Source organism: Hyla sarda, chromosome 1, assembly GCF_029499605.1.
Source record: "Hyla sarda isolate aHylSar1 chromosome 1, aHylSar1.hap1, whole genome shotgun sequence".
Taxonomy (NCBI): domain Eukaryota; kingdom Metazoa; phylum Chordata; class Amphibia; order Anura; family Hylidae; genus Hyla; species Hyla sarda.
In genome coordinates, this window is record NC_079189.1 from 313,266,714 (window position 1) to 313,326,475 (window position 59,762).

The window sequence follows — 59,762 nt, forward strand, 5'->3', positions numbered from 1 at the left end:
TTTTTAATTGAATTTTCAGGCTTAGTAGTGGAAAGCGTCTTGTGGACAGAATCCATTACTATGCCGGGTCTTAGCGTTAGCCACAAAAACATCTAGCGCTAACCTCCAATTATTACCCTGGTACCCACCGCCACAGGGGTTCTGGGAAGAGTCGGTACCAACAGACCCGGAACGTCAAAAATGGCGCTTCTTGGCCTAAGTGGTAACAGGCTGGTGTTATTTAGGCTGGGGAGGGCCAGTAACAATGGTTCTTGTCCACCCTGGTAACCTCAGGCTGTTGCTGCTTGGTTGGTATCTGGCTGATACTGAATATACAGGGAACCCTATGCATTTTTTTTTTAAATAAATAAAAAACGTGTGTGGTTCCCCATATTTTCAGTATCAGCCAGATACCAACCAAGCAGCAACAGCCTGACGTTACCAGGGAGGGCGAGGACCATTGTTACTGGCCCTCCCCAGCCTAAATAATGCCAGCCTGTTATCGCCTAGGCCCAGGAGCACCATATTTGACACTCCGGGCTTGTTGGTACCGGCTCTTCACGGCAACCCTGGGTCGGTGGGTACCGGGGTGATAATCGGGGGTTAGCGCTAGATGTTTTTGTGGCTAACACTAAGCCCCGGCTTAGTAATGGCATCTGTCTATAAGACGGCTTCCACTACTAAACCTAAATATTCAATTATAAAGAAACGACACATTGAAAAAAACATTTTTATTTAAAAAAAACGCTCCCCCACAGCCCTCGTTAACCATTTAAAAAATGTTTTTAAAAAAGATGGTCATCGTCGCAGTCCACAGAATCTGACATAGTCCTCCACATTCACGTATCTGAAATGAGAAGAAAATAAAAAAAATAAATGGTTAGTACATAATGTGATCCTAAATAGGGTGCCTCCATTTGTCGACGTCTGCCTACTGTATCCTGCATATACAGTCATCTATAGACAGCTGTTTATACAGAATAACTTTGCACAAAATTTATCACGTGCTTTGCACAAGTATGGTGAATTTGGTGCAATTGCACCAAATTTAGACCAACCAAAGTGATCTACAAAAAACATCCCTGGTTTGGCAGTTCAGACGCGTGGACCCACGATGATGTGTGTCACACACATCATCGTGGGTCCACGCGTCTGAACTGCCAAACCAGGGAAGGCCATTGAGCCGAAGATTGGGAATTTTTTCATCCCTTCTTTTTCCCTTGTTAACATATCTGTGACACGCCTTTTATTGCGCAATCATCATCATTCATCAAGGTAACTGCTATATAACAAATGGAACCTCTACTATATTGACCTGGATGGACTAATTGCAGGTCTAGGAGGGCACTGATTCCTAAGTGGAAGTCCTGGTCTTGATTGATTTGTTTCTGATTTTGGAGATCACCTTAAGTCTAACCCCGTAGTCCTGCTGAAATAGTTTTGGGACTACTTCACCATTCCTGATTGCTATGGTTGCGGACACTATATGTGGCTAATACAGAGCTAGATTCACCTCATTCTGGTCGTATTCTGGACTAAGTCGGCGTCATGTTTACAATATAGGGGACACATCATTCGACTTGCATCATATATAGTGAATGTACTCAGCTCATTGTTATCCTATATGGAAAAAATTACCCTAGGGTAGTAAGGGGCCAAAATCAGACTCAATAACTAAACCCCAAGGCCGAAGCCCGGGGTGTAAACCCCTATTGCTTACCCCTTAAAAGTTAACTTTTATTAATATTGGTTAAAAAGTAATTCCCACAACAAAACGATTAAAACTGACGACCATGTGATCCAAATATATCAGTGGGTGCATCTATAGGATCAATGTCCTCTCAGGTACTAGGTAGCCCTGCAGTGGCTGCCTGTTCAAGGGATCACTCTGGTGTCGCTTAAAAAATACACACAAATGCCGCCTCTACATGTTTCGCCGCCTCCGCGGCTTTCTCAAGAGGCAATGGTGGCAACTTTTAAGGGGTAAGCAATAGGGGTTTACACCCCGGGCTTCGGCCTTGGGGTTTAGTTATTGGGATTGTTATCCTAAGCAGTTCTATGACTCACTCAATTGTGCTTTATAATTATATTTATCTTTATCATACGTTATATCTTATTGTAATGTTTTCTCCTCCATTCCCTGATGAACCCTAGTCATTTGCTAAGGGAGAAACGCGTTGGAAAGGGAGCACTAGATGCCTCAATAAATACATTTCATCTTTTTTATTGTATTTCTAATGAAATATTAATATCATCCTAACCCTGTCCACACTTATTTTTTCAGTGAGGGCAAGGGTTTAGACTAGGTAGGGCTTTCTAAGAAGTAGGGGTTCACCTGTATCCTATATCCCGTCCCTTCCTGAGTTGTGATCTGTGCACAAATTGCCGGATCGAGAGACATAATTTTGTATTGTCAGTGTACCTTTATATGTCCACTTGTATTGATGATTTCAAATAAGGATTCATTTTATCACATAGGCCTTATTAATGATTCTGAGAGTGTTGGTTCTAAATTAAATGTGTAATAAAAAAAAAAAAATAAAGGCGATAGACACATAAAAATTAGATGTACATGGTCAGGATTATGTTGATAGAAGATACGGCACTCTATGTCAAAGTGTGGGTGCACTGTTAGGGTCCCAACCCGTGTAGATTTAAAGAAATAATAACATAGCACTCCACTTGTGAAAATAGTAGTAAATTTTATTCTTGCAATCCAAAAATATATGTGACGTTTCGGTCAAAAATGACCTTCCTCAGACCTATGTGAAACAGCATAACATCAGTATATAATATCATATACATAGATAATAAATAGTCCATCTGAATAGTTGATTAACAACAAAAATTATTCACAGAGATCAGAACAAAAATGGACTAATGCTGCTCAAGGATTGGTGAAAGATATTGAGGCAAAATTGTATACATACACATCATTTGCATCAAAGCGAATTCATAGCAGTCTATAGTAGCGGGTCTACAGAAATTTGCAGATATTATGGTGATCAAAAATTCATAAGATAACATCAATATTGCGCCAACAGGGATATGATATAACAATGATGTACATAAATCAAAGAGGGGGGGCTAGTCCTAGTGCAAAATCAGAGAAGAACATAACATTACAACCAGGTGATGAAGTTTGGCTGACCACTGTAGATGGCTGGGTGACTCACCGGATTGCTGCGGAGGAGGGGTGAAGTTAAGGAGAAAACTGTATCCTGTGACCGTGTGGCAGGTGAGTAGAGATGGCGACAGAAGTCGCATGTGGATGAAGCCGGATGTGAAATGTGGGCTTATGTGATGGGGCTGGCGTGCACTTCCGGTTCATAGTACCGGAAGTGGTGTGGCTGGTGTCAATTAGGATAAGCCACATAGTGTGTGGCTATGGGCATGATATCTGATGAAATATTAGGATCAGGGAAGGAGCGGCTGTGAGGGAGAGAAGGACCGTGTTTTGTACATACCTAAGGGAAAAAGCGGCCGCTCCCTGCGCTCTGGACGATACTTGCGGTCACATGACCGGAAGTTCGGCATTTGGAACGCAACTATGTGTTCCACTGCGCTCAGAAGGTGGAAGTGTTAGTATCTGCTGTTGGATTATAGGGGAAAAAACCTGTAAAAAATGGCCAACGAAGTAAAACTGAATACACAATGGATAAGGGAGGATGATAATGGGCTGATGTGTCAGTGAGAATGTGTGGAATGAAAAAAGAGATGAACTGGGGAAATGAGAAAAATAGAGGAAGAAAAAGAAGAAAAAAAGGGGGGAAATGAGATGGAAAAATATAAATGGGATGAATGGAATAGTAATAGAGAGATTGTAAAAATAGAAGGAAGGGAAGAAAAAAGGAAAGATAAGTGTGTCAAACTGGTATATCAATATATAGAAAAACGGGGATGGAGTATGGAATGGAATAGCTGAGATAAAAAGAAAAAAAGAAAAAAGAAGAAAAAAGGAAAAGAAAATGTGAATGTTATGAAAGAGTGGAGTAATAATATGTCAGTAATATGATCATGGGTACAAGGTGTATAGGGTAAGACTATGAGATAATAGAAGATGATGATAGGAAGAGAAGGGGAGGAAAAAAGGTTCCAATAAAGGAAATATGAAGTAAGTAAAAGTCGGGGAGCAGGAAATAGATAGGAGATAAGCGTAATGAGGATTGATAAGATTTGGGGAAAATCGAGTGAAAAAAGGAAAAAAATGGAAAAAAGGGGGGGGGGCAGATCGAGGTATAAAATATGAACAGAGTACGGAGAAACTAGGAGTAATGTGAATGATAGAAGAATGAATGTAGAGAACACAAAAAAACAAATAAAACCTCAATGTTAAAAAGGATACAGTGCACCGTGTATGAGAACCACCGCAGCATTGATCCAGATCAATCATCCTTAGGGGGCCTATGGAGATAGAGAGACAAAGATGTTAAATAGTAAAGTGATCATAACAAAACAATCATAATTGGGTAATATCGTATTCTCTGTTGAGTCCTCTGGGTTCCAGGGACTGTAGTTTGTGGATCCAATAAGCTACACGTGTCTTAAGTTGTCTGATGCGGTCGCCTTCACGTCTGCTCCATGGGACATGTTCCAGAATCTGGAACCGTAATTGTAATTGTGATGGGGAATGATTGTGTGTATGGAAGTGGTATGGAACCGGAAGTAATAGGTTCTGACGCCTAATTGTACTCTTGTGTTGAGCTATTCTGTCTTTTACACGCTGAGTGGTTTCTCCTACATATACTAATCCACAAGGGCATTTCAGTAAATACACAACAAAATTGGAATCACAGGTGTAATAACCCTTGATGGGGAGAGATTGACCTGACAAGGGGTGGTGTATGAATTCGCCCCTGATGACACTGTTGCAGTGAATGCAGTGTAGGCATGGAAATGTCCCTTTTCTCTGGGTCCTTAGGGTAGTTTGCCTGTAATTGGTACGGGTGGTACCAATGTCAGCCCTCACAAGCTTATCCTTAAGATTAGTCGGTTGTCTAAAGCAAGGGAGAAATGGATTCTGAAATTCATCAACTGTTGAAGTAGTGGCCAGTGCTTTCTAATGATGCCATGGATCCTGTAGGAGAATGGGTGAAAAGTGTGGACAAATGGGACCCTAGTATTAGTGGTGTTGGATCTGGAGACTCTAGGGGGTCTAGGTGTGCGGGCTTTGGTAAGGATATGATTGGGGTATCCGCGTTCTCGAAATTTGGCTGACATGTCATCCAATCGTCTCTCTTTAATTATAGGGTCGCTGACAATGCGGTTGATACGATGGAACTGAGAGATGGGTAGTGAATTAGTGGTAGCTCTGGGATGATAACTGGAGTGTAAAAGAAGGTTGTTCCTGTCTGTTGGTTTGGTGTATAGGTCTGTTGATAAATGACCATCGCTGTGGACCTGTACCGTTGTGTTGAGAAAGTTGACTGATTCGGTACTGTGGTGTATGGTGAACTGTAACTCTGGCCAGATACTGTTAAGATCAGTGTGGAATTGTAAGAGAGAATCCAATGTGCAGCTCCATATGCAAAATATGTCGTCAATGTAGCGTTTCCACACTTTCGCGTGTGATAGGAAGAGGATTGGTGTAGATAAAACGAGATTCAAAGTCAGACATATAGGCATTTGCATACGGAGGCGCCACATTGGATCCCATCGCGGTACCCTGTACCTGAAGAAAAAACTTATCCTGAAAGAGAAAGTAATTATTTTGTAACACCAATTCCAACAGATCAGTGCAGAGGTCGATGGTGGATGTGTCAAAGTTGGATGTGATTAGAAGATTCTTAACTGCGTGTAAGCCCTTGGAATGTTGTATCGAGGTATATAGACTGTTGACGTCAAAGGTAACTAGAATTGTACCTGGAGCAACATGATGAGTTTCGTGAATGAGTTGTAAAAAGGAAGAGGTGTCAAGTAGAAATGAAGGTGTGGATGTGATTAATGGAGTTAGCATTTTTTCAAGGAGAATAGAGAGGGGTTATATTATAGAGTCTGTGGAAACTACTATGGGTCTTCCGGGTGGTTTATGGAGGTTTTTGTGAATCTTAGGGATGGTATATAGTACAGGAGTGATAGGGAATTGTTTTAACAAAAAGGTATGCGTTTTGTCATCAATGACACCACTCTGAAGATAACGGTCAACGGTAGTCCGGATTTTGGAGGTGATAGAAATAAGGGGGTCAGAGTCTAAACGTCTGTATACTCGGTGGTCAGCTAATTGTGAATGTATTTCTGTCAGGTAATCACTCTTGTTCTGTATGACTATAGCACCCCCTTTATCTGCCGGTTTGATGATAATACTGTCATCTGATTGTAAACTACGTAAAGAGGCTGATTTGTCAGGGCTAAAATTCTGATGATAGTGTAGCAAGCCTCTTTCAATGCCACATGGTCAGGATTAGGTACTGAGTGATATATTTGAAAAAAATGTGTTTTTTTGTGGGATCTGACGGGTAAGCTTTAATGATCTGACAAACCCTATTTCTAACTGGCAGCAAAACTTTCCAGTTTTCACTGACTTTGCAAAAGTCCAAACTGACTGAAACCCTCCGGTGGCAGGTTGTCCAGATGAAGGCCAAAGGGGTGACCCTATCAGCCATAGCAAGAGTTGCAGCTGGAATTTCTCGCCAGTTCAGCACTGAACAGGGTAAGGATCTGTCTAGTCATACAGTGTCTTGACATTTAAGAGCATTTGGACTGAAAGCCCACTCTGCAATGACCAAACCTCTCATTAGCAGAAAGAATCAAAAGGCTAGACTCACTTTTGCTGAGGAGCATGTTGTGTGGACAGAGGAATCGTGGTCCAGAGTTCATTTTAGTGATGAAAGCAAGTTTAATTTATTTGGGTCGGATGCGAAACATTATGTTTGTCGACAAACTGGGGGAAAGACTGAAACCAAGTATGTAAAGAAGTCAGCGAAAGGTGGAGGAAGTGTCATGCTTTGGAGTATGTTTTCTGCAGCAGGAGTTGGACCTCTCATACAGCTACATGGCAGAGTGAATGCAAGTCCGTATCAAAACCTTCTTCAACAACACATGGTTCCTTCCTTGCGTTCATCACTCAATCAGCCAACAACTGGACAATGCCTCCTGTCACACAGCAAAACGGGTAAAGCAGTTCCTTGAACCTGAAAACACTGAAAACATTGAAATGGCCAGCCCAGAGTCCTGATCTAAACCCAATAGAAAACCTCTGGAAAATCCTTGGTGACAAAGGTATGGCCAAAAAAAAACACAACAGTCACAGAACTGTGGAAGAGACTGGAAGAAGAGTGGACCAAAATCCCACCAGAGCATTGTGAGAGACTAGTGATGTCCTGTGGGGGGCGCAGATGTGCTGAAGTCATTCAAAGCAAAGGCCTGTACACAACCTACTGATTGGTGACTGTTGGAACCTTCAGAAAATTACTTACAATCTTCCTTTATTATCACGTTTTTTGAAAAATAAAGCTTTTATATTGATATACTTTGGTTATTTTGTAAAACACTGTTCTAATGGCATGGTGTACCCCTTTACACAAATCCTTCAAATGATGATCAATGTAGATTACATTATGTCTGAAAAAAATCAAGTGTTCATAAATTGTTCTCTAATTTTTATCTCCAGTGTATATATATATATATATATATATATATATATAATTTCATACAGTATATTAGATGGTTTTATGTTTGCATATTGCATGTCTTTATATTTATTCCCACAATTTCTACTGTTTGGCCCCGTTCACACTGAGGAATTGGTGAGGAATTCTCACTTAAAAATTCCACCGCGGAATTTCCATTTTTTTTTCTCTGCAAGAGCAGTGAGACTGTGGAATTCTCTCCCGGAGGAGGTGTTCATGGATAACTTGGTAAAATAATTTAAAATGGGTCTGGATGCATTTTTGGAGAATAATATTGCTGGTTATGTATACTAGATTTATAGGGACAGAAAGTTGATCCAGAGATTTATTCTGACTGCCATATTGGAGTCGGGAAGGAATTTTTACCTCGAGTATGAGGGTTTTTTGCCTTCCTCTGGATCAACTCAGTAGGGACTCATTAGGGGTATAGGTTGAACTTGATGGACTCTGGCCTTTTTCAACCTTATGAACTACACTGCTCAAAAAAATAAAGGGAACACTAAGATAACACATCCTAGATCTGAATGAATTAAATAATCGTATGAAATACTTTCATCTTTACATAGTTGAATGTGCTGACAACAAAATCACACAAAAATTATCAATGGAAATCAAATTTATCAACCATGGAGGTCTGGATATGGAGTCGCACTCAAAATCAAAGTGGAAAACCACACTACAGGCTGATCCAACTTTGATGTAATGTCCTAAAAACAAGTCAAAATGAGGCTCAGTAGTGTGTGTGGCCTCCACGTCCCGTATGACCTCCCTACAATGCCTGGGCATGCTCCTGATGAGGTGGCGGATGGTCTCCTGAGGGATGTCCTCCCAGACCTGGACTAAAGCATCCGCCAACTCCTGGACAGTTTGTGGTGCAACGTGGCGTTGGTGGATGGCATGAGACATGATGTCCCAGATGTGCTCAATCGGATTCAGGTCTGGGGAACGGGTGGGCCAGTCCATAGCATCAATACCTTCCTCTTGCAGGAACTGCTGACACACTCGAGCCACATGAGGTCTAGCATTGTCTTAGGATCTCATCTCGGTACCTAATGGCAGTCAGGCTACCTCTGGCAAGCACATGGAGGGCTGTGCGGCCCCCCCAAAGAAATGCCACCCCACACCATTACTGACCCACCGCCAAACCGGTCATGCTGGAGGATGTTGCAGGCAGCAGAACATTCTCCACGGCATCTCCAGACTCACGTCACGTCTGTCACATGTGCTCAGTGTGAACTTGCTTTCATCTGTGAAGAGCACAGGGCGTCAGTGGTGAATTTGCCAATCTTGGTGTTCTCTGGCAAATGCCAAACGTCCTGCACAGTGTTGGGCTGTAAGCACAACCCCCACCTGTGGACATCGGGTCCTCATACCACCCTCATGGAGTTTGTTTCTGACTGTTTGAGTGGACACATGCACAATTGTGGCCTGCTGGAGGTAATTTTGCAGGGCTCTGGCAGTGCTCCTCCTTGCACAAAGGCAGAGGTAGTGGTCCTGTTGCTGGGTTGTTGCCCTCCTACGGCCTCCTCCACATCTCCTGATGTACCGGTCTGTCTCCTGGTAGCACCTCCATGCTCTGGACAATACGCTGACAGACACAGCAAACCTTCTTGCCACAGCTTGCATTGATGTGCCATCCTGGATGAGCTGTACTACCTGAGCCACTTGTGTGGGTTGTAGACTCTGTATCATGCTACCACTAAAGGGAACGCACCGCCAGCATTCAAAAGCGACCAAAACATCAGCCAGGAAGCATAGGAACTGAGAAGTGGACTGTGGTCACCACCTGCAGAACCACTCCTTTATTGGGGGTGTCTTGCTAATTGCCTATAATTTCCACCTGTTGTCTGTTCCATTTGCACAACAGCATGTGAAATTGATTGTCAATCAGTGTTGCTTCCTGAGTGGACAGTGTGATTTCACAGAAGTGTGATTGACTTGGAGTTACATTGTGTTGTTTAAGTGTTCCCTTTATTTTTTTGAGCAGTGTATGTTACTATGTTAGAAAGTTGTGTTGTTAATCTTCGGGGGAAAAAAAATCCCCTTGGTAGTGTTAACCCCTTCAAGGACAATGAATGTAAATGTACCTGGTATTTAACGCACCAGGATATACATTTACAACCTTTACATGAAGCAACCGCAAGAGCTGCGATGGCGTACCAGCCGGGGACCCGTCGCTCACACTAATGCCGGCCATTAACCCTTCAGAGGCCATGGTCCATACTCATCACGGCATCTGAAGCATAACAGGGGCATACTTTGAGATTGCTTTAAATTATCCTCTATTATCCTCTAAAAAAGTGAAAAAATAGTAAAAAGTGTGAATTAGCCACTCCCCTAATAAAAATGTATATCTCCAAAAAATAAAATCAATAAACATATTGGGAGAGATTTATCAAAACCTGTCCAGAGGAAAAGTTGCTAAGTTGCCCATAGCAACCAATCAGATCACTTCTTTCATTTTTTAAAAGGCCTCTGAAAAATGAAAGAAGCAATCTGATTGGTTGCTATTGGCAACTCAGCAACTTTTCCTTTGGACAGGTTTTAATAAATCTCCCCCATTTAGTTTTGCCACGTGAGTAAATGTCCAAATGGTGTGTATGTAAAAAAAAAAACTAACAAAAAAAAAACCTAAATTGCTGCTTTTTGGTCACATCACATTCCCAAAAATTATGTGACCAAAAATCAGCAAAAAGTGATTACAAAAGTCACTAGTACCGAAAAAAATCCTCAGATCAAGGTGCAAAAAATGGGCCCTCATACAGCCATGTATATAGAACAATGAGAAATTTGGATAGGGGATAAGATGTCTAGGGGCTATAAAGACACAGCTCACTTTGGCCTTAACCCCTTAAGGACCAATGCAAATAAACCTGTACGCCCCTAAAAGACCAGGCCTGTTTTTTTCAAATCGGGGATGTCTGTCTTTATTAGAGAATAACTCTGGTAACGTTTTGCCAATCACGATAATTCTGACATTGTTTTTTTGTCACAAGTTGTCCTACATGTACATAGTAAAAGTAAGCCGATATCATTTGTAGTTTTTTTTTACAATGCAAAAAATCATGACATTTTTACAAATAATTATGATTTTTGCTATTTTAACACTAATTGGTTGCATATATTTATACATACTGACCAAATGGTTTATGAAACTTATACTTTCAGATGTCTACTTTATTTTGACGTCATTTTTTTGTTTTTAATTAACATTTTAAATTAGTTAGAAGCCTAACAATTTAACTTGAAATTTAGAAAATTTGAAAAGTACATCTTTTTTTGTGTGCTATGCAAGGTTTGCAGAAATTAAAATGTAGTAGAACAAAGGAACCCCCCCCCCAAATTACCCCATTTTAAAAACTAGACCCCTCAAGGTATTCGCTAGGGGGGTACAGTGAGTATTTTAACACCATAGTTTTTTGGCAGGAATTATTACAAAGTCAGTGTTAAAAATTCGAAATTTGCAATTTTTCACAAATGCATCATTTGGGGGGCATATTTTTTGTACATCACCTCTGATATTGAAAGAAATGCACCCTATATTTTATTGAGCTGCTTGTCCCATGTTCGGAAATACCCACGCTTTGGCCAGATATGGTTCCTTGGCCGCGTGGTACGACTCAGAAGGAGAGGAGCGCAATTTGGCTTTCAGGGCAGAACAGTACCCCCACCCCCACAAGTGACCCCATTTATATACCGCACCCCTACAAGTTATTGGCTGCACCAGGGACCACTCTGATTGGTCCTTGGTCGGCTGGCAGTATAACGCGTCTGTCTGTGACAGTTAAGGCTCCTGATGGATATATCCGCCATGTTGTGGGAATAAGCACCTGCTCATGGAGAATATATCCATCACTGCTGCGGCTGGGTAGCTCAGTGTGTCCGCTCATGACTGCCGGCGGGAATCCGCCGCTATGAGTGGACACACAAAGCTACCCAGCCGCAGCAGCGAGCTCATTACCGTGACTGCTGCATAATGTGTAGGATCACATGGTGGACATCCGCAGCATATTACATGCTGCGGATGTCCGCCAATGCGATCCTACACATTTTTTTTTATTAGATTCATTTAATAAATGTATTTTAAATATTTTTATTTTTTTTTTATATTTTTTACACTTTTATTAATTTTTTTTTTATTTTTACACTTTTGTTTTATTTATTTTTAACACTTTTTAATGCTTTGGAATACTTATTATTCCAAAGCATTGCAGTTATATGCTGCCTGCCAGTTTTCACTAGCAGGCAGCATATTAGGACGTCCTTTCAGGCAATACCCAGGGCAGACCTGGGGGTCTTTGTAGGACCCCCGGCTGCCCAGGTATGCAGCAGCACCCCGCGATGCTCCGGGGTGCTGCAGGAGAGACAGAGGGAGCCCCGTCCCTCTGTCAGAACTCCTTACAGCGCGCGGTCACTTCTGACCGCGGCTGTAGGGGTTAAACTGTCAGGAGTGAAGTGAACTTCACTCCCGGCAGTGCGGCAGGTCCCGGCCAGCCGCGGCCACACACAGCACCCCGCGATCGCGATGCGGAGTGCTGCAGAGGAGACAGAGGGAGCCCCCTCCCTCTGTCAGAACACCTTACAGCGCGCGGTCACTTCTGACCGCGGCTGTAAGGGTTAAACTGTCGGGAGCGAAGTGAACTTCACTCCCGGCAGTGCGGCCACACACAGCACCCCCTCTGTCATAACACTTACAGCCCGCGGTCTGACCGCGGCTGTAAGGGTTAAAACTGCCGGGACCTGGCAGTGCAGCAGGGTCCCGGCTGTGTGATACAGCCGAGTCCCTGCCACGATCTCGTGGGTGCACTGGGCAGCACCCACGAGAATAATGGACGAGTATAGACGTCCAGGTGCGGGAACGGCCGCCAACCTGGACGTCTATACTCGTCCATGGTCGTTATCGGGTTAAAGGGGTATTCCAGGCGAAAACTTTTTTTTATATATCAACTGGCTCCGGAAAGTTGAACAGATTTGTAAATTACTTCTATTAAAAAATCTTAATCCTTCCAATAGTTATTAGCTTCTGAAGTTTTCTGTCTAACTGCACAATGATGATGTCACGTCCCGGGAGCTGTGCATGATGGGAGAATATCCCCATAGGAACTGCACAGCTCCCGGGACGTGAGTCATCAGAAAGCAGTTAGACAGAAAACAACAACTCAACTTCAGAAGCTAATAGCTATTGGAAGGACTAATATTTTTTAATAGAAGTAATTTACAAATCTGTTTAACTTTCCGGAGCCAGTTGATATATAAAAAAAAGTTTTCGCCTGGAATACCCCTTTAACGACGCAGGACGCGATCCCGCATCATATGGCGTCGGTCTCGGCGCTCATCAACGGCCGGGACCCGCGGCTAATACCACACATCGCCGATCGCGGCGATGTGCGGTATTAACCCTTTAGAAGCTTTGACCGCCGCTTCTAAAGTGAAACTGAAAGTGACCCGGCTGCTCAGTCGGGCTGTTCGGGACCGCTGCGGTGAAATCGCGGCGTCCCGAACAGCTGACCGGACACCGGGAGGGCCCTTACCTGCCTCCTCGGTGTCCGATCGACGAATGACTGCTCCGTGCCTGAGATCCAGGCAGGAGCAGTCAAGCGCCGATAACACTGATCACAGGCGTGTTAATACACGCCTGTGATCTGTGTAAAAGATCAGTGTGTGCAGTGTTATAGGTCCCTATGGGACCTATAACACTGCAAAAAAAAAGTAAAAAAAAAGTGTTAATAAAGGTCATTTAACCCCTTCCCTAATAAAAGTTTGAATCACCCTTTTCCCATAAAAAAAATAAAACAGTGTAAAAATAAATAAAAATAAACATATGTGGTATTGCCGCATGCGTAAATGTCCGAACTATAAAAATATATCATTAATTAAACCGCACGGTCAATGGCGTACGCGCAAAAAAATTCAAAAGTCAAAAAAAGCGCACTTTTGGTCACTTTTTATACCATTAAAAATGAATAAAAAGAGATCAAAAAGTCAGATCAAAACAAAAATTATACCGATAAAAACTTCAGATCACGGCGCAAAAAATGAGTCCTCGCAACGCCCTGTACGTGGAAAAATAAAAAAGTTATAGGGGTCAGAAAATGACATTTTTAAATGTATACATTTTACTGCATGTAGTTATGATTGTTTCCAGAAGTGCGACAAAATCAAACCTATATAAGTAGGGTATCATTTTAACCGTATGGACCTACAGAATAATGATAAGGTGTAATTTTTACCGAAATATGCACTGCGTAGAAACGGAAGCCCCCAAAAGTTACAAAATGGCGTTTTTTCTTCAAATTTGTCGCACAATGATTTTTTTTTCCGTTTCGACGTGCATTTTTGGGTAAAATGACTAATGTCCCTGCAAGTAGAATTGGCGACGCAAAAAATAAGCCATAATATGGATTTTTAGGTGGAAAATTTAAAGGGTTATGATTTTTAAAAGGTAAGGAGGAAAAAACGAAAGTGCAAAAATGGAAAAACCCTGAGTCCTTAAGGGGTTAAATGGAACCTATCATCAGATTTTACCATATATAAGGCTTGGCAACATGTTATGTATAGTAAAATCTTCTTCCTCACCTTCCTCTGGAGACGTTTCTGCCGGCAGGGATGGTGTGGATATGAAGCTTGTAAGTCTCCCCCACAGGTTTAGTAAGTAGTCTCCAGGGTGGGGAGCTTTACTTACCTAGTTCCTTCGGCTCAAGCTGTAAACACACCCTCTTAGTGTGATTGACAGCCCTCGTCATCACTCTATTCCCTATGCAGACAGAGCTGAGCAATAACTCGGGCCATGGTCAATCACGCTGAGGGGGACGTAATTACAGCCGGAGAAGACAGAACTAGGTAATATAGGAGTCCAGGGGACTACTAACAGGGCCGGCAGGGGAGGCCTTCTAACTTCTTATTATCACCATCCCTGCTTAATATATGGTAAAATCTGATGACAGGTTCCCTTTAAGGACACAAACAATTTCATTTTTGCATTTTAATTTTCTCTTCCTCACCTTCTAAGAGTCATAACTCCTTTATTTCCATGTACAGACCCATATGAGGGCTTGTTATTTGCTCAACTAATTGTTCTTTGTAATGACACCTTTTATTTTACCACAAAATGTATGGCGCCCCCTCCCATAGACTTGCATTGCGGGGGCATGACCGTAATGTCACGAGCCTCCACCCCGCATCGCCAGTCATCCGGCACGGAGCAAAGTTTGTTCTGTGCACCAGCTGTCTGGGGTGCCGCAGATGAGATCGCGGGGGTCCCCAGCGGCGGGACCCTCGCGATCAGACATCTTATCTCCTATCCTTCGGAAAGGGGATAAGACATCTAGTGGCGGAATACCCCTTTAAGGGGTTACGCATTGAAAAAAATAAAAGCACCTTGCAGGATACTGTGTGCACCGGTTGGCTCTATTGCTCTTGTTGTTCACATATGAGTAAACCTGGACTAGGCTCAATCGGTGCCGAGCATAGGGACAAGGCATGCTGGTCAACTGGCCTATGTAACGTTATACTTCGATCTCCAATATATTTTAGATTACTCCCTGTATTATACACTAACCCCATGATTTCATGCAGCCTCCCTTTATATTTTACATTCCCCCCATTATTATACACTGACCCCTGAACACAATATTATTCACTGGCCTCATGATTTTATACAGCCCCTCCCCCATTATATTTTACATTGCTTCCTCTCTCCCAATATTATATTATACATTGCCCCCTAACATAATATTATTTACTGCCCTCCATGATTTCATACAGCCCCCATTATATTTTCCATTTCTCCACCCCCCTGAACATAATATTATTCACTGTCCCCCTAATATTTCATACAGACCCCCATTATATCTTACATTGTTCATTCACCCCAAAAGTATAAACTACTCCCCCCCATGATTTCATACAGCCCCCATTATATTTTCCATTTCTCCACCCCCCCCATTATTATGCACTGACCCCTGAACATAATATTATTCACTGTCCCCCTAATATTTCATACAGACCCCCATTATATCTTACATTGTTCATTCACCCCAATAGTATAAACTACTCCCCCCCATGATTTCATACAGCCCCCCATTATATCCTACATTCCTCATTCACCCCAATATTATACACTGCCCCCCCATGATTTCATACAGACCCTCATATATCCTACATTCCTCCTTCACCCCAATATTATACACTGCCCCCCATGATTTCATACAGACCCCCATTACATCTTACATTCCTCATTCATCCCAATATTATACACTGCCCCCCATGATTTCATATAGACCCCCATTATATCCCACATTCCTCATTCACCCCAATATTATACACTGTCCCCCCATGATTTCATACAGACCCCCATTATATCCTACATTCCTCATTCATCCCAATATTATACACTGCCCCCCCATGATTTCATACAGACCCCCATTATATCCTACATTCCTCATTCACCCCAATATTATACACTGTCCCCCCATGATTTCATACAGACCCCCATTATATCCTACATTCCTCATTCATCCCAATATTATACACTGCCCCCCCATGATTTCATACAGACCCCCATTATATCCTACATTCCTCATTCACCCCAATATTATACACTGTCCCCCCCATGATTTCATACAGACCCCCATTATATCCTACATTCCTCATTCATCCCAATATTATACACTGCCCCCCCATGATTTCATACAGACCCTCATATATCCTACATTCCTCATGCACCCCAATATTATACACTGTCCCCCCCCGCCCCCATGATTTCATATAGACCCCCATTACATCTTACATTCCTTTTTCACCCCAATATTATACACCGTCCCCCCCCCCATGGTTTCATACAGACCCTCATATATCTTACATTCCTCATTCACCCCAATATTATACACTGTCCCCCCCCCCCGCCCCCATGATTTCATACAGACCCCCGTTATATCCTACATTCCTACTCCCCCCCTAATATATACACAATATATACACTCCCCCCCCCCCATGATTTCATACAGACCCTCATATATCTTACAATCCTCATTCCCCCCAATATTATGTCTTTGCGATCACGTGATCGGCCGGTGAGATATTCAGGATGACACTACAGAGACACCCGGAGTATCACATGGGGCGTGGCCAGGGCGCCTCCAGCCCGACCCTTTTCCTATCTGGATCAGGTGACCTGGCTTCCTTCTATGCCGGCTTGTGATTGGCTGGGGGGTGTGGCCCGGGTGTGGACACGTCAATGACAGGCAGAGCAGGCTGCTGTAGACGTCCAGAAGCACGGTCACCGCATTCATCTCTCACGTCTCCTACCGCAGTCTGCAGCCACCATGTCTCTCCAGTTTGAGCTGTGCCCCGGCCGTATGGTGGGAGGCGATCACCCATGCTTCATCATCGCTGAGATTGGGCAGAATCACCAGGGAGACCTAGAGATCGCCAAGAAGATGATCCGCATGGTTAAGGTAACAGAATGGAGCTCCACTATACTGTGGCAAAGTAAACTATTGGCTATATGATGACGTCATAGGGAGGTATGTGCCCCTGTGCAGCAGGGTGAGGATGAGTGGGCTTTGTGTCCTATGGCATCTGATTGGACTGCCTGGGGCATGGGCTAGTATAGTGCCACCCTGCTTCAGATGGGTTGGCACTGATGATTGGGCATCTCGCCCTCTGTCTTCTACAAGGTAACACATTAAAATGTATTCTTCAGTGTGGGTGTTAGGAGAGGTGGGAGTTGGATTGAAGAGATTGCTGCAAGATTCCTGCCAAAGTGTAGGGGGTGATGGATCAGCCTATATAGAGGAGGCCAAAGTGTAGGGGGTGATGGATCAGTCTATATAGAGGAGGCCAAAGTGTAGGGGTGATGGATCAGTCTATATCTATATAGAGGAGGCCAAAGTGTAGGGGTGATGGATCAGTCTATATCTATATAGAGGAGGCCAAAGTGTAGGGGGTGATGGATCAGCCTATATAGAGGAGGCCAAAGTGTAGGGGGTGATGGATCAGCCTATATAGAGGAGGCCAAAGTGTAGGGGGTGATGGATCAGTCTATATAGAGGAGGCCAAAGTGTAGGGGTGATGGATCAGTCTATATCTATATAGAGGAGGCCAAAGTGTAGGGGTGATGGATCAGCCTATATAGAGGAGGCCAAAGTGTAGGGGTGATGGATCAGTCTATATCTATATAGAGGAGGCCAAAGTGTAGGGGTGATGGATCAGCCTATATAGAGGAGGCCAAAGTGTAGGGGTGATGGATCAGTCTATATCTATATAGAGGAGGCCAAAGTGTAGGGGGTGATGGATCAGTCTATATCTATATAGAGGAGGCCAAAGTGTAGGGGGTGATGGATCAGTCTATATAGAGGAGGCCAAAGTGTAGGGGTGATGGATCAGTCTATATAGAGGAGGCCAAAGTGTAGGGGGTGATGGATCAGTCTATATAGAGGAGGCCAAAGTGTAGGGGTGATGGGTCAGCCTATATAGAGGAGGCCAAAGTGTAGGGGGTGATGGATCAGCCTATATAGAGGAGGCCAAAGTGTAGGGGGTGATGGATCAGTCTATATATAGGAGGCCAAAGTGTAGGGGGTGATGGATCAGCCTATATAGAGGAGGCCAAAGTGTAGGGGTGATGGATCAGCCTATATAGAGGAGGCCAAAGTGTAGGGGTGATGGATCAGCCTATATAGAGGAGGCCAAAGTGTAGGGGGTGATGGATCAGCCTATATAGAGGAGGCCAAAGTGTAGGGGGTGATGGATCAGTCTATATAGAGGAGGCCAAAGTGTAGGGGGTGATGGATCAGTCTATATAGAGGAGGCCAAAGTGTAGGGGGTGATGGATCAGCCTATATAGAGGAGGCCAAAGTGTAGGGGGTGATGGATCAGTCTATATAGAGGAGGCCAAAGTGTAGGGGGTGATGGATCAGTCTATATAGAGGAGGCCAAAGTGTAGGGGGTGATGGATCGATCAGTCTATATAGAGGAGGCCAAAGTGTAGGGGGTGATGGATCAATCTGCATCTATATAGAGGAGGCCAAAGTGTAGGGGGTGATGGATCAGTCTGCCTCTGTATAGAGGCCAAAGTCCAAACATCAAGGGGGAGAATTATCAATATTGCTGAAAGTTGCTGAGTTGCCAATAGCAACCAATCAAATTGCCCCTACAATTGTTTTGGAAATGGTTCATATTCTTTCTGCAGATGCTGGAATCAAGATTTCATCTGCTGCAGAAATTCTGCCGTGTGCACAGCGCAGCAGAATTCCATTTGAAATCAATGGGACACTGCTGCAGAGGAATTCATCAGACATTCCACCGTGTGAACATATCCTGTAGGCAGACTCTACTAGCAGATTGCAGAAGTGTGTGTGTGTGTGTGTGTATATGTATATATATATATATATATATATATATATATATATATATATATATATATATATATATATATATTACACACGCACAGTGGTCCCTCAACATACAATGGTAATTCGTCCCAAATTAACAATCGTTTGTTGAAACCATCGTATGTTGAGGGATCCGTGCAATGTAAAGAATAGGAAGTTGTACTCACCTGTCCCCGCCGCTCCGGACTCGTCACCACTGCCCTGGATGTCGCCCACCATAGCTGTTGCCGCCGCTCCAGAATGTCTCTGCTGCCTGGGATCGTCGCTCTCACGTCGTTGTCATCACGTCACTATGCACGCCGCTTCTATTGCATGATGGGACGGCGTGCACGGCGACGTGATGATGACGATGATGGAGAGTGCCGGCGATGGAGGGGATCCCGAAGAGGACGCTCCGGAGCCCCGAGGACAGGTAGGAGACCATCACCAGAGCACATGGGGCACCGTAAACGGCTATCCGGTGGTAGCTGAAGCAGTCTGCGCTGCCGGATATCATATCCGTTTATGCGATGGTCCCGACATACAAAAGCATCGTATGTTGATGCTGCCTTCAACATGCGATGATATATATATAGTCACACACTTCTATATGTGTGAAGATTTAACTTTGACAACTTGTTCTTAGCTTTAATGGATCCTGTCCAATGCTGGGAATGGTGAAAAGTATAACTTGTCATACTGAGTTTCTGTATCAAAAGGTAGTATGTTTGCTGCTGCCGCTCTCTAGAGGGGAGCAGTGGTTGGACCGGGATGTCAACTATATACAAGTGATAGCTGTCACGCCCCCTCCCGTAGGCTTGCATTGCAGGGCGGAGGCGTGATGTCACATGGGGCGGAGGCGTGACATCACACACTGCCCACCCTGTAGTCGCCGGTAATCAGTCCCGGACTGATTACAAACGGGGTGCCGCGTGCATGATCCCGGGGGTCCCCAGCGGCGGGACTCCCGCGATCAGGCATCTTATCCCCTATCCTTTGGATAGGGGATAAGATGTTTAAGCAACGGAGAACCCCTTTAAAGGGTTACTCCGCTCCCCAGCGTCTGCAAAATTCCACCTCACACCGGAACATTGAGTTTCTGTACGCTGTGTGCGGGCTTCCGTGTTCAGGCCGGCCCCCTCGTGACGTCACAGCCTTCCCCATCAATGAATGTCTGTGGGAAGGGCCGTCACGCCCCCTCCCATAGACTTTTATTGAGGGGGCGGGAAGTGACGTCACATGACGGGGCGTGACGTAACAAGGGGGCAGGCGTGAACACTGAAGCCTGCACACAGTGTTCAGGAACTCAATGTTCCAGATGCTGGGGAGCGGAGTAACCCTTTAACACCTTAAGGACTGAGCCCTTTTTCACCTTAAGGACTCGGCCATTTTTTGCAATTCTGACCACTGTCACTTTAAACATTAATAACTCTGGAATGCTTTTAGTTATCATTCTGATTCCGAGATTGTTTTTTCGTGACATATTCTACTTTAACATAGTGGTAAAATTTTGTGGTAACTTGCATCCTTTCTTGGGGAAAAATCCCAAAATTTGAAAAATTGGCATTTTTCTAACTTTGAAGCTCTCTGCTTGTAAGGAAAATGGATATTCCAAATAATTTTTTTTAATTCACATTTCCAATATGTCTACTTTATGTTTGCATCATAAAATTGACGTGTTTTTACTTTTGGAAGACACCAGAGGGCTTCAAAGTTCAACAGCAATTTTCCAATTTTTCACAAAATTTTGAAACTCCCTTTTTTTTCAAGGACCAGTTCAGGTTTGAAGTGGATTTGAAGGGTCTTCATATGAGAAATACCCCATAAATTACCCCATTTAAAAAAACTGCACCCCCCAAAGTATTCAAAATGACATTCAGTCAGCGTTTTAACCCTTTAGGTGTTTCACAGGAATAGCAGCAAAGTGAAGGAGAAAATTCACAATCTTCATTTTTTACACTCGCATGTTTTTGTAGACCCAATTTTTGAATTTTTGCAAGTGGTAAAAAGGAGAAAATTTTTACTTGTATTTGAAACCCAATTTCTCTCGAGTAAGCACATACCTCATATGTCTGTTAATTGTTCAGCGGGCGCAGTAGAGGGCTCAGAAGGGAAGGAGCGACAAATGGTTTTTGGGGGGCATGTCACCTTTAGGAAGCCCCTATGGTGCCAGGACAGCAAAAAAAAAAAAAAAAAAACACATGGCATACCATTTTGGAAACTAGACCCCTCGGGGAACGTAACAAGGGGTTAAGTGAACCTTAATACCCCACAGGTGTTTCACGACTTTTGCATATGTAAAAAAAAAATAAAATAAATGTTTTACCTAAAATGCCTTTTTTCCCAAAAATTTTACAAATTTTGGGGGATATTTTCTGCTTTTACCCTTTTAAAAAATGTAACACAATTTCTCCCGAGTACGGCGATACCCCATATGTGTCCCTAAACTGTTGCCTTGAAATACGACAGGGCTCCAAAGTGAGAGCGCCATGCGCATTTGAGGCCCAAATTAGGGATTGCATAGGGGTATTCTACGCCAGTGATTCCCAAACAGGGTGCCTCCAGCTGTTGTAAAACTCCCAGCATGCCTGGACAGTCAGTGGCTATCTGGTAATACTGGGAGTAGTTGTTTTGCAACAGCTGGAGGCTCCGTTTTGGAAACCGTGGCGTACCAGACGTTTTTCATTTTTATTGGGGAGGGGAGGGGGGCTGTGTAGGGGTATGTGTATATGTAGTGTTTTTTACTTTTAATTTTATTTTTTGTTAGTGTAGTGTTTTTAGGGTACAGTCACACGGGCGGGGGTTCACAGTAGTTTCTCGCTGGCAGTTTGAGCTGCGGCAGAAAATTTGCCGCAGTTCAAACTTGCAGCCGGATACTTACTGTAAACCTCCGCCCATGTGAGTGTACCCTGTACGTTCACATTGGGGGGGGGGGGGGGCATCCAGCTATTGCAAAACTACAACTCCCAGCATGTACGGTCTATCAGTGCATGCTGGGAGTTGTAGTTTTGCAACAGCTGGAGGAACACTGGATGTGAAACACCGAGTTTGGTAACAAACTCAGTGTTTTGCAACCAGTGTGCCTTCAGCTGTTGCAAAAGCTACAACACCCAGCATGTACGGACAGCGGAAGGGCATGCTGGGTCTTGTAGTTATGCAACAGCTGGAGGCATACTACTTTGGCTGGGGATGCTGGGGATTGTAGTTATGCAACAGCTGGAGACACACTGGTTTGCTACTTAACTCAGTGTGCCTTCAGCTGTTGCAAAACTACAACTCTCAGCAGTCACTGACAGCCAACGGGCATGCTGGGAGTTGTAGTTATGCAACCAGCAGATGCACCACTACAACTCCCAGCATGCACTTTAGCTGTTTGTGCAAGCTGGGAGTTGTAGTTACACAACAGCTGAAGGTACACTTTTCCATAGAAAAATATGCCTCCAGCTGTTGCAAAACTATAAGTCCCAGCATGCCCATAAGGGCATGCTGGGAGTTGTGGGGGTCTGCCTCCTGCTGTTGCATAACTATAGCTCCCAGCATGCCCTTTTTGCATGCTGGGAGCTGTTGCTAAGCAACAGCAGGAGGCTGTCACTCCCCTCCAACGATCCACGCCGCGCAGGTCAGTCCCCCGTCAGAGACGGCCCCGAACAGCCTGTAATTCCGGGTCACTGGAGACCCGATTGACCCGGAATCTGCCGCAGATCGCTGGACTGAATTGTCCAGCGATCTGTGGCCATCGCCGACATGGGGCGACATGCCGCGATGCCTGCTGAATGATTTCAGCAGGCATCGGGCACCTGCTCCCCTCCAGCTAGCGGCAGGGGGGGGGCGGGATTTGACAGGACATACTCAAATGTCCTGAGTCCTTAAGGACTCAGAAAAGGGGCCGTTTGAGTACATCCTGCGTCCTTAAGGGGTTAAAGAGGCATTGTCAATTTGAAAAACTTTTTTTTTATATTTTGTAGTACTACTGATGATGACTTTTTTTAAATATACATTTATTTTAAAAAAAAGTCAATATTACTAGAAAATCTAAAATGAAAATAGCCGCCTCAAGGGGTCATCTGTCTTTATGCCGACAGACTACTCTGTATTTTGCAGCATACTGTATACCGGCCATAAAGTGTGTTGGTATCCAGTATAGGAGATCACCATTGCACCACTACAGCCTTCAGCTGTTCCTAAACTACAACTCCCATGATTAATAGAAAACGAGAAAAAAACAACAAGAGGTGCGCCCCTAGTGAGGACCGTTTGATGATAATGAAGGTGTAACGAAAAGATGGGTTCTTACCCCTAGGTGTTGCGCTTAGAACACAACACCTATAGTAGCGTGGAAATCAAGGGAAACCGCTGCCACGAGGAATCACCCGGTTTGACATCCGTCAGTCCGGTAGTAAGCAATGGGAAGAAATACGTGGATAGATTCCTCTTAAGAAGGCGCTGGTACCCAAGGATGGAGATAAACTTCTTTATTGGCTCAATAAAGAAGTTTATCTCCATCCTTGGGTACCAGCGCCTTCTTAAGAGGAATCTATCCACGTATTTCTTCCCACAACTCCCATGATGGGAGTTGTAGTTTTAAAACAGCTGGGGGTACAATCTTTGTAAAACTCTGTTTTAGAGCTGTATATTCTCTAGCTGTGTGCCTCCAGCTCTTGCAAAACTACAGACAAAGGATGTGTAGGCATGCTGGGAGTTGCAACACTGCTCTAACACTGTGCTTAATAAACACTGCAGCTAAAGCTGTTGCAATGCAAAACTACAACTCTCACCATGTTTGAACAGCCAAAGCTTTCTCTGACTCATGAATGACAAAGAAGCTGATCAGACATTCAGGAGTCTGAAAGCTGAATGACACACATAGTGACAGCTATGTTGACTAGCATCCTGCTTTACTAGAAACAGATAGAAAATGTATACATTAAAAACTACTGTGCAGTGATTTGCAGACTGCCCAGAGAAGAAAGGGTTACAGAGTACAGTGATTTGAAGACAGCCAGGCTGCTTCCAGATAAGTCATCCACAGTGAGAGTAATGGACATGCCCCCTCAGAAGGAAAGAGCACAAAGTGAGCAATATATAAATGCTATTTGTTAGGGATATATAGGTCCTAGACACATAAAATATGTACATGATCAAGACTAGATACTGAGTAACGTCACTTTTTTTCTTCTTCACTATGACAGGTACGCTTGCTTTAACTGTTCATAAGTCACTTAGAGATAGGAAGGCCTAGATTAAAAAAAAAAATGGGAAGGTGGGAATCTGCTTTATAGAGCTTCATAAAAAAACATCTGGGAATTTTTGTAAATGCTCTACTCTCACCTGAAGTTAAGCAAATACTGGAATACAATTCAAATACTGAGAATGCAATATTTAAAGGGGAACCTTGGTACTTAAATGGGCACTGTCAGATACAAAAACGTTTGATATGTTGTAAAGCATGTATAACCAATAGGTTTTGCAATTGCTTTCATTTAGAAAAATTTCAGTATTTCATACAGAAAAAGCCAATCAGACAATTGCCCCCCCCCCCCCCCCGCCTGCTTGGACACATACTAGTCCTGCTGTGTCCGTGCATCATCACCTATGTCATGGACACACTTCCTTGATTGACAGTTGTGAGCGCAGGGCTCACAGCTAGAGGAAAAATCCTCCCACTGTCAGCTTGTGTCCCTCTACTGTCAGTGAGGACAAGCTGGGAGTTGTAGTTTTGCTAATGCTAGGGGAGATGTGAGCAGACAGCATACTGAGGGAGGGGGCGGAGACCTGCACAGTGAGGCCACGCCCCCTCCCTTTGAGAGGAGTTCAGACTAGTGAGCTAAATTAAAAGTGTAATAGAAAATTATAAAGGTGCTAGACACCTAAAAATTAGACGAACATGGTCAGGATTAGGAACTGAGTGATATTTAAAAAAAAAATGTTTTTTAGTTGGATCTGACGGATACGCTTTAACATTTATCCCCTATCCACAGGATCCCACTGCAGGGACCTCCGCAATCTCCTCTGTGCACAGAGCAGTGTCCAACACGCCCCTCCATGCATCTCTATGGGAGAGCTGGAGATACAGAGCTTGTGTATCTCTGGCTCTCCTATAGAGATGCATAGAAGGGGGCATGTCGACCATGCTTCATAAGGTGGTCGTCACAGCTCCATGCATGGGGAGAGCCGGGGCGCCAGACAGAAGCTCGTAGAGGGTCCCAGGGGTTGTACCCTCATGTTTAGACACTTATCCCCTATCCTGTGGATAGGGGATTAGTTGTTAAAAGGGTATGTCCCTGGAAAACTAAATTATTATTATTATTATTTTTATTTATTTTTTTAAATCAACTGGTGCCAGAAAGTTAAACAGACTTGTAAATTACTTCTATTTAAAAATCTTAATCCTTCCAGTACTTATCAGCTGCTGTATACTACAGAGGAAGTTATTTTCTTTTTGAATTTTCTTTCTGTCTGACCACAGTGCTCTCTGCTGACACTTCTGTCCATTTTAGGAACTGTCCGGAACAGGATAGGTTTGCTATGGGGATTTGCTTCTAAACTGGGTGGTTCCCGAGACAGGTGTCATCAGAGAGCACTTAGACAGAAAAGAACAACTCAACTTCATCTGCTCACAAGTACTGAAAGGATTAAGATTTTTTAATAGAAGTAATTTACAAATCTGTTTAACTTTCTGGAGCCAGTTGATAAATAAAAATAAAAAAGTTTTTTCCTGGATAACCCCTTTAATTGACATTTATCCATCTAATTCCTATTAATGGTCTCTTCCAACATGTATACTGTGCGGTGTATGTCCATATAATACTAAATATAGAGCAGCCGGCTTTTCCATTGAAGATTGTAATAATATACTAAAGGGGTCCCTGGGGACTTCTCTCTGCCCCCTGGCCCTGATAAATGTCTTACTATCTGGGTATAGGTGGAAATCTTTTAATCAGGGGTGATGGGGTAGGGAGAAGTCACCAGGCAGCCTGAAAGTGGTCTTGGGCTCCCAGTAAACCCTTTTTTATATTTTAGAACACCAAGAAAGGGGGCTCTACCCTAGACTAGGTAGTGACATAAATGTTTTCCTGTTTAAAATGTGGGTGCATTTTTGGTGTGAAAAATATAGAATATTGAGTGTACATGCAGTAAGAATTACATAATGTACTTAAAGGGGTACTCTGGTGAAAGTTTTTTTTTTTTTTTTTTTTTTTTTTTTTTTTTTTTTTAATTCATCTGGTGTCAGAAAGTTATACAGATTTGTAATAGCGATCGACCGATATCGTTTTTTTTTTTTTTTAGGGCCGATACCGATAATCGGTGGAGGTTAGTGCCGATAACTTATACCGATATTCGGGTATAAGTTATCGCCTATTTATCCCCCCGCGACACCGCTGCAGATCATTGATTTAAAGCGGGCGCTTTAAATCAATTCACTGCAGTGGCTTTTGCGGTGCCATAGGCCGCCGCCGCCACCCGCTTCTCTCCCCCTGCCTGTCCGGGGGTCCTGAGACCTATCACCGTCACCGCTCCCTCCCCCCCACTGCCGCACCCGACCCGCCGCACCCGCGATCAACCCCCGACCCGCCACACCGGCCCCATTGCCTCCCCCATCCCCAGTTTTATAATTACCTGTTCCCGGGGTCCACTCCACATCTGGCTCCGGTGGCGTCTTCCTGAGCTGTCACTGTGCGCACTGACGGTGACGTCACGTTGCTCACGTCACTTGTCATTGCGCACAGCATAACGCAGGACGCAGCAGGAGCAAGAAGTAGCGTGGACCCTGGGAACAGGTAATTATAAAACTGGGGATGGGGGAGGCAATGGGGCCAGTGCTGTGCGGTGGGGGCGGTGTGGGGGGCGGGGCATTATCGGCTTATCGGCAAGGTAATTACCAATAATGCCCAAAATTGTGATTATCAGCCGATAATATCGGCCATACCGATAATCGGTCGATCCCTAATTTGTAAGTTACTTCTATTTAAAAATCTCAATCCTTCCAGTACTTATCAGCTGCTGTATGCTCCACAGGAAGTTGAGTTGTTCTTTTCTGTCTGACACCTCTGTCCATGTGCTCTCTATTGACACCTCTGTCCATGTCAGGAACTGTCCAGAGTAGAAGCAAATCCCCATAGCAAACCTATCCTGCTCTGGACAGTTCCTGACATGGACAGAGGTGTCAGCAGAGAGCACTGTTGTCAGACTGAAAAGAATTTCTGAAAGAAATACAACTTCCTCTGTAGTATACAGCAGCTGATAAGTACTGGAAGGATTAAGATTCCTCTAAAATAAATGTGACGAAAAATAAAAACAGTAAAAACAAGTCAATTACCGGTACTTTTATACAAACAGATAATAACCAACCTGTACCCTGAAACAAGTGGGCTGCATCCTATCACTGCTGCTCAGCAAAATGGGAACACTCTGAATAACTGTATTATTTTGCCAATTTTTTTTATTTCTTATTTTTTTTACTTTTTCTTTCTTGGCCTGTAGCCTTACAAAGTAAGGATGTCCTGTTGTGTTATGAAACCATCTGTAATTAATTTTATGCAGACGCTCAAAATCCTGCTTACTGAGTGGGTGTAGCACAGTCAGCATGTAAATGCATGATCTAATGAAGTGGCTATGGAGAAGGCATATGAGGGCAAATATGGGACTTTATTAATTTGATGGACCCGTCACTTAAAGGGTAGCTCCCACCATCACTTTCTTTCTTTTTTTCTGTCCCTGCCTATTACCCATCTATCCCTAACCCCTCCCTGCCTTTAATTTTTTTTTTTTTTACATATTAAAAATGCCTTTTTGTCTGCCTGGTAGTGTGCCCCCCCCCCCCCCCCCCCCCGGCAAAAGAACAGTGACAGCAACCCCCCCAGCTCCGCCCCCCCCCCCCCCTTAGTTCACCTATTCAGTGTCCCTCCAGCTGTTTCCCCACTACAACTCCCAGCTTGCCCTGACATCTATTGGCTGTCAGGGCATGGTGGGAGTTGTAGTGGGGAAACTGGAGGCATGCTGTATAGGTGAACATGCAACCCCCCCCCCCCCCCTCATATAATACTTTACCTTGTCCCCGGGAGCCTGCGCGCATCCACTTCCTTCAAAGCGCTCGCTCCCGCCTGTCTGACAGGCGGGAGCAAGCACCACAGTGACTGAATTTCGACTCATTGCCAGGCTTAAATGAGTCGAAATTCGGCCACTAGGAGGGTGACCCCTAGTGGGCGAATTTAAAAGTGATTTTAAACTGGTATAAAATCACTTTTTTTAATTAAAGTATATTAGAGATATGTTGTAGTACCTAAGTACTACAACATATCATTTTTTTTATTTCATGACAGTGCCCATTTAATACTATGCTCTATTGATTGTGTCCTAAGGGTTAATAAAACATGCAACATGTGTTCAACTTTACCAGTATTGTGTCCCCTTACTTCCCCCAAATTGGAATAACAAGCCATCAAAAAGGCCCATCAACCCCAAACCTAAATAAGTAGGGGCCACAATAAGGCGATGCAAATAATGTATTTATTTTAAATAGTAAAATTAAACAAAACCTATATACATCTGGTATAGTTGTAATTGTAGAATCAAGTTACCAATTTTACCACATGGTGAACTTTATCCCCTTAAGGACACAGTCCATTTTGGCCTTAACCTCCCTGGCGGTATGATTCTGTCTGGAAATTTGTACCAAAAGCGGTACAATTTTTTTAACTGAATTTCACATCTCCCCTGTCACATTCCCCCCTCTCCCTTGTCACATTCTCCCTCCTCCTTGTCACATTCTCCCCCCTCCTTGTCACATTCATACCCCCCCCCCCCCCCTTGTCACCTTGTCTTGTCCTGCAGCAGGATACACTGGGTTTGCCGGCAGATTTCAAACCTAGTGTATTTGCTGCAGAACAAGCCCTTTCCCCTTCAGCCAATCACAGGCTTTACACCACTGCGGCCTGTGATTGGCTGAAAAGTGAAAGGTCCTAGAAGATGAATAGTGAAGAGAGGACACCCCGGACCGCATGGAGGGGAACGGCATCTGCAGGGACCGGGACTAGGTGAGCAAAAGGTTTTTTTATTTTACTACTTCTTCCTTTTACACTTAGCTCCGTGTTTTTCTAACAGGGGGCCTCCAGCTGTTGTGAAACTACTACTCCCAGCATGCCCGGACAGCCTTTGGCTGTTCGGGCATGCTGAGAGTTGTAGTTTTGCAACAGCTGGAGGCCCCCTGGTAGGGAAACACTGACTTTTAGTATTTTTCTTTACCTGCTCTGGCCGGCCCCCGCCACGGGAGCCGACCAGAGCAGATAATCGCATGTTTTCCCAGGGGCTGCATCGCTATATCGCATTGCTTTTGCGATATATCGTGCAGCCCGGCCGGGAACTCTGCAATTCTACCCCGAGCGTGACTCGGGGTTACCGATCCTGGCAGGGAAAATTAACCCAGAGTCACGCTCGAGAATACCGCTCAGGAGGTTAAAGTGGTACTCTGCTGTAAACATCTTATCCCCTAGCACCCCTGTCATTCAGTGCACGGAGCGAACTCCGCTCTGTGCTCCAAGACTGGCAATGCCAGCCGCCACGCCCTGTCCATTCACATCTATGGGAGGAGGTGTTCCCTGCGATCTAACATCTTATGCCCTATCCTTTGGCCAATTTTATTTTTGCTTTTTTTTTTTTTTCACCTCCTCTCCTTCTAAAAATCATAACTTTTTTTTTTAAATATTTTTATCCACAGGCAATTTCATTTTTGCATTTTTATTTTTTTCCCTCACCTTCTAAGACCCATAACTTTTTTCCATGTACAGATCCATATGAGGGCTTGTTTTTTGTGTGACCAATTATACTTTGTAATGACATCACTCATTTTACCATGAAATGTACGGCAAACCCTAAAAAATTATCATTTGTGTGAGGAAATTTTAAACTGAAATCTTGCAAATTTTGGAGGGTTTTATTGTCACACTGTACACTTTACGGTAAAAATGACGACATGTTTACTTTATTCTGTGGGTCAATACGATTAAAATGATACCCATGATTACATACTTTTCTATTATTTTACTGCTTTTAAAAAAACTTAAACATTTTTTTTTTTCACATCAGTATGTTAAAAATTTCCCTATATTGGCCCCCTACAACTTTCTCATTGTTTCCATATACGGGACTGTATAAGGGCTTATTATTAATAATAATAATAATAATAATAATATAATATTGTGTGTGTATGTATGTGTGTATATATATATATATTATACACACCGTATTTATCGGGGCATACCACGCACCCTCATTTTACCAAGGATATTTTGGTAAAAAAAAGTTTTTTACCCAAATATCCATGGTAAAATGAGGGTGCGTGTGTGCGCGTGTATATCCCGATCTACCCCCAGGAAAGGCAGGGGGAGAGAGGCCGTCGCTGCCCGCTTCTCTCCCCCTGCCTTTCCTGGGGTCTAGAGCGCTGCTGTCGGCCCTTCTCACCCCCTGGATAGCCAGGGGGAGAGAAGCGGCGCCGACAGCCAGGGGGAGAGAAGGGGCAGCGGCACCCATTGCCGGCTCCGCTGCCCCGTTGCCTCCCCCCATCCGTCGTTGCTATGCACGGCGCATAGCAACGATGCCGGGGACGCACGCCGGAGGCCTGCAGCAGCGCAGACCCGACTCAGGTAATTATGCCACCGGGGATGGGGGGAGGCAACGGGGCAGCGGCGCCGGCAATGGGTGCCGCTGCCCCTTCTCTCCCCCTGGCTATTGACGCCGGCACCGATAGTCAGGGGGACAGAACGGGCAGCGGCGCCGATAGCCAGGGGGTGAGAAGGGCCGACAGCAGCGCTCTAGACCCCAGGAAAGGCAGGGGGAGAGAAGCGGGCAGCGACGGCCTCTCTCCCCCTGCCTTTCCTGGGGGTGTATCGGCGTATAACACGCACACATACTTTAGGCTAAAAATTTTTGCCTAAAAAGTGCGTGTTATACGCCGATAAATACGGTGTATGTATATATATATATATATATATATATATATATATATAAAAAATTTTGTGCCATGATCTGTTTTTTGTACACCTTTTGCGTATATGTGAGTATTCAATCATATTCTATTATTTTCTTTTGGAATGGGATGTGACCAAAACACTACAATTTTGGACCTTCTTTATTTAATTTTTTTTTTTTAACTTTATGCTGTTCACCGCACGGGATTATTAACCTATTTTGATAGTTCGAACATTTAGGTACACGGCAATACCAAATATGTTTTATTTATTTAAAAATTTTTACGCTTTTTGAGGGTAAAATCTGGAAAAAGGCTTACATTTTTATTGGGGAGAGGATTTTTCACTTTGAAGGCGTAAATGTACTTCCTGGTGCGTTAAGTCCCATCACATTAGGACATACATTTACATCCATTGTCCTTAAGGTCCCACAAAGTTGTACAGATATATATATATATATATATATATATATATATATATATATATATATATATATATATATATATATATAATTTGTACAGCGTATATTTCCAATTTTACCCTACACGTTTTAGGTATATGGTAAAAAGAAGGGTTCCAGTAAATAGGCATTTTATTCAGGGAAAACGTTATGGCTGTTTATAAGGTGAGGAGAAAAAAATTAAGTGAGAACCAAAAATGGAAAGGAATAAAGAGGACATTTAGTTATAGTTATAAAAATGAAATTATTTTTTAGTAGTATTTCACCACATTTCAGTCCACATGGCACCAAAGGACATTTTGTGCTAGAGTTTATTCTATGTTTAGTGCTAGTATGTAGTTTTCAGTAGTATGCATTTTGAGAATGAATACCCAGGTAGCACCAAGATTTAGGGCCTTCATATCAGAATAAAGTTGTTCTCATGTGGGTAATAATATGTTGGAAAAAAATTAGCGGAAAACAAATCTAGTTCTCAAGACTAATGTGATATTTTGGACAAGTAATTTAGATAAAGGAATATGTTAAAACTGAAGGGTCCATGCACACTATTGAGAATTCGCTGATCTCAAACGGATTCTGCAGCTCTGTGCTCCCTATGAAAGCTCCGACGCGGATCCAGATTGCGCCGAAAGAATGAACATACTTAATTTTTATTTTTGCAGAATTTGCCCTGAAAAGCCCATTAGTCAATAGGACTTTAACTAACAGTCGGAGAACTCCAGTAAAAAGCCTTTTTAATCCCTTATGCTCGGGCTGCTGTAATAAAAATAATCATTAACTTACCTTCCACCACTCTGCTGGTGCCACAGCTAACACTGCGCCTCAGCTAATTGTGGGCTACAGTGATGTTGCTCCTCGGCCTGTAATACACTCAGCGGCACTGCCGCAGTATTACGTGTTGGGCACCAAAAGCTTGAAGAAGATCGGGGCCAGAGGACAGAATGACTATATCAGAAGCATCGAGGAGCAGCAGCAGAAGGTAAGTTAAGGCTCAGTATTTTTATTCCAACAGCCCAGGCATTAGACCTAAAAAAAAAAAACTTGTTCACTGGAGTTCTCCTTTAATTTATTCATGAAATTAACCCCCCAATTCCAGGCAGTGCATATCCCCTGATGGAATTCATCGAGGATACTCCTTTTAGCTTCGCCTACATGGCATGTTTGGCCATTACCTTTTATAACCTTTGTATTGCTTTGTAGTTTATTCTCTCCTTGCTGCAATGAAATGACTTTCTTGAGAGCTTGTGTCGGCTTGAGATTGGGCACAGCAGACAACCTGGAGCTGCAGTAGATATTTCTTCACAATCAACAGCAAACGTGCGCACTTGGTTGGAGTGCATGTACAGTCATGGACGTAAATGTTGGCACCCCTGAAATCATGAAATTCATTTTGAACAAATAAAGTATTTCTCACAGAAAAGGATTGCAGTAACACATTTTGCTATACACATGTTTATTCCTAGAGATGAGCGACGTTACAGTGATTCGATTCGTCACAAACTTCTCAGCTCGGCAGTTGCTGACTTTAGCCTGTTTTCCCAGAAGGATTTTGGCTTGCTCAAGTTCATTTTGGCAAAATGTAGTCTTTCTTTTTATGCCTGTGTCAGCAGTGGGGTCCTCCTTGGTCGCATGCCATAGTGTTTAATTTCATTTAAATGTTGATGGATAGTTTGCGCTGACACTGATGCTCCCTGAGCCTGCAGGACAGCTTGAATATCTTTGGAACTTGTTTGGGGCTGCTTTATCCACCATCCGGACTATCCTGTGTTGACACCTTTCATCAATTTTTTTTTTTCTCTTCTGTCCACGCCCAGTTCGATCAGCTACAGTGCCATTGGTGGCAAACTTCTTGATGTTGCGTACTGTGGACAAAGGCAAATATAGGTTTCTGGAGATGGACTTATTATAACCTTGAGATTGTTGATCTTCTTCCACAATTTTGATTCTCAAGTCCTCTTCTCCTCTTTCTGTTGCCCGTGCTTAGTGTGTGGAGAGTAGGGTGACCTGTCTGCACACAAGATTATGAGACAATCCTGTGAAGATCAGCCAGTTTAGCCCAACTTTATTTTGTGTCCTCACCTTAAGACCACTAAATAAAATAGGTAAGCTGCTGCAATGGAGCCAAACTAAATAGCAGCTAACACTGAATAAAATAAATAACCAGTAAGCATTACCCATGGAATGGGCATTACATATTGTTTTTCTTACATCCCAGCTGATATTTAGCATTATTTTGTTAGACATTTGCTGAGTTCTCTTAGGTTAGACTTACCTGCTTCTAGGTGTATAAGTGATCTATTGCTTTTACTGACCCACTGCATGCTTTATTACTTACAGGATTGCGGTGCTGACTGTGCAAAGTTCCAGAAGAGTGAGCTTGAACACAAATTTAATAAAAAAGCTTTAGAACGACCATACACCTCACCAAATTCTTGGGGAAAAACATATGGGGAACACAAGCGCCATCTGGAGTTCAGTCATGATCAGTACCGGGAGCTGCAGAAGTATGCACAGGAAATAGGCATTTACTTCACAGCCTCAGGAATGGACGAGGTAAGACTACATGTAATGAGCACTGTTTAAAGGGGTTATCCCAGCAAAGGGCAAAGTTTTAGGACTAAAAGACATCTGACCAGGGTGGGTGATGAATCTTGTAAACCAGACCAAGACAGTAATAACTGTATAGTGGGAACTTGTTTGCATTTTGTAGCTTAGTTCTGTACACAGAAAAAGCTTTTGCCTTGAGTCCCCTTTAAGACTAGGGGAACAAGACTCCTGATTGTACCCTTAGACGTTCATGTAATTGTTGCACTACATTATATAGTTCTAAAGAATGATCCTGTTATTGTACAGTGCCGGACAGAGGATACAACTTAGTTTTTTTTTTAACAAATGTATTTACAGCAAACTAGTACAGAGGATACCCACAACACTTGAAGGGGCTATCCAAGTTTCTTAAATGAATTTCCATAAGGGGGCATGAGGGCAGCAAAACTATCTAACGGAGCATCTGTATGAATGATGAGCCAATCCCAGGGTTTGCCATACTGTCAGGTGACCACAGCCCCTGCCATTGTCTTCATATCAGTGACATTTTGTATTGTGAAATGTCACTGACTCCCATCATTTTCTGCGACAAGGGAACTAAAGTTACAGATCATGTGACGCTTCTTTCCCCGAAAGACAGCCATTTCAGTATAGCTTTACAGCGCACTCTGTCAGGCAAGAAAATCTATTATGGCCCATTGGTTAGATAACATCTCCCGCAGTGTTCCCTGAATTTCCTGTGCATGTGGTGGTGGAGCCTACAAGGAAAAAAAACACTTCTACGAAGAATAAGATATTTGGATTTAGAGGGCCTATCATAATAGGTCCTCTCTTGTATAATCATTGTGGTCATCTCTTCTTTTGTGTATATATTATATACGCTTCTATGGAAACTCTTCTTTGCTCCTTTTTGAGCCAGTTTGTATCGTACTGGGGCATAATTCTCTTTGCTGTAGGGAGATACTTTTATATTTCTATTGTTGGTGATGTAGCTGGGTTTTGCATATATCTATTTTTTTTCTTTTATTTGCATTTTATTTGCTTATTGACATTTTTTAGGGTGATTAATAAATGTGTCTCCTGAAAAATGTAACTAACGTGTCTGATTGCAAAAAATAAATAAATTAAGCCACGTTTTATCTTATCTTAAAAAGTACCTCTCATGATCTTGTAAAATTTTATAATCTTCCCAGTTCACTGCCCCATCATGACAAACCACCTCCTGCCTTTATTTTTATTATTGTTTAGTTTTCTACCTTGATATTGCTCTGTATTTTCTGCTCAGTCTGTCAGATTCACAGACTGGGAAGGGGCGTTCCCCAGCAGGTGTGACATCATCTGAAGCCATATAGGAGAGAACTTCCTCACTCTGCTACACACAGTCCAGAGCAGTTCAGTGTGAGATGAGCTTTGATTGGATAAGGCTGCACAACCCACAACCCCCCCTCAGCATTTCCTGCTTTTGGACTTCTGCCAGGCCAGCAGGAGTCCAAAGTCTGTGCAAAAAATCGGGGTGGGAGGAGAGAGGAGAGTGTGCGCTCTGGACAAGTAGAGAGACACCTAGTGGCAGGTTTTTTAAACACAAAAGATGGGAAAACTTCATTTTTATTTTTTTAAAGGGAACCAATTATCAGATTTTTCCCTATATAACGCTTGGCAAAGCGTTATAGGGTAAAATCTTTATCCTCGCCAATCCCCGGGCGACGTTCCTACCTTTTGGGGATGGTGAGGATATAAACTTAAACTGCTCACCATCGGCCCCATAAGTAGTCCTCCGGGCAGGGAGCTCCTCTCACCCAGTCCCGTGTTTTCGGCCGGCAGCGACACCCCCTCTGCTTCATTGACTGGAATCACTCTGCTCCATCTGTTCAGTGAGCAGAGCGATGACATGGCCCGTCAATCAAGCAGAGCAGGCGTCACTGCCGAACGAAGATACAGGACTAGGTGAGAGGAGCTCCCCGCCCAGGGGACTACTTATGGGACCATCGGGGAGCATTTTAAAAGTTTATAGCCACGCCATCCCTGCAGGCAGGAACGTCCCCCAGGGATGGGGAGGATAAAGATTTTACCCTATATAATGCTTTGCCAAGCATTACATAGGGTCAAATCTGATGATTGTTTCCCTTTAAACAAAATACATTAGATTTTTTTTATTTACCATAAGGAGTGCAATAGCAAACATTTGTTTTAATGAGAGTGCCCATTTAAGGAGTGCTATTGCTAGATGTTGTCCACACCTCCATCCGTCAAAAGTATTTCATGACTTTCGCCCCATTTAAAATGCGTTTTCGACACTTTTTTTGTTCACACTTTTTCCCCTCTGGGTACGAAAAGGGGTCATGACTTTACAGGAAAGGGGCATGGCTTAAAGGGGTACTCTGTGGAACTAAACCCATAACCCATCCTCCCCCCCAACCTATTTATCTGTCTAAATATCATTCATTACCTATATATAGAGCAGTTTTCCTGTTTAACTGTCACTTTACATGAAGGGAGTGGTAGAAAAACGTCATCCTCTTATCCTCTCATCCACTCTGTCTTGAAAAGGTGGGGGCTAGTGCTCCAAGACAAGCCCACGTGACCTATGTCCTGTCTGGCTGAAAGCCCCAACCCCCCCCCCCCCTCCCCACCCTGTGTGACATGATCTAGCAGAGACACAGCAGCATCTCCTCAAAGCAAAACCCCCCTCCCCTCAGCTCCCTGTGTGACACGATCTAGCAGAGAAGAGCCTCAGGCCAACAGGAATAGTTCAGCAGTCAAAGCTCAGCCGTGCTGACTGCCAGGAGTTGTAGTTTTAGACAGAAGCAAGGGGGAAAGAATATTGAAAAGTCTCGGAGGACACCAGAGGCCACAAGAGTGGGGGGAATTGCAAGAAGAACGCACAGGGGACACAGACAAGGTATTGTGAAGGCTTTGTGGCATTCTTTTTCTCTTTACTTCCCTGGAGTACCCCTTTATAGGATAACGCTGGATGTAAAAACGTATCCCCCTATCCTAAGGATACGGGATAGGTGTTAGATTGTGTGGGGTCCGATTGCTGTGCCCCCCCCGCGATCTCCCGAACGGCACTCCGGCTCCCTGCATGTTACAAGCTTTTTCAACCACATTATGATGCTGCGGCCGACACGCCCCCTCCATGCAGTTCTATGGCTGTGCCAGACATAATGCTGCATGGAGGGGGGCGTGTCTACCGCAGCCTTGTACGGTGATCGACACACCCCATTTCATGATGAGAACCGAGGAGCCGTTCGGGAGATGGCGGGGGGCCACAGTGGTCGGACCCCCCCCCCCCCCGTTATCTAACACTTATCCCCTGTCCTTAGGATAGGGGATAAGTTTTTACACTGTCTAGAATGTGCCAGAGTGATAGTCATCACAATGTGTCATGATGTGGTGGTGTTCTAAGTCTGAGAGTCTATTGGGGAGATTTATCAAAAACTGCCCACAGGAAAAGTTGCTGAGTTTTCCATAGCAATCAATCAGATTTCTTCTTTATTTTTAGAGGCCTGTGACAAATGAAAGAAGAAGAAATGATCAGAAGTGATCTGATTGGTTGCTATGGGCAACTCAGCAACTTTTCCTCTGGGCAGTTTTTGACAAATCTCCTATATTTTTTCAGTTTACAATAAATCAATGATCTTGTTTATATGTTAAAGCTGAGGCTAAAGAATGGGTTCTGTTGTGTTAAGAAATGTCTTCTTATTATCCATGATTATGATATTAAACCTGTTTTTTTTTATAAATTTTTTTGTTTTGTTTTTATTCCATTGTAGATGGCAGTAGAGTTTCTAGATGAACTTGGGGTTCCATTCTTTAAAGTTGGTTCAGGAGACACAAATAATCTCATCTACATAAAAAAGACTGCCCAGAAAGGTAAGTTCCTTGTCCTTTATGGCATATTATAAACTAATTTTCACAGTTTCGATGGCATTCTATAAAATTGTAATGACAGCTCAAATAAAGATCTGTTCTACCCTTTTGCCAAAATCATGACAAGTTTTTCTCTAGGTCCTATAGCAAAACCTAAAATAGGGTAACTTTTCTGCACACCACTATGCAGAATTATGAACTCTGGTGACCTCCCACATAGCAGCTGCCGTTTTTTAAGAATAATTGGTTCTTTTAGTCTTTACTCCCACACTTCTAGATTGAATGGATCAGGGATTGTAAAATATAAAATGATGGCTTTCCCATACCAGTCCTTTTACAGTGGACCCCAACAAACAATATTTTCACCATACGATGGCCTCTCAAGAGACCATTGTATGTTGAAGGCAGCATCAAAATACGATGTGCCTGTGTGTCGGGGCCATCGCTAAAACGGCTATCCGGCAGTGCTGACAGCTTCAGCAGCCGCCGGATAGCTGTTTAACTGGTTGCTGTCTAAGAAGACTGCAACTAGTGTATGGCACGGGCTACAAGAATCAGCTGGGGGCCGGGGTTAATAGCTGACATATGGTGATCGCCTCTGTCAAAGCTGACCGGTGTCTAAAGGGACCTTGAAACACTCCCTGGTGTTCCAGTGGGGTGGATTGCCCCCCCCACAGCACGATTGCAGGGGGGCGAACCACTGTGGAGGTAGTCGGAGGTAGCCTTTCTTCCTGGTCCGTGGCCAGCCTGGCTGGATCAGGCTCAATCAAATGAGCACAGAGCACACAAATCAATGGAGTTCTATGGAACTCCATTGATCTGTATGAGGAATTTAATGATTCTTCCTAAAAGTAAAAAAAAAAAAATATATAAAAGTTTAATAAAAGATTAAGAAAAACACACATTAACTCCTTCATTATTAAAAGTTTTAATCACCCCCCTTTACCCAAATTCCATAAAAAAATATGTAAACATAATAAAAATAAACATATGTGGCATTGCCGCGTGTGCAAATGTCAGAACTATAAAAATAACATGTTAATTAAACCGCACGGGCAATGGTGTAATACATAAAAAAAAAAAAAATATCTATCAAAGTCTAAAATTGCGTATTTTTTGTCACTTTCAATACCCTAAAAAAATGTATAAAAAGCTATCCAAAAGTCCCATTAAAAACAAAAATGGTACCAATAAAAACTAAAGACCACAGCGCAAAAAAAGGAGCCCTCAAACATTCCCGTATACGGAAAAATAAAAGTTATAGGGGTCAGAAGATGACATTTTTAAACCTACTAATTTTCGTGCAAACAGTTATAATTTTTTACCAGAAGTAAAACAAAACCAAACCTATACAAGTTGGGTATTATTTTAATCGTATGGACCTACACACACACACAACAGTCAATGGTCGTCCTGGAACCAATTACCAGTTTTTCATAGAAATATGTCCTTAACATACAATGGTTTTAACATACGATGGTCCCCCTGGAACAATTAATATCGTATGTTGGGGGACACTTGTACTATAATATATCCATGCTGTAAAATAAGCTTTCAACCACCCAAACAATATGGTCCTTGTGTAATCCTTATAGTTTGTAAATCTGGTCCCTAAAAGCAGATATCTCCATATGGCTCCTGTAGAACTGGGTACAAATGTCCCTGCAAAGCAGCCGAAGCTGGGAAGTTACACAATTTGCATAACTGCCATAGAGTTTGAGATCTGTGCAAACTGTGTAGCCCCCATGGAATACTCTGTTGGGGTACGTTCAGGCGAGCGGATCCACTGCATATTTTAGCTGCGAATCCGCCGCTGAAGGACCCCTACAGGGTGTCTCTAGATGTGCCTGCTCTGAGTGGCAATACGCTGATACGAGCATACACACTGCTGCGATGTGCAAGTCCTTGTGCATGAGTGGTGTACTCGCACACATCACGGCAGCCCTCCCCCCCCGCTCCCTGAGCTAGGCGAGTATACTGCGTATGCACGGGGTGAATGGAACATCGCAGTGCGCCTGCTTATAGCGGCATATTGCAGCTCTGAGCAGGCAGATTTAAAGACACCCTGTAGCGGTCCTTCTGTGGCAGATCCGCATCCGTAATATACGCTGTGGTTTTGCTCGTTTGAACATACCCTTGATGTAAATCTCGGTGTTAAATAAATGGTGTGGCTCACAAAGCTAGCCGTTTCATAACTCCCATTAAAGTCATGTTGAGTTACGCAAATTGCGTATCTTCCCCCACATTAGCTGCTTATGGCTTTCTTCATCACTGCAAACAGGCTGAGGAGCGAAGAATGCAGGTATAGGAGTGAGCTGACACAACCACTTTAACCCTTTTCCGACATATGAAGTATATTTAAGTCATAAGCAGGGTATACGTTAACAAGAAATGACGTGTATTTATGTCTTGGAGTGTTTACTGTTTATGAAGTGCACTTTCTTCATAGACAGTGAGTGACTGCTGCTACCAGCAGCCAGGAATCGCTGCTAATGGCGACCATAAGCAATCATGTCGAATACCGTCGTTAACCCTTTTGATGCTGTTATCAATGCCAGGGCATTGGTCACAATAACTGCACCTAAAGGCTAAAGTTACAATTGCTCATGGGTTCAGGGTACTCATCAGAGCCCTGCAGCACGATCGTCACTTTTAGGATACAGTCTGCCTCAGGCAGACTTTACTAGGAGAACGCCAATAACCCTGTTCAATACTTTGCCATGGCAATCAAATAGACCCCTATGGGGACTTAAGTGTAAAATAAATATGTAAAAGCCCCTGCCCTAATAAAAAATTTTAATCACCCCCTTTTCCCATTTTAAACAGATATTGAATTGTCTGAACTATTAAAATGTAATGTTCATGATCTCACCCGGTGAACGGTGTAAACATAAAAAAAAATAACTAACGCTACAATTTAAGATTTTTATTTATTTATTTTTTAATCCCATCAAAACACAGGTACTGACAAAAACTGCAGATCACTGTGCAAAAGATTTGCCTTCATCCAGTCCAGTGTACATTCTTATGTTACTGCATTTTTATATCTTTTTTTTATATCAATTCATATCTTTTTACTGATTCATATTGATCACTTGTTATAACAATGGCTAGTTGTGTACTATAGTATAAGGGTGTATTCATACTGCAGTAGACATGTGAGTGCTTCCTATTACAGGCAGTATTGTAGTAAAATATTTATTCTGTATGAAAACCCAAAAAATTTTATGTATATGCTTTACAGTAATTACATTTTCATTACAGTTTTAAAGTACACCTTTCAGCGTAAAATCTTCTGTTTCCCTCTAGGTCGGCCCATGATTATATCAAGTGGCATGCAGTCGATGGAGACCATGCGTCGTGTTTACGAGATTGTGAAACCAATTAATCCAAACTTTTGTATTCTTCAGTGCACTAGTGCATATCCCCTTCTTCCAGAAGATGTTAACCTACGTGTTATAGAGGTGAGTGGTTTTATTACGTCTAGATCTCAGGGGCAAAACTTTATTTCACGGCTATTACAGAACATGTGGATTGCAAAAAAGTGTAACTAAAGTTTCTTCATTTATTAGGACAAAGATAAGAATTCTGTATTTAGAGTGCATGCTGTCCTTTTACACTTTTTTAGTGCTTAAAGGGGTAGTCCAGTTAAGTGAAATATAATTTATTTAATTCTCTCATGTAATGATAAATGTCTTCCCAAGCAAGTAATTATAAGTAATGCACTGTTGCAGAGCTTTATAAAACACTAATCAGGTGAAATACAGCAAAATGAGCTATCCTGTGTCCACTCTGTCTTGGCTTTCTGGCCCCCACCCTCTGAGACGGAGATCATGTGACTTTTATGCTGTCTATGGGGCCTGGCAGTTCCGTCTCTGAGTCTGTGTAAGCCACGCCCCCTAGAAGCATCTGCACAGAAGAAAGATCTGATAACTCTGAGGGATTGAGGGAGTTTAGAGGCTGGGGACTTGGCTGCAGAAATCTTTAGCTGTGCGGCGGAAAGACAGAAGAGGACGATGTGTCAAATGTGGGGGAAGCAGGAGATGTGTGATGAGACAAACTGTCTCTTATGAAGCAGAGGTGTGTGGGCCTGCCTGTGTCTGTCTCGTGAAGCAGAGCTGTGTGTGTGTGTCGTGAAGCAGAGCTGTGTGTGTGTGTGTGTGTTTGTGTGTCGTGAAGCAGAGCTGTGTGTGTGTGTCGTGAAGCAGAGCTGTGTGTGTGTCGTGAAGCAGAGCTATGTGTGTGTCTCACGAAGCAGAGCTGTAGTCAGCTACATTACCTCCGAGACCCTGACCATACTACCACCGAGGCTGGGACCTCGAAGCCTGCAACTTGCAGCATCTCTCTGGTAAGCCAGGTATGCTGGGAGTTGTAGTTCATGATTATATATAATATATTAAAGGAAAAAAAAATATATATATATATGTGTGTGTGTATATGTTATCGATCTATTGTAGTTTATAGCAGTGTTTTTCCAAAAGTTGGACCCTCCAGCTTTTGCAAAACTATAACTCCCATTATTGTGCCCTGTCAGCCTTTTACTTGGTGCGTATGCTGTGAGTTGTAGTTTTTTCACAGAACATTTTTTTTTGTAAACACCCTCTATATAGTGTAGTGTGTGTGTGTATAGGGGGAGATTCATCAAGACTTGTGTAGAGGAAAAGTTGATCGGTTGCCCATAGCAACCAATCAGATTGATTCTTTTATTTTTCAGAGGACTTTTTAAAAATGAAAGAAGCGATCTGATTTGGTATACAGAAGGGCAAATTTTTAGTAAATGACCATGTTATTAGTATTGTGAAAGGAACATGCCGTATAACAGGTTTCTTGCAGGTGAAAGCAAGATGGGAATGGTTGCTTAGTAAAATTCCGAGTGTTGGGGTCAAGGGACTGGGGCAGAAAACGGCAGTTATGAGGAAGGGAGCAGGGAGCGGCAGCAAAGAATGCTGGGACCATGCAGGGAAGGGAATTTCTAGGATGGCAGAAAGGCGTATCAGAGCCACATACAGGAGATAAAAAGGTCTCAGTAGAATAATAGATGCAAGGTTAATATCCTATGCTGATCTGAGTTGAGTTTTTCTCTTATTCCATTCGTTGGATAACCCCTTTAACTCCTTAAGGATACAGGGCGTACCTCTACGTCCTGTACCCAATCCCACGATATAACTCGGGGTGAGGTGGTGAACCCACGTCATATCGGGTCGCTCCCGGCATCAAACGGTAGCCGGTACCGGTGGCTAATAGCAGACGTCACCGATCGCGGTGACGTGCGCTATTATCCCTTTAGACGTGGCAATCAAAGTTGATTGCCACGTCTAAAGTAAATAAAAGAGCATTCCCGGCTACTCAGTCGGGCTGATCGTGACCACCGCGGTGAAACCACGGTGTCCTGATCAGCTAGGACGCACCAGAAGTGTCCATTACCTGCCTCCTGTGCGTCCGATCGACGATTGATTGCTCCAAGCCATAGGTCCGGGCTTGAGCAATCGACTGCCGATAACCCAGATCAGTGCAATGCTATGGCATAGCATCGATCAGTGCTGGCAATCAATGTACTGCATTATAATTTATAAATGTGATTTAACCCCTTCCCAAATAAAAGTTTGAATCACCCCCCCCCCCTTTTCCCATAAAAAAAAAAAAAAAAAAAAAAAACTGTGTAAATAAAAATAAATATAAACATATGTGGATAAAATGACTGATGTCATTACAAAGTAGAATTGGTGGTGCAAAAAAACTAGGAAAAAACTAAAATGCAAAAAAGCTGAAAAACTGAGTTCTTAAAGGGGCACTCCACCCCTAGCATCTTATCCCCTATCCAGAGGATAGGGGATAAGATGTCAGATCGCGGGGTCCCACCGATGGGGATTCCCGGAATCTCGGCTGCAGCACCCCGCTATCATTACTGCACAGAGAAAACTCGCTCTGTGCGTAATGACCGGTGATACAGGGGCTGGAGCATCGTGACGTCACTGCTCCGCCCCATCATGATGCACGGCCCGCCCCCTTAATGCAAGTCTATGGGAGGGGGCGGGCCTTGACGTCACGAGGGGGCAGAGCCGTGACGTCATGATGCTCCGGCCCCTGTATCACCGGTCATTACACACAGAGCGTGTTTGCTGTGTGCAGTATTGATAGCGGGGTGCTGGAGCAGAGATCCAAGCGATCCACAGCGGCGGGACCCCCGCGATCTGACATCTTATCCTCTATCCTTTTGGATAGGGAATAAGATGCTAGGGGCGGAGTACCCCTTTAAGTGGTTGAGTCATTCTAAAACTGTATGTTCGCTAAAAAGATGGCAGTGATTAAAACACTTGTTCAGCAGACAGCTAACACTACCAAAATACCAAAGGGGTAATGTTTTATTGAGAGCGTCATAATGACATGTGGAGGCTTTTATAAGCCATTTATTTTAAACTGGGAATTCTGTGAATAAAGGGTATTAAAGGCAGCTCTCTCTCTCACCACCTTATCAAATGTAGCTTTCCCTTAAAGTCAGTGTTTACTCCAATTAGGAGTACAACATGAGTGGGAATGTATGTCAAGCCAGAAATCTCTCCAGAAGAAAACAATATACAGATGAGAAATATTTGGCTTGGTATACATTCCCAGTCATGTTCTAAGACTTATTGGAGTGAAAGGAAGGCTACCTTTTAAAAAGGTGGCATGAGAGAACTACTTTTCAAGTCCTTTCTGGCATGTAGAAGTCAAACACTGTGGAACTATGAGACCCTCCCTTAATCTTCTCTCTGACTAATGTACTAATGTCTGTATGTAATGCTGTCTGCCATCTGCTGGTGAAATGTAAACATCTCACATGTAACATTCACTTCTCATCGGCAGATAGCAGACCTCATATTATATATATATTATATTTGTGTGTGTGTGTATATGTATGTGTATATATATATATATATATATATATATATATATATATATATATATATATATATATATATATACATACACACATATAATATATGTATGTATATATATATATATATATATATATATATATATGTATATATATAATATTATATATATATATATATATATATATATATATATATATATATATATATATATGTATATATAATATTATATATATATATATTCTGTATAAAAAGGGAAAAAGGAGCTGCAGGAAAGGCACAATTTTTTAACATTTTTAAACCCATAAAACTCCACCGCCATCATAGCTGAGCCTAAACATCAATTGGCTGTTAACATTCTCCTCCCCCAGGAGAGTATGCTGTGTGGTGGCTCTCCACCTACCTTGCCCCTCAGGATTTGACAGCCTGACTTCAAGACAACACAGTCAATTGCAGAGTAGTGAGTGTGTACTTTACTATTTACACACCTGAGTCTGCAGATCATCTGACTTACTAGTGTAGGAGGCAGGAGCCGTTCCTCTCCAGTGCAGCCTGTCATTGGTGAAACATTGGATCGGCGCTCCAGCTGAATGTTGCTCCACCAATTGGTGAACTGTGCTTTTCGATGTAATGGAGAGGGGAGCATTGTTATTCCCTTTTCCTCTCTCTGCCATGTGGCCTGTATTTGCAGGGTCAGTTGGAGGTAGGTGAGTGTTTTTAAAAAGAGAAAAAGTGCCCCCCCACACAAGGTGCCATTTTAGGCAATGGACCTTCATTTATAAGCAAAATTTTGAGAATGTTTGTTTTTGTAATATGCATTAGCATGTGCAGCACGGTAGCAGTCTGACTGGTTGTATATAGTTTTACCTTTTAATTATCTAACAATGCAAGAACCAAAAATATTTATTGCGCTGTGTGTTAAGATAAAGCATTTCATTCCCTATTATTATTATTATATATTTTTTTAAATAGGCATATAAGTCTGCCTTTCCAGACATTCCAATCGGTTACTCCGGCCATGAAACTGGCATTGCTATTACTGTTGCAGCTGTAGCACTGGGAGCCAAAGTGGTGGAGCGCCATGTGACCCTGGACAAGACTTGGAAAGGAACTGACCATCCAGCCTCCCTTGAACCAAAAGAACTAGCTGAGCTAGTCACCTCTATAAGGCTAGTAGAGAAGGCAATGGGATCTCCAGAAAAACGTCTACTGCCTTGTGAAATGTCTTGTCTCAATAAGGTAACATTTATGTCATAAGTCAATGTTTTTTTTTTTTTTCTTCTTCCTCTATTGATCAAAGCAATAAGGACCTTGTGATCCCTGGAATGACGGATCATGTGCACATCTCACTTTTATGGATAAATCTGGTTTTGGTGACATTTTACTGTCCCATTGAAATGAATGTTCAACCAAGTAACAGTTTTGGTCCACCAGATTGGCTCTCCATTCTAAATAAGACGGTCCTTTAGTGGGAGACACTCCATATAAAGTTTATATAAGAAGTCTTGTGGGCAGTGGTTGTCTTTATTTAACTGTCTTAATCTTATTCTAGAGTATTATTACTGCTGGTAAGATAACTAGAGATGAGCGAACTTACAGTAAATTTGATTCGTCACGAACTTCTCGGCTCGGCAGTTGATGACTTATCCTGCATAAATTAGTTCAGCTTTCCGGTGCTCCGGTGGGCTGGAAAAGGTGGATACAGTCCTAGGAGACTCTTTCCTAGGAATGTATCCACCTTTTCCAGCCCACCGGAGCACCTGAAGGCTGAACTAATTTACGCAGGAAAAGCGATCAACTGCCGAGCCGAGAAGTTCGTGACGAATCGAATTTACTGTAAGTTCGCTCATCTCTAAAGATAACAATAAAATACGCACGTGAAATACTCTTAAGGTAATGGTTGAAGATCCTTTTATTTTTTTAGTGACCACCAGCTCCAGAAAGGATTAAAAATAGCATTTACTGTGTATTCAATCACACGTACAGTATCGCGTGCATAGTGTGTTGTGTTCAGTCATGTCATTTACATTGAACTTTTCAGTATAAAATCTGCAGCTTCAAATATGCGCAAGATACTGTATGTTTGAATACACCCATAACAGCTGGGACCTGCCGTGCATAAAGCAGCACAGCTCCTGTGCTCACTTTATGTATAGGATGTATGTATATATACGTGTGTGTGTGTATATATATATATATATATATATATATGTATATATGTATATATATATATATATATGTATATATGTATATATATATATATATATATATATATATATATATGTATATATGTATATATATATATATATATATATATATATATATATATATATGTATATATGTATATATATATATATATATATATATAAATTTATGTACCAGCGCATCAGGACATACGTTTACAATGTCCTTAAGGGGTTAAATAAAAAATGTAAGTAAATGTTAGGTATAAAATGGGGATATAATTTAAAATAATCAGCATTTTATTGACTAGAGACTGACTGACATGTATGAAGTCACCACAATTTGCTTACCAAGTGTCAATGAGACGACACGTAAGCTGAAAGGAATTTCCTTCTCCTCCTCTGTAATTTGTTTTCTGGGAAATTTGTCATCGGTAAAAAAAAATATATATATATTTTTTTTTCCCTTAAGTAAAGGAGAAAGCTAGCAAACATTTCCTCACAACCCTATGCCTAGTTTTCATTATTTTATATTCTATTAACAATGATCTTATTATATTTAAATTACTTTAACCCAAGGAATCAGAATAATTAAATTTTTTTTCTCTCCATTTGTAAACTTTTCAAATATAAATAACATTGGAATGTCAAAATAATCTAGCATTGGATAAATTGGGCAATAAATAAAACTAATAATAAAAGCCGCTATAAAGTACATAAAGCATCAACCTTTATCTGCAAACAGGGATAAAAACTAAAATACAGCATGGGGGATAAAAGGGGTTGAAAGCAGAAGGGCGGGGGGGGGGGGGGGGTCTCACTGTAGGGATAGAAGGGTATACTTAGACTCAAGTAAGAGCTGCTATTCTGCCGTCTCTTGACTTTTGTAGGAAGAAATGGGGATGTAAAAAAAAATAATAAGGCAGCTGAGGCAGGAAGTGAATAATCTGCAACGAGTTACGTGTAATATATCAAGTAATACATGTAGATATAAGCTACATTCAGTTTTGAGTAACTTTGTAAATACAGTACATGAAACATCATGACTTACAACCCATTGACATTCCAAGAATTCAGCTTCTTTTTTGAATAATTTAGCACTATGCCGACTGCTCAGTTTAGCTGATTTTCTTTAATACATTGCACTTTTATGACTTCCATGTGTTCTTACACCCAGGGGAAAATGGGGAACTTTCAATGTATCGCTAGATTTTATTTATTTATGGGTTTTTACCAATTGCGAGCCATATCCTAAAACACTTTTATTTTTTTTTTATTTTTTTTTTTTTCTATTTTCTGATTGTATTTTTTTTCTTTGTTGTACATTCTTATGACGGCAGCCGTCTTGCTTGAGCTGTTTTTTAACAGCATTCAGTCACATGCTTTACAGCAAGCCGCGTGGACATAGTAAAATGGAACAAGAGTATGGTCTGGAGATTTGTATATCTATATATGAAATCAAATAATCCTGAAATCTTTCAGTTTTGGCTTTGACCAATAAACCTTAATCTAAGCTGAGACTTCCTTTTCTGTACAGATCACTTTCCAGCAGTGCCCTCCTTATCATCACAGACAAGAGTACAATGAAAGGTGACAGTATATAGATAAAAAGATCTACAACCATTCACAATAGGTAAAGTGCAAAGCTCATTCTCCGCGAGGAAGATTTCTAGAAACCTTTTTAAATTCTAGGGAATAGGGTCTGGGCCAGTTTATGTCTTGTCCATGAGGCTTACTGTAAAGCACATCTTAGTGCTGCTAAAAACAGCTTTAACAGGAAACCTAGAGTCTACCTGATCCACTCTGCCGTTAGGCTGAGGAGGGAAGTCTGGCAACTGACTTCTTCAGTGATCACTACTTCACCCTGCATCTTCCATTTACCGTAACTATGCTTTTTTTTTTTTTAAGATAAATAATGCAATACACCTCATGTTTCACTTGAGGTAAACTGCTGAATAAAATGAGGAACAAAACAAGGTAAATCGACTATTCAACAAAATTATAGGGTTAGTGGGCAGCTTTAACTAGTTAACACCCAACTACCTTACATGTACGGCAGCTGGACATCAGGTTAGTATGGAGCAGGCTCTGGAGCTGAACCCGCTATATACTTGGAGGGTACCAACTACTCTCTGATAACTTCATTGCTGGTCATTTAACTCAGAAATCAGCAGCGATCGCAACATTTAAACGGCTCTGTGCCCCATCCCTGGTGGTCATAGTGGACTGATCAGCACCCATGCGATGTAATTGTGTGTTCCCACCGGTTGTCATAATAGCCCAAGGCCTCTGCTAGGCTGTGGTGCCTGCTGTGACTGCTCTACTGATTACTGAGTGCTTCAGGCAGGCTGTACCAGTAGAGCTCTGTTCTAATAGATCTATGCATTGCATTGATCTGTATAAGAAGTCAAATGATTGCTTATAAAAGTCCCTTTGGGCAACTTCCTATGTTCAAATTAAAATATGTAAACAAAAAATAAACCTATTTGGTATCGGCGCGTGCGGCAATGTCATTCCACACAGTCAATGGCGTTAATGTTGCCCTCACACAGCTCTGTAGACTATTAAAAAAAAAAATATATATATATATATATATATAATTTTTTTTTTTTGTAAGGGTCATAATATGATGATGTAAAGAAAATTCTTTTTGTTTAGTTTTTTAAATAGTAAAACATAAAAAATTTACAACTGTAATCGCAATTATCTAAAGAATAAAGATAACAGTTTTACTGCACAGTTAAGGGCATAAATAGGGAATTTCTCAAAACTGGCAGAATTGTTCTTTATTTTCAATTTCGCCTCACATATTTTTTTTTCATTGTATGGTAAAATAGAGAATATCATTCTAAAGTACAATTGGTCCCCGATATTACTTACGTTATTGATAAAAAAAAAAAAAAATTATGACTTTTAGAAATGGGGGTGGGAAGAGAGCTGAAAAATATAGCTTTTCCTGATTTTAAGAGAGTATTCACAAAAAGTATACAGCACATATTTAATGTACAGGCTTTGAAGCTGCAGATTTCAGTGTAAACTAAATTACACTTTGCAGAAATTCATTGTAAACTAAATGACAGGCTACAGAAATTCCGCAGGTTATCCGCACGTGTGAACGAGCCCGAAGTACGTTCATACGTGCTTATTTTTGCTGCAGATCAATGGCCAGAAAAATCTGCAGCAATAATAAGGGTATATTGACACGTACAGTATACTGTGCATATTTAATGCTGCAGATTTCAATGTAAATCTGCAGCATAAAATTTGCAGCTTCAAATCTAAATAAAGTGAAAAAAAGAGGAAAAAGACTAAATCGGCTCACCACTATGTGGTACTGGATGAACAGAAGTCCCATATGGTGCGGAAAGCAGGGCAGGCAAACAGCGGGCCGGGTCCCGGAATCAAATAGACAAAAGGTTGGCAAGAACATACGGACCTCCAGCTGCTCCACTTGTGTGAGAGGAAAAGGTACGTAAAACTTGACTTTTATTCCATCAGGTTAAAAAGATCAGATATCGATAGACATAAAACACACAAAGGAAAGGCAACCGACACGTTTCGAGCCGAATCTGGCTTAGTCCTGCCACGACCATGTGGAGCAGCTGGAGGTCCGTGCGTTCTTGCCTACCTTTTGTCTATTCAAATCTAAAGCATCAACCATGTGAAGGATACCATACCTGTAAATAGACCCAATATGGTTAAAGCGGTAGGCATGTGTTAGGTAATGGAGATATGTGCAGGAGCTCACCTACCTTCAACTGTAGGTACCAGGTGAAAGAAAAATGACTATTGGTTTTGTTGATAAACAGATTTTTTCTTTTTTTTTCTTTAGCCACATACAGACATTCCGACCTGAATAATTTATCCTTTTACCTTTCTTTCAGCTTGGTAAATCCGTAGTGGCAAAAACTAAAATCCCTGCCGGCACTGTGATCACTCTCAACATGTTGACGGTGAAGGTGGCCGAGCCACGTGGCTTCCCTCCTGAGGAGATCTTTGACCTTGAAGGCAAGACAGTTAAGACAGACATCGAGGAGGACGAATCTGTCACAGAAGAAGCAATAGAGAACTACAACACGAGAACGAAATGTTAATAGAATGTAAAGCCTGACCATTATCTACCGGTTTTTCTCCAATCACCTTTTACCTTACCAATACATGTTCTATGTAGAAGTCAATTGCACAGGGTTTTGGATCATTTTTGTAACAAACTATTCAGTGGCATGTCAGATCGATTTGCTGTACTAGATTTTGGCCAAGTCTAAATGGGTGAAAGTGCCGTTGCTTGTAAGGCTGTGACAAACGCATGGCAATCACTGTTTTGTAAGATTTTGAAATTTGCAAATCACAGCATTTTGTGAATGATTCTAATAGTTTGATATTTACTTTGAAAAATAAAAATAAATCTATTTAAAAAAAATTGATAAATGGTGGCTCTGCTTCCTAGGAAATTTGGCTCCCTGTGTTGTAAGGCTATCGATCCCATCGTTCTTCCTTTATGTAATGCTTGCATAGATTCATTGCACACAGAGCATGAGTTTCCTCACCAAACATCAACACTGGGCTTCATGCATCTGAATTGAACCATGATCTTTTTTAAAGCATGTTAACTAGAATATTTGGTTAGTTTCTTTTTCTATATATTCTTTTCCTGGCATGCCCTGGCACCTCCAGCCATAACCCTTGGTTTATGAATTTGACTTTTATTAGAAAGGAATCCATAATGCACGATTTGTCATCCTGGGATAATGTCCTGTTAAATGCAGTTTCTCCGAATGTGTTTCGAAAATAAGTTGATTTTGTTGAATGGTGTGTACTGGTTCAGACTGCTCATTTTCAATTTGTTAATAAACTCTTGCACTTTGTTAACAGGATACACTTTCTGAATAAACAGTCCTTTACCAAAAGGAGTTTATGAAGATTAGTGCTGTTTTTATGATTGGTTTTAAGACTAAGGGGTTGTCCACTGGGGACTATCCTAAATGTGAAACATTGGTATATCCCCTTTGAGACGAAAACTTTTAAAGGAACAGTAACTGCAAACATATTTGACCAAAACTCATTATACTTCATAAAGGAAATTGGAAAATTAAACTGGTAACATAAAAGGCTGACTCAAATCGCAAAAGTTATCCCCTATCCACGTGATGGTGAATAACAAGCACATCTGTAGAGGTCTGACTTCTGGGACCCCCAACAACCACAAGAAGAAAAAACAGCTGGGACCCCCAACAACTACTAAATGAATAAAGCTTGGTCATGCTAGTGCAGTGTGCTCCATTCTTTACGAGTGTTGTAAACTGTGGATAGGGGATAACTTTTAAAGGGGTAGTCGGCCCCTAGACATCTTATCCCCTGTCATAAGATGTCAGATAGCCAGGGGCCCGCTGCTGGGGACCCCCGGGATCTTGGCTGCGGCACCCTGCTATCATTACTGTACAGAGCAGACTCTCTCCGTGTGTAATGACCAGCAATAAAGGGGCCGGAGTATCGTTATGTCACGGCTCCGCCCCCTCGTGAGATAACGGAACTCCCCCTCAATACAAGTCTATGGGAGGGGGCGTGGCGGCCATCATGCCCCCTCCCATAGACTTGCATTGAGGGGGTGGGCCGTGACGTCACGATGCTTTGGCCCCTGTATCGCTGGTCATTACGCACAGAGCGAATCTGCTCTGTGCAGTAATGATAGCGGGGTGCCGCAGCTGAGATCCTGGGGGTCCCCAGCAACGGGACCCCGGCTATCTGACCTCTTATCCCCTATCCTTTTGGATAGTGAATAAGATGTCTAGGGGCGGTGTACCCCCTTTATACTCCCAGTCTTGCTCCCACCCTTGTCCCTGCCTGATTGACAGCCCTGTTTGCACATCTTGTTCCCATGCTGTGCATACAAATTGTGAGAAGGTCTGAGATTTCGAAACAGGGCCTGACTTCCAGCTGACTGTCAGTCAAGCGGGGAAAGGAGGATTGGAGGAAGAGCGAGGAAGCTTTCAAACCCTAGGCAACCATCAAGGGCTTGGGAACACCTCTTTGACACTTTGCACCAGGGAATAAGAGCATTATTCTATGTTACAGAAGCATAGACAGATACTTATTTAGTCACCATGTGTCTCGAACAGTTATCAAACAGCCATATTTTTGAGAATTTTTGGTGTTTGTTTTCTAATTTTCCCATTTTCTATCTATATTTTATAATAATCCTGCATAATCTTGCAGTTTCCATTTTGGCCACTAGACCTAAAACTAAGATGATACTTCCTGTTCTGTACATATAATCGCACTTCCTCAATCACACATTCCTGAAACTGTCTTAGAATGATGTTTTTCTCTGAGCTTTTTGCTTAGGAAAAAGGATTTCACTCCCTGTAGAGGATACCCAGTAATGTCTGCAATTCATCTGAATGGGACAGCTCCTGTCCATTGTTGTCTATGGGTCCTGCCATAAAGCATATCACTAAATGCTGTTAAAAAAAAAAAAAGAAAAAACAGTTCAGGCAAGATGATAGCCCCCATAATAAGGCACAAAAAATTTAATACAAAAATTAGTCAGAAAAAAACTAAATAAAAACATGTTTTAATGTCTGGCTTAGAAAAATATCTAGACAACATGTTTCCTTTAACCCCTTAAGGACTCAGCCCATTTTGGCCTTAAGGACTCAGACAATTTAATTTTTACGTTTTCATTTTTTCCTCCTCGCCTTCTAAAAATCATAACTCTTTTATATTTTCATCCACAGACTAGTATGAGGGCTTGTTTTTTGCGCGACCAGTTGTCCTTTTGTAATGACATCACTCATTATATCATAAAATGTATGGCGCAACCAAAAAACACTATTTTTGTGGGGAAATTAAAACGAAAAACGCAATTTTGCTAATTTTGGAAGGTTTTGTTTTGACGTCGTACAATTTATGGTAAAAATTACATGTGTTTTTTATTCTGAGGGTCAATACGATTAAAATGATACCCATTATTATATACTTTTATATTATTGTTGCGCTTAAAAAAAATCACAAACTTTTTAACCAAATTAGTACGTTTATAATCCCTTTATTTTGATGACCTCTAACTTTTTTATTTTTCCGTATAAGTGGCGGTATGGGGGCTCATTTTTTGCGCCATGATCTGTACTTTTTTTTTGATACCACATTTGCATATAAAAAACTTTTAATAAATTTTTAATTTTTTTTTTAATAAAATGTATTAAAAAAGTAGGAATTTTGGACTTTTTTTTTTTTTCGTTCACGCCGTTCACCGTACGGGATCATTAACATTTTATTTTAATAGTTCGGACATTTACGCACGCGGCGATACCAAATATGTCTATAAAAAAAGTTTTTTACGCTTTTTGGGGGTAAAATAGGAAAAAACGGACGTTTTACTTTTTTTATTGGGGGAGGGGATTTTTCACTTTTTTTTACTGTTACTTTAACATTTTTTTAACTTTTTTTTTTTTTTTTTTTTTTTTTTTTACACTTGAATAGTCCCCATAGGGGACTATTCATAGCAATACCATGATTGCTAATACTGATCTGTTCTATGTATAGGACATAGAACAGATCAGTATTATCGGTCATCTTCTGCTCTGGTCTGCTCGATCACAGACCAGAGCAGGAGACGCCGGGAGCCGGACGGAGGAAGGAGAGGGGACCTCCGTCCGGCGTTCTGAATGATTGGATCCCCGCAGCAGCGCTGCGGGCGATCCGATCGTTCATTTAAATCGCGAACTGCCGCAGATGCCGGGATCTGTATTGATCCCGGCACCTGAGGGGTTAATGGCGGACGCCCGTGAGATCGCGGGCGTCGGCCATTGCCGGCGGGTCCCTGGCTGCGATCAGCAGCCGGGATCAGCCGTGCATGACACGGGCATCGCTCCGATGCCCGCGGTTATGCACAGGACGTAAATGTACGTCCTGGTGCGTTAAGTACCACCTCACCAGGACGTACATTTACGTCCTGCGTCCTTAAGGGGTTAAAGGGGTACTCCCATGGAAAACTTTTTTTTTTTTTTTTTAAATCAACTGGATCCAGAAAGTTAAACAGCTTTGTAAATTACTTCTATTAAAATAAATCTTAATCCTTCCAGTACTTTTTAGGGGCTATATACTACAGAGGAAATGCTTACATGTTTAGATTTCTCTGATGTCATGACTACCATGCTCTCTGCTGACATTTCTGTCCATTTTAGGAACTGTCCAGAGCAGCATATGTTTGCTATGGGGATTTTCTCCTGCTCTGGACAGTTCCTAAAGTGGACAGCAGAGAGCACTGTGGTCATGACATCACAGAATTATAAAAATTAAAGCATTTCCTCTGTAGTATATAGCCCCTAAAAGGTACTGGAAGGATTAAGATTTTTTAATAGAAGTAACTTACAAATCTGTTTAACTTTCTGGCACCAGTTGATTAAAAAAAAAAAGTTTTCCATGGGAGTACCCCTTTAAGGGGAGGGTTACATGTGCCGATTCTGCTGCTGCATATTTTACTAACCATTGAGTCAATGGGCAGCAAAATCAGCTGCATAAAATACACAGCAAAATACGGCACATGTGACCCTCCCCTGGGGCAAAATATAGCACAGTGTCCCTCACCCACGTAGGCAAAATAGAAAGTTCCTTGCTATCTAATACTTGGCAAACAAGTTAAAATTCAATAAAACAATCAGACATTCATGTAGCTGTCTTAGGATGCAGCACATCTGGGGGGATAGAAGTGTGTTCTATAATAATGGCACTTTAATTTCTTTGGGCAGAGTTATATGATTGGATATATTTATGACTACTATATTGCCCACAGTTTGTGCAGATAACTATTTATATAAGAAGCTACCTATTACCATATTACATATAGGACAGAAATAATTCAATATGCAGGTTAACCTACAGTCATGGCCGTAAATGTTGGCACCCCTGAAATTTTTCTAGAAAATGAAGTATTTTTCACAGAAAAGGATTGCAGTAACACATGTTTTGCTATACACATGTTTATTCCCTTTGTGTGTATTAGAACTAAACCAAAAATGGGAGGAAAAAAAGCTAATTGGACATAATGTCACACCAAACTACAAAAATGGGCTGGACAAAATTATTAGCACCCTTTCAAAATTGTGGAATAATAAGATTTTTTTCAAGCATGTGATGCCCATTTAAACTTACCTGGGGCACGTAACAGGTGTGGGCAATATAAAAAAATTACACCTGAAAGCAGATAAAGAGGAGAGAAGTTCACTTAGTCTTTGCATTGTGTGTCTGTGTGTGCTACACTAAGCATGGACAACAGATGAGGAGAAGAGAACTGTCTGAGGACTTGAGAACCAAAATTGTGGAAAAATATCAACAATCTCAAGGTTACAAGTCCATCTCCAGAGATCTAGATTTGTCTTTGTCCACAGTGCCCAACATTATCAAGAAGTTTGCAATCCATGGCACTGTAACTAATCTCTCTGGGCATGGATGGAAGAGAAAAATTGATGAAAGGTGTCAACGCAGAATAGTCCAGGTGGTGGATAAGCATCCCCAAACAAGTTCCAAAGATATTCAAGCTGTCCTGCAGGCTCACGGAGCATCAGTGTCAGCGCAAACTATCCATCAACATTTAAATGAAATGAAACGCTATTGCAGGAGACCCAGGAGGACCCCACTGCGGACACAGAAACATAAAAAAGGAAGAGTACATTTTGCCAAAATTAACATGAGTAAGCCAAAATCCTTCTGGGAAAACATCTTGTGGACAGATGAGACCAAGATAGAGCACATGATTCTACTGTTTACCGAAAACGGAATGAGGCCTAAAAAGAAAAGAACACGGGGAGAATTATCAAAGGAAAAGTTGCCCATAGCAACCAATCAGATTGCTTCTTTCATTTTGCAGAGGCCTTGTTAAAAATGAAAGAAGTGAGCTGACTGGTTGCTATGGGCAACTTTTCCTCTGCACAAGCAGTTTGCAAAGGAAGAGTGGTCCAACATTCCGGCTGAGAGGTGTAAGAAGCTTATTGATGGTTATAGGAAGCAACTGATTTCAGTTATGTTTTCTAAAGGGTGTGCAATTAAGTTAAGGGTGCCAATAATTTTGTCCAGCCCATTTTTGGAGTTTGGTGTGTCATTATGTCCAATTATCTTTTTTCCTCCCTTTTTTTGGTTTAGTTCCAATACACACAAAGGGAATAAACATGTGTATAGCAAAACGTGTTACTGCAATCCTTTTCTGTGAGAAACGCTTCATTTTCTAGAAAAATTTCAGGGGTGCCAACATTTACGGACATGACTGTATATACATTTATTAAAGGAGCTTTTTTTTTTATAACCATGCCTACTTCATTCTATAAAAACATGCTGCCCTATGCTTTTTTGGACTTATTATCCAATCCCTATAAATTTCTTCTATCTTATATTATCATGTTTATTCTAAAAGCTGGCTAGAAGATTATCGTAAACCAACCTTTAGCAATAATCTTACAAAGAATAAATGCTCTACAGAGCAGAACAAGCACAGTCACATAGTATAAAGCCCTTTAATTAAGAATAGATTTAGATGAACACTGAATGTGTACATGAAAGGCGATCTTATTCGTGAAAGGAGATGCATATGAATCCTAACCCAAAATTTACCCTTAGTTTGTAATATTTCTTGGCAATTCTGCATACACAAGACATTTCTGTAGTTTTTTTTTTTCCACATTAGAATCTACTAATAAGGTATCTTGGTGGAAAAACACAGAAAAAAGGTGCGCTCTAGTGCAGATCAATGGGATAATCCAATGCACGGAAAGGTGGAAAAGGATGGCACCTTACCTAAGAGTGTTATGCTGAGAGCATAACAACTGAGTGCCCATGAGGTATATACATCAGGACTGCAGCCTCCTCGTCCAACCGCCGTTCAGGCACTGGAAAGCCGGTATAGATTGCAGTAGAAAGGAAGGACAGTCCTGAAAGGGCTGTCACTGGAGAAAACAGGACTTGTCTTGATGTGCTGGACTCACAATTTGGGTTAAAAGATTTTATTGGAGAAGATGCTACGCAAACAATATAGCGTTTCTAGCCTGACCTGGGCTCTTCATCAGGCATACAGGTAATGGAAATGACTTAACTTAACTTAAAATCAATTATGTGGGAATACTTCTGGGTAACCGGAACTGGAGCATTCCTGGAACCAAAACCGGGTTAAACATAATACATTTAAAACATTGCAGTACATAAAAACTTTATATAATATAACCCATATTGGTAGACAGGGCATGTTTTGAATAACATTACTTAGTAAAATTGGACACTCTAAAAGTAGTAGAGCAGAGTATACTGTATTCGGTGGAAGCACTGCAGGTACCTGGTTTTCGGCACCTGGCTGCATGGACAGCGCTGGAAATCATAGAGAGATGCGCTTGCACATCTGTTTCTATTGTTCTGGACCGCAGCGAGCGGAGCGATGTGTAGTCAGTGAATAGAGGAGGGAAGAGATCCACACGACCATTAGGGATTAGTGATGTTAGTTCAGTGGTCTAACAAGTAGATATGGACAGGGAGGAATGCGAAAAATGAACTGTATATAGAAGTGGGATGGGATAGTGTTGCTAACAGAATGGGAGAGGGGGAAAGAGGGGAGATATTAAGCATGAACTATAGAGGACCAATAATAGTCCGCATCCATATACTGTAGTTATAAGTTATTTGATCTCATTTAATCCATCAGAAGAGATAGTGTTTGTTTTGTATATCCAGAACATCTCAAGTCTCTTAAGTTGTTCAAACCTATTGTTGGCATTGGTTGGTACATGATCAATAGGGGTGATGCTAATCGGATTTGTAGAACCTGGATGAGACATGGTGCAGTGCTTGGAAACTCCATGTAGTAAAAATGTCTGTTTTATATTTTGTCTGTGTTGATTTAACCTTAGATGTAAACGCTGTATGGTTCATCCAATGTATTGCAAGGGACAATGTAATCACTGAATCAGATATATAACATAACTGATTTGGCAATCCAAGTGATATTTTATAGGACAAATGTCACCAGTAGAAGTAGATTTGAAAGTGTTGTTGCTCTTAGTAATCTGATGGCAGCAGAGGCAGCGACTTTTATGGCATTTGAAGCTGCCTTTTTTGAGTGGTTTCCCAAACACGTCAATTTGTTTCTTTATTTTGGCTCCTGACTTGGCTAGGTGCAAGAATGCCTTTTTAAAGTTGGAGCCCTTCTATAGGTGAACCTTCTATAGGTGAACCTAGATTGATCAGGAAGAACTTTCACTAAATGTGGATCAGCTTTGAGGATGTACAAATGCTTAAAGACAATTTTTTTGGATTTGCTGAGCATCTCTGCTGTATGTGGTAATGAGATTGAGTAGGTTGATTGCTGTTTGGGAAGAAGATGCGGTGCTTTCTTGTTTGTTAGACAATCTGTGTCAAAACCTTCGTTTTATTGAAGACATTGGTACGGAACTGTACGTGGAGGACACGAGACTGCTGGTTAAAGGTGTCTTGGCTTGTACAATTTTTCCGTATCTGTTTATTCTGGCTATACTGGATGCTAAGAAGCCAGTTCTTATAGTGTGCACTTTGAAAGCTCAGATAGTTATTAGCATCTACCTTTTTAAAAAAGGTAGATGTAATGAAAGATTTTTCATCATGAGAGATGGTTAGATCCCAAAAATTGATACTGTTACTGCTGTGTTCACACTTAATGTTAGACCCCAAGAGTTATGATTAAGCTGTTGAGAGAGTAAAGAGATAGTATCTTCTGGTCCTTGCCAGACTAAGAACAAATCATCTATATATCTCCAATAGATGACTATGTGTTGCATCAGGAGGGGATTGTTCCATATATGATCCATTTCGAAGGCGCACATAAAAATATTAGCTTAGGCCGGTGCGACTTTTGAGCCCATTGCGGTCCCGAGTTTCCGG

At 42.0% G+C, this 59,762-nt stretch overlaps 1 protein-coding gene and 1 long non-coding RNA gene across 2 annotated transcripts; one reads left to right on the plus strand and one right to left on the minus strand.

The window, feature by feature from the left end:
• Nucleotides 1-2,669: 2,669 nt before the first annotated feature.
• On the minus strand, nt 2,670-16,719 carry LOC130271930 (uncharacterized). The gene is made up of 3 exons (XR_008843571.1): nt 16,630-16,719; nt 4,325-4,383; nt 2,670-3,162 (listed from the first exon to the last, which is right to left on the minus strand). It is a non-coding gene; the product is annotated as an uncharacterized LOC130271930 (long non-coding RNA).
• Nucleotides 16,720-16,834: 115 nt separating this feature from the next.
• NANS (N-acetylneuraminate synthase) lies at nt 16,835-51,795 on the plus strand. Its single transcript, XM_056518278.1, has 6 exons — nt 16,835-17,062; nt 33,737-33,952; nt 37,720-37,819; nt 41,126-41,280; nt 45,661-45,927; nt 50,756-51,795. Exons 1-6 carry the CDS (start codon nt 16,931-16,933, stop codon nt 50,963-50,965), a joined length of 1,080 nt encoding a protein of 359 aa, XP_056374253.1. The 5' UTR covers nt 16,835-16,930; the 3' UTR covers nt 50,966-51,795.
• Nucleotides 51,796-59,762: the final 7,967 nt, after the last annotated feature.

Bases quoted from the DNA above. Each gene is read 5' to 3' on its own strand.
- NANS (XM_056518278.1), top strand. From the start codon at position 16,931: ATGTCTCTCCAGTTTGAGCTGTGCCCCGGCCGTATGGTGGGAGGCGAT. The intron at 33,953-37,719 runs GTAAGACTACAT...ATTCCATTGTAG, and splicing joins CAGCCTCAGGAATGGACGAG to ATGGCAGTAGAGTTTCTAGA. The intron at 37,820-41,125 runs GTAAGTTCCTTG...GTTTCCCTCTAG, and splicing joins AAAAAAGACTGCCCAGAAAG to GTCGGCCCATGATTATATCA.